The 72,089-nt window shown below is 41.6% G+C and overlaps 3 protein-coding genes across 3 annotated transcripts; 2 read left to right on the forward strand and 1 right to left on the reverse strand.

Annotated features, from left to right (window-relative positions):
• Positions 1 to 536: 536 nt before the first annotated feature.
• GKN2 (gastrokine 2) lies at positions 537 to 9,732 on the forward strand (the record flags this gene model as incomplete). Its single annotated transcript, XM_081068841.1, has 7 exons — positions 537 to 570; positions 685 to 791; positions 5,000 to 5,053; positions 5,486 to 5,623; positions 7,479 to 7,589; positions 8,233 to 8,389; positions 9,517 to 9,732. The coding sequence occupies 7 exons, from the start codon at positions 537 to 539 to the stop codon at positions 9,597 to 9,599; spliced, it is 684 nt and encodes a 227-aa protein (XP_080924967.1). The 3' UTR covers positions 9,600 to 9,732.
• A 5,497-nt stretch (positions 9,733 to 15,229) lies between these two features.
• On the reverse strand, positions 15,230 to 21,690 carry LOC308505789 (gastrokine-3-like; the record flags this gene model as incomplete). The annotated part of the gene is made up of 6 exons (XM_081068463.1): positions 15,230 to 15,324; positions 16,627 to 16,768; positions 17,768 to 17,875; positions 19,459 to 19,593; positions 19,769 to 19,822; positions 21,658 to 21,690. 6 exons carry the CDS (start codon positions 21,688 to 21,690, stop codon positions 15,230 to 15,232), a joined length of 567 nt encoding a protein of 188 aa, XP_080924589.1.
• Positions 21,691 to 61,773: 40,083 nt separating this feature from the next.
• On the forward strand, positions 61,774 to 71,290 carry BMP10 (bone morphogenetic protein 10). Its single transcript, XM_081068467.1, has 2 exons — positions 61,774 to 62,129; positions 65,770 to 71,290. The coding sequence occupies exons 1-2, from the start codon at positions 61,796 to 61,798 to the stop codon at positions 66,708 to 66,710; spliced, it is 1,275 nt and encodes a 424-aa protein (XP_080924593.1). The 5' UTR covers positions 61,774 to 61,795; the 3' UTR covers positions 66,711 to 71,290.
• The last annotated feature ends 799 nt before the right edge of the window (positions 71,291 to 72,089 follow it).

The following is a 72,089-nucleotide window of genomic DNA, read 5'->3' on the forward strand; positions in this document are numbered from 1 at the left end:
GTTGAATGATCTGAGTTTCTTTTGTGGCAACTGAATATATGAATCTCTTTCTACCTCCATGATCACATCTCCTTTTCTTCATTTAGACTATTTCCTCACTAATACCACTTATGAAGGTTAGTTTGGAAGAAGACTATAGAAGAATTAAAAGCTAAACTAAGAGTCTTCAACTTTGTCCAAGAATTGAGGGAGAATTTAACAGTTTTTGAGCATAAGAGCAAAATAAGCAAAGTGGTGCTTTCAGGCCATGAATTAATAGTGATGGTGAGGATGGAACAATGGGCAGCCGGGAAGCAGGAAAACAATGTTGGTCTTTTAGCAAAGACAGATTTCCTCTTCTTGGCATAAAGCTAAACTTCATTTCCCTCACGTCTAGATATGGCCATATGACTGATCTTTACCAATGGATAATGAACACATGTGGTTATTTTCAGTCTGAAGAAGTTAAAAACAGATGTGTCTTCTCATGCTGTTGATTTAAACTCCCATCTGTCAGGCTGATAATGTCAAAATAACCATGAAGCTACATATTGAAGATGGGAAAGCTACATAAGGAAGAAGCTGGAATCTGTAAGTCATCACTTGGAGGAGAGCCACTCATCATGAGGTCATCTGTGTTGGACTTTACGTGAGTGAGAAGCAGCTGGTGTCAATTTTTCTGACTAATTGAAGTCATTGTAACAGGGACAGTGTGGGATAATGAGTACAAGGAATGCAGTACGCACTGGTGGATTGAAAAGGGAGAAGCATTACGGAGGAAAAATGGCAGAAGAATCAAGGACGACTTCAAGGTGAGCCTGTAGCCCTGGAGGAATTGTCAACAGAAATAACAATGTCCAAAACAAGAGCTGCTTTGGGGAAAAGAATGCAACAACTTGTATTTTAGACATGTTGAGTCTGATATATTATGGTATATCCAGATGTAATGTAAATGCTTGCAAAATAAAAAAAGAAGAGTTGCAGAAGTAAATTGTGTGTGTGTGTGTGTGAGAGAGAGAGAGAGAGAGAGAGAGAGAGAGAGAGAGACAGAGAGAGAGAGAGAGAGAGAGAGAGAGAGAGAGAGAGAGAGAGAGAGAGAGAGAGGAGAAGGTTTCGGTCTCGTAATAAAAAAGGTAACATGTAAAATGGCTTTAAACTTTTTTAACCCAAGTGAATTTGCTATTTAGTTTGGACACTAGAATAGCAAGCAAAAGTCTTATCTTTGCCTCTAACTACATATATGATCTTGCCTTTGTGTTATAACCTGTCTTAGTTTTCTCATGAGGGGTTTGAACAGGTTTTGAAACAGCTCTTCCAATCAGAACCACCCACAGAGCTTTAAAAGTCCTCCTGTCTGTGCCCCTTCTCAGACATACTGCATCAGTGTCCAAGGTGTGGACACAGCCAACATGAGGCCCTTCCATGTCAATGATTTCACCCCCTCAGTGGGGAGCTGGGTGGCTTAGCCATGAATTTCACTTAGAACAACTTTTACAAACAGTGTCTCATTCTCCCTATTTAAAAGTTTTCACCATTGGAAGAGGGTGGGTTGTGTGTAGGCATGATTTTTTCCAAGTCAATCTTTTGGTGAAGAAACATTCTGGAAGCAGAAGCCTCCTTACAATGCCCCCATCTCAGTAAGGCAAGAAGTTACATTAACCCAGTAACTAATCAGAGAGGTCATATAGTACTAGTAGTTAAGAGTCTGGACTGTGGAGTCAGATTGGGCTCAAATGCCCTCCTGCTCTTAGAAGCTAAGTAATGCTGAGCAGTTCCTTAACTTCTCCATACCTTAGTTTTCCTATCTGTAAAATGGGACATGTACGGAAGGTATTCTATAGGGTTGTTACGAGACTCAAATATATCAACATATGCAAAGAGCTTAGAAAGTGCTAGAACATATCAAGTTTCCCATTAATGCTAACTATTATCATTATCAAAACTATAGACTCAGAACTCCTGGCAACAGGTGGGAGACAAAGTAGAGAGGAGGGTGGAAACCTTTGTCTACCCTCATGTCTATAGGTGTGGGAACTGGCTTGCTTTCTGGGGACTTTGGAGCCAGATATGGGTAAAATTTGCAGATGTACTGCAAAACTGAAATTCTCCTTGCTGCTGCTATCTCAGGAAGATTTTTAAAAACAGCACATTTTGTGTCCACCCCAGCTGAACAACCAGAGTAACAGAATTCCAGTGAAGTAAGCAACCCCCAAATCGCCCAAATGTCTGCTTTTTAAAAGCCATATTAAAAACAACAACAACAACAACAACAACAAAACCTAGTTAGGAAGGTATTGTAGTTGTAGATCAAGGACATAATTTATGCTTTTTTTTTTTCCTTACTGTGGTGATTCTCAATATTTGATAATTTTGTAATTTTTTTTGTTTGTTTTTGTATTTCTCCACCTTCGGAGTTCATGATTCCATTCTAATACCAGTTAGCCTTTTTAAATTATGGCATTATAAAAAATCATACAAATTAAACTTTATTCTCTTTATTTTTTTAACCTGAGAATTTCTCAGTGCATGTCAAGATAACTAGAGATACAAAAATCATAGTTTTCACAGTGATTTGGACAAGACCAAATGTAAAAATTTGCTTATGCCTGGTAATTGGGCAGAGAAATCTCTGAGCCTTGTTCCTCATAAATCTCTGGAAATTGGCATAAAACCTAAAGGAGAGGAGAAATAAAGTCTCAAGGCTGTTTTCCAACGAGGCCCTCCAGCCACAGTTCTTGCCTCTAGTCCCATGTCCATTCCTTGGGTGGAAGAATTCTACAAGCAGGGCCGGGATGAAAAGATACTGAGTGAGGGAGGGCCCAGCTCAGGACTTAAGGGAGAACTTTACCATCAGGGCAGAAATTAGGAGTATGTCCTCATATGTCTATAAGATGTTTGTGTAAAACAAGCATCTTGAGATGTTTTTAAAGGGTGGAAATCGAACTCTCAAGTGCAAAATAGGGCAGATAAGCAGGGAATATTTAAACAGTGACCAAGGGGTGAATTTTCCTTAGTGACTAATGAACTTCATTGATATCAGGATATATGGTTGGGTCTCAGTGCTGATAAAGGAGTTTGCTGGGGTGTGTCAGTGATACGACACCACCTTTTCCAAAGTGACTGGTTTGAAAAGAGATTTCCACACCTAAACCCCATATAAAGCCCATATAAAGGGCAGAAGCTGCAGCAGGTAGTCTCACTTGCTCCAGCACCTTCTTCCCTTCAGACAAAATGAGAATCCTTGTGAGTATTTGTTTATGCTTCTTTATATTCTTGTGCTTGCATAGAATGTTCACATCCAATATTTTCTGTATTTCAGGGTTCTTAGACAAACACTGGGCATACTTCTAAGCTTCTGTAATGGAATTAATGATGTCCTTGGTAGGAATAGTGTTGAATATTAAGTTGCATATTAATTTGTCCATTTTCATTTCTTTGTGGTGTTTCCTAGAAAACACAAAGAAAAAATTTTGGAACTATCTAGAGAATTTTAATTTGGAGGATTTTAGATAATTGCTATTATGAGTGTTGGAGGGAATGTAGGCATTTTCTGCATGTAATATCTAAAGGAAGTGGTAATTTAAAAATAGTATCACTACTACTACTACTACTACTAATAATAATAATGGCAGTAGTTATTTCCCAAGTGCATACTAAGCCCTATGATAAACACTTTACATGAATAATTTCATCTATTCATTTCAATAACTCTCTAATGAGTAGCCTTTACCTTATTCTATGCTCAGATGCAGAGTGGAACTGCTTATCCAGTCTCTCTTCCTTATTCTCATTTAGCTGCTGAGGGAGAAAGCAGTCTTGCACACTCATAAGATGTTCAAGACTGTCTGCTTAAAGAGTTCCCTCTCCCAGTAGTCTCTTGATTTTCTAAGAGGAGACCTACTCCTGAAACACAAACCTATAACCATAGTGTATTGATCACAGTGTTGGGTAGGTGGTTATTAGGCTGCAGGGGACACTTCCTGAGCTTTCTCTCATCGTACCACTAAGGTGGTCAGTCCTTCACCCACCTTTAAAAATCTCTGTATTAGACCCATAAAATAGAATACATCAGTGTGTCAAAGGTTACTAGAGCTGGCCTGGAGTTAGAGATGATGTGTCCCTATGCAAGTAGGCAGGTTGGCTTTCTGCATACAGGTTTTGTTAGACACTCCACACCGTCACCAGGCGAGCAGTGTTATGGGTGATCGGGAAAAGGAACTCCAAATGTCCCACTGACAGTTCTTTAAGCCGTCTGCCTTCCTGCAGACCCTCTCCATTAGCACTTTTCAATGACAGCGTAGTACACTGTGATACTCAGAAGAGACAGCACAAAACCAGGATCAGCATGTTGGATCAGACTTTTACACAACCAAAGCAAAATGTCAGGGCTGACTCAGGGTCAGTCTCACAGCTGCTGGCTAAACACTTGTCTGATGGTATCAGTAAGGCATGGGTTGTAGGAGAACATGGAGGTTTTCCTGGGTGTCAGCGTCGAAAGTTAATCATGCCCTCATGTATCTTATTTTCATAGTTTCCCTTAGAAATCCATTGTTGTCTATTGCCCAAGAATCAATTTTCAACCTTTTTTACCATCTTAGTCTCAAGGAATAATTATTTATTAATATATATTTTTTACCAGAGGACACACATTGACCTCTTGCAATCTAAAGTATGAATCACACCAGGGTATTCCCATAGTAAAATCAGTTTTTTCTCACTGTTCACCTGCCCCAAGTTCTTTCTGGCATAAGAACACATGCTATGTATAAGGTTTTGATAGTGGGAAGAGCTGAGAATTGGGTGACAAAGGTAGAACATGTGTCTGCCAAATAGCATGAGTAAGTGAATGTGTGTGTTTCAAATTTTGGAAATGGACTATTGACCATCCATGACCACTCACCAGTAGCTCTAGGTGTGCATTTTTCTGAGGTATTTATGCTTGTCCTGTCCAGTGTCCCCTCATATCTCTACCGTCAATGATTACTCTATGGTGAATGGAAGTGAATGGTCTGTTTTTCAGGTGGGATTGCTGGTGGTTCTGGCCATCTTTGGAACACAATCTCATGGATATCAGGTGAGTTGATTCATTATGGACTTTATAGTTTGGCAATGTGGGGAGAGGAGAAGGAAGATAGAAGATAATTTGAAGGACAGTAGAGAGTCCATATGACCTATTTGAGATAGAATTCTGGAAATAATCAACCATGGAAACAATGAGATTGATTATTTATTTCCAACTGCAATACCTTAAAAATGTAACCTATTGCTTGAAAATGTGGTCAGTCTCATTTCTCCTGTGATATCATTGCTTTTTCCCTATAATATATAGAAAACCATGAGGAAGAATTTTGCATTCTTATTTTAGCATGTGCTTAGATCCCAGTGGAGAGGTTTCAGGCTTCAATTTCTTGTTCATAGCAAGTGGAAGGCTTTGTTTTGCTGGGAGGGATCCTTTCAAATGCATGTGATTTATGAAAAAATCATTATGTCTTTGTTGTCAATCTAGGTTTATAACATCATCAGTCCAAACAACAATGGTGGCAACGTTCAGGAGACAATTGCAATTGACAATGAAAAAAATACCGCCACTGTTAACTTTCATTCAGGATCGTGTTCCTCTACCACGGTTTTTGACTATAAACATGTAAGCAGCAAGGGGATTTCTATATTCTTCAAGACTGGGTTTCTGAAGAGCAGAGGGGTAGTCATTTAGTACACATTTGTATTCCAAAATCTATCCTTGCAATTCCGTTAGAATTTCCTTACTTCTACTTTTCCCTTTAAATAATCAAGCTATTGACTAAAAAATAAACAAAATCATTTCTAAGAAAAAAAACATAGAAACATACATGTTTACTTGATTTTTTAAACATACACGTTTACTTGACCTCTTCAAATGGAAATTGGAGCATGATAATATTGTTTCACTACAGGCTCAAAGCAATGTCTGGCACACAGACTCTCAAAAATATTTGTCAAATGAATAAATAAATGAATTAGAGCTTCTAATAAAAAAACAATTATGCAGAAAGAAAACCAATCATGAAACAATCGCAAAATAGCAGAAATCCAGATTATACACATTTAACTATATATGTAGGATATGTAGTAAATCATACTTCTTCTGTATGAAGGGAAGTATGTTCATTAAAAACACCTAGCTATTTCCAAGTTTTAGTTACTGTTATTAACAAGTTTCAGAAACCTGCTCAGAAAACTTATTCTGTCCTTTATCTACTTATTTATTTGTCTGTTTTCCATCTGTTCCATGGACAGAATTAGGGACCTGCTTTTACCTAGAGACAGAGCTGTGTACTGTGGATATAAGTGTGTTGTCGTCTATCTCACTGGTTGTCTGAACATGCTTTTCTTCTTTTTTTTTTCTTGTAGAAACCTTCCCACACACTTCCTACCCATGGCATGTGTCCCCTTCCAGGACACATCTGAAATTATAGAATTTTTGAAAGATATGGTTTAAAAGTTAGTTGTCGTAAAATTGTTTTTAAGCAGATGCCAGGGAAATCCCAAAAGTGTCCTTACAAAAATAAAGTGCTGAGGATTTGGTTTCAGCCTCTTCCACTCTCGTCAGTCTTGGCCTCCGTCTATTTCTGAATTTTAGGAACTGGCAATTTATGAGAAATGAAAAATAGGACGTATAAGGTTTATGTTATATATAGTCTAATAGGCTATATAGTTATTTGGAATTCTGTAGAGGAAATTCCACTCTAGATGAAAATTAAATGGCCTTAGGTTCCTTCTGGCTCCAATGTCTTCACCTTCCATTGCTCTTCCAATCCCACCTTCCTTCAACCCATCCCTATTGAGTCAGCCTGGGTTTGAGGTGGAGAAAAGATGAAGGGAAGATAGTAAAGGAGGGAGGAATAGATGAAGCATGTATGTGTGGGGGGTGAGGGTGGACGTTGGTACGTTAAGGAGAGTTTCCAAAGCATCGCTGTCCAATAGAACTTTCGGCAGTTGTTGAAATGTTCTGTATCTGCATTTTCCAATACAGGAGCAGCTAGCTACTTGTGGCTATTGAGCACTTAAAATGTGTGACAGAGGAAGTACATTTTAAATTAGATTTAGTTTGAATTAAAATTTGAATAGCTGCAAGTGGCTAATCACTAACATATTGGAAAGCACAGTTCTAAAGAATATTGTAATTACTCCAAATTGAGGAAGAGGCTGGACAAAATCAATAGAAAGACAGAGAACTACTGCTTCTCAATCTTTCAAACCACAAACTGCAGACCCTGGTTCCATAACGTGAATAGTGGGGCACAAATCATGGGTTTTCACAATTTCAGAGATAGTGATGAGAAGTGAAAAGTAAAAATACTATATAGAAGAAATCAAATGGATAGAACTGATTACAGATCAGAAAAGTCACACGTACTCACTGTGTGTGTTGAAGGCTTCTCAAGGCTCATATGTCATCCTCACTAAGTTCAAAACCCAGTCAATTGGGAGAGGTAGTAACTGTGCTCTTGCTGCCTCAGGGTTACATCGCAACTAGGATACTTTCCCGAAGAGCCTGCTACATCCTGAAGATGAACCATCAAGCCATCCCTGCTCTGGACCAACTCGAACGGTACATCTACGAAAGGAAGGTAATTCTGGAGTATCCTTAAACATTCCCTGTTCTTGAGCCAAGAGATACTGGTGCCTATGGAGAAATGAAGAGAGTAAGGGATCATAATATAATACCTTATTGCTTTCCAATTATTAAAGTGTTTGCACATTTATTGTTTTTGATGCTGGAGTACATCCATTAGCTTGATTGCCACCATAAAGCCCCAAATGCAATAACTTATGATAAATTCCACTGTCTCTGTAGAAAGAGCTAAACAGCCTCTGTTCTCAGAGCAGATCTCTAAGAAATAGTGATTGGCAGGAAAATGAGTGGAGTTATAATATTCAATAACACAAGGTACAAAGAAATAATATGGTACAGTGAGAGTAAACTGCATGAGGCTAAAAGTCTGGGGTTTAATTCTCCCTCTGTAATTTCCCCTCTGTGCCACCTTTGGCATAGTATTCACCCTCTCTTGGGTTTCATTGTCACCAGAAACAAAATAATGGTAATAATGAGGCTTCTCTGAAGATCAAGTGGTCAGAAAAAGGTGATGTCTTGAGATCCCTGACTGCCTTCTATTTAATAATCTGAAAGAGAAGAAATCACATTTTAGAACAAAATATCCCAGATCATGTCAACGTATTTTACCTAATCCCACTCTTGTTATATTGATCTAGGCTTTGAACACCATGTTCTCCAACAAATATACCTGGGTCAAGTACAACCCACTGCAGTCTTTGCTTACAGATGTGAAATGGTTCCTGTTTGGGTCACCCATTGAGCAGCTCTGCAAGCATATCCCCTTATATAAGGGTGAAGTGGTTGAAAACACACGTGAGTACCAATAAATCATTCCTTCACCAAATATTTTCTGAAAGCTCCAGGGTGCCTGCCTGACAGTGATAGGTGTTGTGTGAAACACAAATAAATGTGAAACATGACTCAGTTTGGTTTACTTTGGGAATTAAGTACCGACAATGAGTAGAAATTGTACTAAATGTTTGGGAGGAGAAGTACAGAAATGAATAAAACTCTGCCCCCAAGGAACACATAGTCTAGTGGAGAAATTGACCAGTTAACACAGAAGATGGAATAAAACAGGATTCCTGGGTGTCAAGGAAAAAAGATTGGAATCGTTAATATACAACACGGTGACTAGTTAATGATATGATACTGTATACTTGTGGGTTGCTGAGGGTTCATCTTAAGCATTCTGTCCACACATGCAAAAAAAGTTACCTATGCTAATTAACTATGTGAGGTCATGGTTGTGTTATCTTGATTTTGGTAACTATATATATATATATACACACATATGTAATTATCACGTTGTACCCTTTAAATATACACAAATACATTTGTCAATTATTCCTCCAAAATGTTAAAAAAAAGAAAAAGAAAGAAATAGTCTCAGAATCTAGGATAGAGTTGGTCAAAGAAAAGAGCAGGCAAAGTGCACTTGACAGAGAGAGAGAGACAAAGCCCTGATTCATCCAGGTAATATACGCTGCTGCGGTCATTTCCTGGTATTTTTACCCAAAGTTTCTAAATATGGCAGAGAGGTCAGAGTGATAGACAGGTTGGGCCACTGATGTTGAACACAGCAACAACAGCAAAAATTCCCCAGAGTAATGGAAGGTAGATAAAGAAGGAAAAAATGGCATTTAATACATTTCTACTGCCCAGAAACAATTTTTAGCTAAGACATTTTCTTTTTGTAAGGTCATTAGTGCTTGTAAGTAAGACACATAGGCATGGCATCAACTCCGAATGTCATGGCATCAATGGGATTGAGTCAGATGGTACTTCCAGGAATCGTCGGTCTATTTAAGCTGTCATTATTCTTTGCAATACAAGTATAGCTAAAATCCTAGTCAAGACATTTACAAAAACGCATTTGTCTGCTGCATTCTAATAATATATTTCTTAATGCTTTCTCCAAAAATGTTCCCCCTTTTCAGATACAGTCGGCGCTGGAGCCTGTGCAAAAGCTGGACTCCTGGGCATCTTTGGGATTTCCGTCTGTGCAGACATTCACGTTTAGGCCTCCGCCCACTGGTGTCATTTTTTCAAAGATATATCCTTTTGTTTCTACTCAGCAGCCAAATTCAATTCTTTCCCAATGGCCCAACTGATTCTGAGATTCAGTAGTAAAACATAAATAATGTATTTACAGATATGTGGGTGTTTTTTGTTTTTGGGTTTTTTTTTTTTGGTAAATAACAAAAAGATGCCAAATGATGTTTATGTCAACATACAGAAGGAAAGTAATTGCTAGGATTTCAAGTAAAGCACATAAAGTGTGTCAATTCCCAGATAATATAGCTGGGTCACATAAGGCTGGCCAGTTGGGTGCAAGCCTCCATCTTCCCATCTGCTCATTAGCCCAGCTGCCCATCTGTCCATTCAACATACCTGGGCTGCCTGGGTGGAATAGGGACTCTGGTGGCACTGACCTCCATCTAGAGTGTGTGTGTGTGTGTGTGGGGGGGGGGGGGTTGTGATACCCTTATCAAACAACTTCTGCTCGGATGAAGGAAACTCTCCTTTCTGACAAAGCACCCAGCATGGAGGGCCATTCACATTCCTTTGAGCTCATCAAAGCAGTAGACTCAATCTTAATAGACACTATCATGATATATTTTGTCCCAGAGTGAGGAAAGAAGGAGGGAAGAACACTAACTATCTCCTAGAAAAAGAGGTGTCTTCCTGAACATCTTAACAGGAGTGAGAACCTATCCAGGAATGGCAAGTCAATATACAAAAGGAAATCAATTTTTCTAATATTTCAAATCAACTGCTCAGAGTAGTCGTATTTGCAGATCATATGGGTGGTTCTCACGTGGCTAGTCAGCTGGGTGCAAGTTCAGAGCAAAGAGGAACACTAACAAGAATTTCTCTCTCTGTCACTGACTGCTCCTCTTCCCAACGATGCACATCTGCTTCACAATAACTATTTCTAAATATAGTTAAAGCACTTACCATGGCTCAGCCCTGGGATAGATATGCTGGAGGAAGAGCCCAAGCAGAACAACCACAGTCAAGACAGTTGTTTTCTTGTTGGGGAAGTGAGACACTTACATGAACACATTTGTAATAACAGTAAAAAGGTACATAATAAAGTGCTGAATGAATGGTGGACTAGCTGGTACCTTGGTGTTTGCAAGTGATGGAATCCAAATCTAATTAACTGAGGCTGGAGGAGGTGGAATCTCTTATCTCATCCCTATCATAGAAGAATAGGGATATTCTGGTCTTGGGTGGCTAGAATTCGGTGCTTGAAGGTGGCCGACTCTCTTTTTCCTGTCTCAACTCACCTTCTCTCTCTGTGTCAGCCTCAGTATCTTACACTGGCTTTCCCCAGGATGACAGAACCACCACCATCTTCTCAGTGTCGTCAGTGGAGAGGCAGTTCTACTTGCAAATTAGTTTTAACTTAAAAATCTCTAGGAAGGACCCTATGAATCACTTGGGGCACATTCTGACTCCTGTAGCCAGGACTGGGAGAGGTGAAGGGTTGGGATAGGGAAAAGGGTGTTATAATTGGCAACTTCCTTTGGAATCTATTGCTCAGAGATGTGTTATCCTCATGAATTTTTATAATGTCATTCCCATTTTAAAAACAGAACTTTGAGTTCCGCTTCTCCCCGACTCTGCTTTCTTTAAGTCAGTTAACGCTGCTCAGGGCTGGTGTCATACTGAATACCTGTTAAGAGCAGCTTGTGGAGTGGGCCAGGGACATGCAGTAGTCTTAGGAACACCCGAGTTAGCAGTTGCTGTAGGTGGCCCCCTGCAGCACTGAAAGTCTCATGCTCCAGCTGCACATAGGACCTGGGGCCAGGCCAGAGGGCTGAGTACTGTGGGGGAATGTGGAGCCATGGACAGCAACAACTCTGCTCAAGGAGGACGGCTGAGGGCATTGCCTGTGTGAGGAGGAGAGCTGGGGGCATTCCCTGGTAGGGAGGAGGGCTGGGGGGCTACCTATGTGGGGAGGAGAGCTGGGGGCATTCCCTGGTGGGGAGGAGGGCTGGGGAGCTGCCTGTGTGGGAAGGAGAGCTGGGGGGCTGCCTGGGTGAGGAGGAGGGCTGCCTGGGTAAAAAGCATTGCCAAAACTGACACAGGACAATGAAAATCTTTCCAGAAATCACTGCTAAGATACATGTTAAACTGTGGTAACAGTGTCTCCACCCCAAGCAGGCATCAGGATGAAGGGAAGCAGCACATTTCAGGCAGGATAAAGGGCCCGACTCCTGATCCCTTGGGAAAGTGAGAGCATGGAGTGGGCAGGGAACCAGACAATAAACTATGGGCAGCTACTGTCCTCAGCTGGTTGGTGAGCCAGCCCACCCATCGCCACAGACATTCAGTTCTTCCCTCGGGCTGCAGGGAAGCAGGAGCGATGGGGAGACTTCAGAATATCACCGTCTAGGGTGGAAGGGATTAGGGAAGGGAGCAAGATTTTCCCCCTAAGGGAAAGTCTGTTGATGGAATGCCATTCTCTGAACATGGAGCCCAGGGAACTTGAACTCTGTCTTGGATCTATCTCCTCTCTCTGAAAAGGGCCTCTTGGACAAGGGTGAAATTTTTGCAAGCATCTCAGTGATTTCTTGGAGGGGGATTTCTGCATGAGTCCTAGCTGGGATGTAGACATAACAGAGGACTTCTGGTGATCCCTCTGAGTGCCTGTTTGCAGAAGGATAAGGGCAAAGCTTCAGGAGACCTGGGACACGGTCCTAACCCAACAACAATTCCTGGATGGGAGGAGCAATGCCAAGCACATGGTGACATCTCGGGCTCAGAGTTGACCCTGGTTCATTTCCCAGTGGGCTCATGCTTGAAGCCTGAGGGTGTGGAGTGGGGACTGTGAGTAGAAGCAACGGAAGGCATAGAAGAGAAAAGCCTTTTGCCTTTTTTTTTTTTTAACTGCAGTTTCTCTAAGAAACCAGGGCATATGTTGCAGCAATGTGAATGACTGACACCAAAACGTGGGGGCAGACAAACTCTTGCTATTCCTGCTATGTCCAGAGGGCCTTGCTCTTCTGACCTCCTGAGGCTCCCCAATCAGTGGCAGTGATGGCAATGTGTGACCAGGGCCCACCCTCAACAGAGGGGCAGCAGCTAGTGGAGGCCGCTCAGCTATGGGTTTCCAGTTCTCGGCTCTCATTTCTAAGAGGCAGCATTGGAGATACCAGCAGAGGTCAATGGCAGCAGCTGCCCCAAGAGAGGAGAAAAAGAAAGGAAAATAGAAGATTTCCCTCCTTGGAATCAATAGACTAATTCTTAGTCACTTCTCAGGTACTCCCAAGGAGATTTAAAAATTAGTGCAATGGACCCAGGTAGAAGCTTGAGTTCTTCAAGCATGGGTGGAAGACAGTCTGTTGTTCATGTTAGTGTGATCATATTTTTAAAAAGCTGGTAGCCCTGATAAACATGGAATATGTTTGGTGTAGGATCAGGGACACTGGTTTGAGATTCAAATACAGTCAACTTTTTTGGGTGTGTGTGTGTGCTGGAGTAGATAAGCTCTGTGGATAAACATTGACAATGGTCATCAGTAAGGTAGTGCTATAGACTGAATGTTTGTGTCCCCCCCAAAATTCACCCCCAATGTGATGGCATAAGTGCCCTCTTAGAAAGGCCCCAGTGAGTGCCCTTGTCCTTTCCACCATATGAGGACACGGTGAGAAGATGTCCATCTATGAAGCAGGAGGGGAGCTCTCACCAGACATGGAATCTGCTGGGGCCTTGATGCTGGACTTCTAGCATCCAGAACTGTGAGAACTAAATATTTGTTGTTTAGAAGCCACTCAGTCTATAGAATTTTTGAATTTTGTCTTCCCAATCCCAACTCCTAAAAGACCTAAATCTTGGTGCTTGTATGGAAGATTGTTTATAAGGTAAAGATTGAACTGGTAATCTGAAGGACCAAAATCTTCCTTGACAGGCCCTGGAAGGTCAAGAGGACAGCCCTTGCTATGTCTCAGGACAGCTATTTCAGCCCAGTCAATGACAGTCAGGAGTAATGAAGCACAGGCAGGCAGCAGGCCTTGCACCCAGAGTCTCTGAGATGAGCCCAGTCTAGCTGGCAGATGGAGACAAATGTGGTGGGTGTGTATGGGGTTTTAAAGTCTGTGGGAAGTAACAGGGATGTTATGATAGTCAGGTGAAGCCTGGAGGTGATGGGAAATTCAGGAGCTCAGACTTGTGGGGTGGGCGTGGGGGGAAACTGGTGTAAGAGCAGTCGGTAGGTAACAGCTCTCACACCATCACAGAGCTCCAGGCAACTGTAATGGGGACTCAGGCACACGGGGCAAAGATGGAGGCTGAGTGTCAGGGACAAGGTATATACAGGTTGGGTGGGTGGACAGCCATAGTAACTTAACTCTCGGGACTCACGGGACCAGGCCCTGGGGCCAGATCCTGCTTCGTGGTCCTCTCAGGGCCTCTCATGGACCAAGCCTTGACTTGTCATATCTGATGTTTCCACTCTAAAGGTGTTTATGCACCTATCTCTGTTTTCCTTATCTTTGACAAGCCCTCTGGGACCAATTCATAGGTTCTGAGCCTCTGGCCTGCCCACCACACCCTATTTAAGCCCCATTCCAGGTTTATCTTGGGCCTTTCCCATGCACTTTCCCTTCTATTCATCACTGAGGCAGCCACACCAGGTCATGACTCTACAGAGCTGTTGCTCAGCTCTGTCTCCTGCAAATTGGCACGGAGTAACCTGACTTCTCCCACTCCAGGCACGTGCACTATTCAGCACTCAGCCTGTCACACCCCGGCCCAGTCCCACCCTCTTTAAAGTGCTCCAAATGTTAACACCACCTTCTGTGGATACCTGTGTCTGTATCTCCGATACGTGCTCCTCTGTTTATCCTTGGTTCTAAGGTAAGGGGAACCAGGGATGGTCTGTGTGGTGTAGGCCCCTGTCTCTGTCCCTCCCAGCTAGATGAATGGACACTTCAAGAACCAGTGCTAAGAGGCCAGGCCCCTTATTCATTTGTAACAGACAGAAATGCCTGGGAGTTACCACAAAGGGGTTGAGACCAGTTCCAAAGGGGAGGTCTGGGAGGTCTAATTTCACTTGGATCCGCTCGGGGATTTTCATGGTGCGGGCTGGGCCACCACATTGAATAGGCTTCCGTAGAATCTCGGAACCAATTTGCAGGAGACAGAGATGTGGCCTCAGGCTGACTGCTTGTCTGTGCTGTGGCTAGTGTCTTTTATTTATGTATTTATTTATTTACCTACTTATTTATTTATTTATTTATTTATTGCCAAACTTCTCAGGGATACCCCAATGAGAGGTCCTTAGAAATGAGATGTTCCAGGAGAGACACCTCCTCCTTCACCCCATGCAGATGTGCGATTCTGTGGACTGCACGTGGATGGGAATGCCAGGAACTCCAAACAGGACAGTGCAGACAGGGAGGGCTAGACCACCACCTGCTAGACCAGTGAGACAAGAAACTTTATTATTATTCTAACCCAGAAGGAGACATTGTACCCAGTTTTAAAGATCACGGAGTGGGATCTTGCGTGGAAAGGTAGAAAGTAGAAATGAGGAGCTTTCTATCAATACAGGGGTTGGGTGTTGGGCCCCTGAGTGCTGGTTTCAGGCCAGTAGCCCTGTCTAGATGGGTCCGTCCTGCACGGGGCCAGCCTGGAGGTTCAGAGCCCAGGAATCTCACCACAGATGGAGAGCCCCATAAAGGACAGAAGCTGGATTTCAAAACAGGAGTCAGGGTCAACTGCCAGTGCAGTACCTTTAAGAAGAAAGAGAAGCATTTCACACAAAAAGATTCCTTACTCACTTTAAGACCCCAAAATACAGAAGATATATTATGATTGGTACCTAAATCGGATGTGGTGCTCAGGAGAGCTCTACAGGCAAGAGACTGGGGACTAAAATGGGAGCTCTCCCCTATACTGAAATAATTGGCCTCACATCCCCTCTTTCTACTCTGTCCATTTCTTTTTGTTTGTTTTATAAATTTTGGGGGGAATATTGGGGAACAGTGTGTTTCTCCAGGGCCCATCAGCTCCAATTCACTGTCCCTTCAATCTAGTTGTGGAGGGCGCAGTTGAGCTCCAAGTCCAGTCGCCATTTTCAATCTTTAGTTGCAGGGGGTGCAGCCCACCATCCCGTGGAGGGAATTGAATCGGCAACCTTGTTGTTGAGAGCTCACGCTCTAACCAACTGAGCCATCCAGCTGCCCCTCCGGAAGCTCAGCGGCAGCTCATTGTCTTCAATCTACTAGTTGTGAGGGCACAGCTCACTGGCCCATTTGGGAATCGAATGGCAACCCGGTTGCTCAGAGCTCACGCTCTAACCAGTCGAGCCATCTGGCCACTCCTCTTTCCATTTCTTTTACAGATTGTTAATCATCCTCCTTAATTCCCAGACCCTCAAGTTCTCCCTGTTTTCCTGCTGGATCCTCCTGTTATGAAGAAGCCTTGTCCCTTAGGTTAATTTATATTAATACTAAGATGTAAGTGACTGGCAACAGCCTAATCGGAAGAGGTTACTGACTATATCTGGAATAGCAGGCAGATTTTGGAGTCTTATCAGGGAGCTGTCCAAACAGGTCACCACTGAGCCCCACCTTGTCCCCAGCAGGGGTGCCAGCCACTGACATGTTCCTTCCCCAGTGTGGTGTGCAACTATTAGGGTCCTGCTTTCCAACTTCTGGGCAGCGTGAGAAACAGGAGGACTGAGAACCCCAGAGCAATGGGCCTCTAATGGTGGGACACCAGGCGTTGGGCTGCTTGGGCAGAGGGTGACGAAGCTTGGGGTCAGGTGAGGGGATCCAGCAACTTTCAAAGGAGATGACTGTCCTTAACATTCTGGTAAAACTAAGTTAACTCTGCTTTCTATTCTCAATGAGCCCTGGTGTCAGGAATTCTCTGCCACCTGGGGAAATATATCCCAGGCCACATTGTTGTGATACCCAGTAACAAAGAAATGGAATAGACCTGAAAACTGTCCTTAGAATTTGCCAGTGACGTAAAAATCATATTTTTCTCGCAACCTTGGCCTTGGATTTCTAGTTAAGTTATTCACACACCTTCTTTTTGCTGCTGGGCAAAGTAGGTGGGGACCTCTCGGCACATGTCCTTGATGGGCATTCCATACTGGGCTAAGTTCTTGACTCGGCTGGGTAAAACAGTGTAGGTCAGGCCACGAGTAGACGGATAACGCTCTAAAGCCTGGAAGAGGTGGCATTTCAAAACGGTGAGACAGCTTATAAAGGTGGTACAGCAAGGAGGAAAAGGAGAAATTATTCCAGTGCACGTGGGCTATTTAATTTACAAAAATAGCTGTGAACCCAAACTTGCCCTTGTGGTTCGTCTCTAGATGTAATATCCTATCTGGCCACAAGGTGACGACATTACTCCAGAAAAATGTGTGTAAGCGGCCGTCTTTGAGACAGTCTATTTCTTGAACCTCTCTTAATGTCTTAACTCTTCCAGCCTCCAGTGCTTTTCTCATATCTAATGATAATATAGAATAGTTTTAGAATTATTTGTTGCATTTATATTTTTTCGTTGTTATAACTCAGATGACTGTAATACTTTCTACTTCTCTTGAAAAAAATTAATAGTTTTTTTGTTTTTTTTTTAATTAGACCTGAAGTGCATTTTTTCCCAGAACCAGTGACCTTCCTGCCACAGACATAAATGTCCAAATATCCTGGGCAGGTTACTTAAGCAAATGACAGCAAATTTCAACGACTTGCCAAGGACTTCCTGCTGATTTTTCATTTATTTGACTACCCTTGTCATTTAAGAGGCTGAGGGGAATTGCATTTCAGCAGTCTTGGGCTTATTTTTAACTAAAGATAATATGTCTGTATGTGTTTGGTATGTGAGCGGGGAGGAGAGAAGCCATGGAAATGCAGATACTCTACTAGTTCACTCAATATTTATATTCAACAATTTATAGTCACTAACATGTAGCTCACACTCCTTTGGAATATACAAAAATTATGTCATTACATAGAATTTTTGTTGATCCAATTATTATTTGACTTAAATGGGCCATGGACTGGCCTTGGGGTCCTTTGCATGACAGTGCGACTTCACAGGCATTAGGGACAAGCATGAACTGAGTTCTCCCTGTGTGAAGAGCATCATTCTAGGAGACTAGGATGCAGAGTTGGAAAACACCAGACTAGGAGGGAACCACGGGGAGCTGGTCTCACTTACCTGGTGGTCCAGGACCTTGATAATGTCATCCAAAGTTGGGAAGGCAGCTTGGTCCATTTTGGCCAAGATACAAGCCATCTTGCTAAACAGTTTAGCCACCAAGAGGGCCTTAAAGAAACACAGTGGAACCATGTCATTCAGTCAGTCACAATGTTAGGGGGCCACATAGCTGTTCTTTAGGCTGTGATGTAGAGCACCCCGGGGGAGGGCAGCCTTGGGCACCAGAACGAAGGGCTAGGAGCAGGACTGGCGGTGCACACAGAGCCATGCTACTCCCCAGGGCCTTGTGGCACTGCCCACTGCAGGCATGGGAAAAATCCCCCAGGACGCTCTGTGCACCACCAATGGCCTAGTGGGACTAGAGGCAGGCCCGGTAACAAAGCTGACTTGAAGGTCCTGCTCTGGCACTTAGCAGCTTGCCCATCTGTAAAGAAGAAATAATAGACCCTCCCCCACAGTGCTGTCATGGGGATGAGCTGATGAGACGAGATACGCACTTCTTGTAAAAGCATCTTGCAAGTTACAGAGAGCTCTTGAAATATACAGGGTAATTAGGAGCCTTGGGTCATGCCCTCTAGACCCTGATTCCAGGCCTGGGTCTGCCACTGACCACCCCTCTGCATGGATCTGGGCCTATCATATGGCCCCTCCAGCTTTGGATCAGAGTAGCGGTTCTCCAGAAACGTCTGTCTTAACCCAAGGACACCACCTGCATCTCCCTCCTCTAGCCAGAGCAGTTCTGACTTCTATTCTGTGTAGTGGAATTTATGAAATATTTTGTTTGAAAAAAAGTTTCTGTGGTTTAAAACAGAGATGGAAACTACTAGACTACATGACCTCTAGGATGATTCAGGCGATGTCTCCTTGAGGAAGTCAGGAGTGGGTTAGGTGAAGAGTGAGGGAGAAGGTATTCAGGGAAGTGGGGACGGTAGGTACAAACGGCAGCAGAGACAAAGCCTGTGTTTGAGGTGTCTGTCCTGAGATGGTCAGTGTGGAGGTGGGCAGAGGGGCTTCCAACCCACAGGGGCTGGATGGCAGAGGGTCTGGGCCAGAGTGAGTAGTTTGGGCTTTTACTTCATTTAATCCTCTCAGAGTCATTTCACATAGGAAAGGTAGCTATTGGTGCTATTTTTCAGATGAGGAACCTGAGGCACAGAAAGGTTGAGTGATATCTCACTCTGTAGCTTTTCTATCGGAGAGTCAGGCAAAGGACATGGGTTGCGACTCCCCAGTTCTGCGTCTTTCTGCTAGGTCTTACTATCTAAGGATATGGAAAAGTGGAGGCAAGATTTCTAAAAGTAAAAATAATTCATTCATTTTTGGAAATATACTGGTTAAAATCTGAGCTCAAGACCAAATCACTCCTATAGCATATAACAGTTATAAGAAATAGGGGTTCCTTAAATGGCTCTCTTATTTCAGAGACCTTCCGGTGCCAGGTGAAGTCCACCTCACAGAAACGCAAACTAACGTGGGATCCCTACAGACCACAGAACTTCCTCCTACAGTCACTGGCTCACAACTACAGGAAAGCTGATCCCTTACCTAGAGAAAGGTATTCCCATCGAGAGCCTAAACCTAGAGAAGGCAAATGTAGACAGTGTCCTCTTCTCTCTGGGAAAACAGAAGGTTAAACTGTGGAGCAGACAAGGCTTTCCTTGGCATTGTAATGAGCGTGTGCCACATCTTACATTCTTGTAGTCCAAGGCTCCATCCCATTCACTCAAAACATTGTTGTCTCGGATGCTGACCGTACCTCGGAAGGCATTGACATGGATGCTCTGGGTCCCAACAGATCCATCTAGAGAATGGCTGTCACTGATGTTCTGGAGAAAACCACCCAACAGGGAGAAGAGTTAGAAGTCCAGAGCTCCTGCTTTGCCCATCTCTTGCAGGTTTCAAGGGGCACTGACAAGAGGAAAGTCACCCTGGATTATCACCTAGGAAATACTTCTGCTAAAGGAAGACTAGGCAGGTTGGATGTCCTCCACCCTCACTCACCATCAGGGCCAGAGATGGAGTTAGGAAGAAAACCGCAAGAATAGAGGACACAATCTGAAATGGAAACAAATATCAGTGTAACCCGGCGCCCTTAGTCTCAGATGAGCCCAGAGCCTGGAACTCATGGACCCCTGGGGTTGGAGCCTTCTCAAGATGATCTCCGGGGTGTGACAATTAAGTTCCTGAACTTGTTGCAACGATGTTGCTAACCTATTTTGATATCAGAGGGATTATTCATTATGAATTTGTACCAACTGGACAAACAGTTAACCAAGTTCACTATTTGGAAGTGCTGAAAAGGCTGCGTGAAAGTTAGACGATCTGAACTTTTTGCCAACAATTCGTGCCTCTTGCATCACAACAAGGCACCAGCTCACACGGCACTGTCTGTGAGGGAGTTTTTAGCCAGTCAACAAATAACTGTATTGGAACACCCTCCCTACTCACCTGATCTGGCCCCCAGTGATATCTTTCTTTACCCAAAGATAAAGGAAATATTAAAAGGAAAACATTTTGACGACATTCAGGACATCAAAGGTAATACAATGACAGCTCTGCTGGCCATTCCAGAAAAGAGTTCCAAAATTGCTTTGAAGGGTGAACTAGGTACTGGCATCAGTGCATAGCTTCCCAAGGGGAGTACTTCGAAGGTGACCTTAGTGATATTCAGCAGTGAGGTATGTAGCACTTTTTCTAGGATGAGTTCATGAACTTAATTGTCTGACCTCGTATAACTTTCGCAGTCTCTTGTATCCCTGGGACCCCAATATGTATCAGGAGACTATTCAGTGTGGTTGGTATGGGATGTGCTGCCTACATAGGAGACAAAGCTTTAGCGTTTACTTAAGAACTTCTTTTGCTTTGCTCCACTCCTACTGTTAATCACTAGGTTAGATATTAGGCAACCTGATCAACCCCTTGATCTGCACAGAGGGCAGGATCATCCTGGGCCAAATTGTAAAACAAGTGATAATTCAAGTTCTCAGTCTCCCTTTTCTGCACCTTCTTCTCTCTTCCCTACTACTGGGGACCCCTCTCTGTATCCTCTGGAACCTGATATCCTCGCGGTTTATTTTTCTCTAGATTCTCCCACCTTGCCTGAGAATAAAGGACCATGTGCCACCTATTTACACCTTATTTGGAAATAGTTTACTTAAATGTTACTCGTTCTTGAGATATTTTCAGTGAGTCATTTTCTCTTGGTGTAGCCTGCCTTACCTGTTGAGGGAATTTCAGGCGTCGGAGAGTAAGTGGAAGAGAATTAGTGGGGCAGGAATAGGTTAGGATGAGAATGTGTGACAGTGAATCTTTCCCTATACCCCATAGCTTATTATCCAGCTCACTCAGCTCAAGTGCACTTACAACATAAGCAGAAATCGACTGGCAACCTCCCTCTCCTCCATTCCCACAATATCCTATGCAGTATTCCACATTCAATGACACCATAAAAGTGGGATTCACCTTTAAAAGAAAACAGTTGCTCTATGCACAATAATCAAAATGCAGACTAATCAAAGAGATACCTGAGATTGCAGCTAACAATAATATTTTATTAAACTATTTTGAGAGTTGGTGCCATATATTAAATATATCTGAAACTTTACTTCTATGGCAACTTGTAAATAAGATGAATTTAGGAAAAGAAAACCCTAAAATATGAATATCTCCTCAACCCTTAAAGATTCTTGACCTTTTAAGAAACCCATCATTCAGATGTTACAAAACAGAAAGTCTTGCCAACAGAGAGGTTATGCATCAAATTAATATTTGGAAATTCTAGTTGGGCTTAATTTGAAGTGTCCATAGGGGGAAGAAAAAAGAACTGCTCCCTGGTAAGTTTGGCTCTGAAAACGTAATCATCTACATTTGAAATCAGAAAATATACTTACAAGGTGTTTCATATTCTCTCTCTCAGACCCCATGCAACTACTGCATAATAGAATTTTCCATGTCTCATTTATTTTCTAAGTCTGGTTTATATAGTCCTGGACCTTTCAACTGTTGCCATAATAAAGTACTCTGGGGTAGTTAACCATAATCCAGATACCATTCAAGGGGGAAAAAAGGCAAGTTTATGCAATCACAGTTATCACTTTTCTTTAACTACTTCTAAATATTTTCCCTTTTCTGTGATACCTCTACTGGTTCCAAGGCAAACATGGAAAATGAACAAGTCTTTGTGGGCCAGCATGCCCATGACCTTAATGACTGAGGTATGAATTGCAAAAAGTAGATCTCGCAAAATGGTTCTGACACAAAATCAATGAGTTCACTGTTTCTACTTCTCAACTCCAGAGAAGTTGTTTATCAACAGAGGAGGGTTGAGAAAAATCTTATGAAGCCAAAAGAGATGGATTGGAATTACAAGATTAGATTGAAAAGCAATCTGGTTAGCTCTTCATCCAAACTCCAAATCATATGGTTTGCTCTTCAATGCCCTCTGCCCACTCACCAAGCTGGCCTCGTTTTACCTCTTCAAACATCCACCTCTGGTTGATTTCCTGATATTCTGATATTTTGCTTTCACTATGTGGTTTGTCTCTCTCCTGGCAGCTTTCATTTCAGGGTATTTTTTCCCCATAAAAGACCATTTAACCAGCCTTGGAACTCCTGAGACAATAAGAACACCTTCCTATGATAAAGCACTTCAATAGATATCTCTCTAAAGAAGACTAATCATCAGAGAACTGCAAATTAAAACCACAATGAAATATCACCTCACGCCTATTAGGATGACTATTATAAAAAAGACAAGAGACATCAAATGTTAGGGAGGATGTGGAGAAAAGGAAACCCTCACGCACTGTTGGTAGAGAACCCTATGATTTCACTGATATGTGGTATATAAACCAAAAAGAACAAGACAAACAAATGAGAAACAAAAACTCATAGACACAGACAATAATTTAGTGGTTACCAGAGGGTAAAGGGGTGGGGGGTGGGTGATGAGGGTAAAGGGGATCAAATATATGGTGATGGAAGGAGAACTGACTCTGGGTGGTGAACACACAATGGGATTTATAGACGATGTAATACAGAATTGTACACCTGAAATCTATGTAAATTTACTAACAATTGTCACCCCAATAAATTTAATATAAAAAAAAAAGAAATGTAAATTGGTGTAACCACTATGAAAAATTGTATGGGGGTTCCACGAAAAATTAAAAATTGAACTACCGTGTGATCCAGAAATCTTGTTCTTGGGGATATAGCCAAAGGAACTGCAAACAGTACTTTGAAGAGATATCTGCACACCTATATTTATTGCAGCATTATTCACACTAGTCGAGACACGGATGCAAGTGTCATTTGACGGATGAATCAATAAGAAGATGTAATTGCACACACGAGAGTGAGAGAGAGAGAGAGAGAGAGAGACAGAGAGAGAGAGAGAGAGAGAGAGAGAATATTATTGAGCCATAAAAAAGAAAGAAATCCTGACATTTGCAACAACATGCATGAATTTGGAGGGCATTATATTAAGTGAAATAAACCAAACAGAGAAAGATAAGTACTGTTTGGTATCACTTATATGTGAATCGAAAAAAAAAAAGCCAATTTTATAGAAACAGAGAATAGAATCATGGCTGCCAGGTGATGTAGGTCAAAGGGTATACATTTTCAGTGGTAGAAATAAGTTTGGAGGATCCAGTGAACAGCACGGTGACTATCGTTACTAATGCGGTATGGTATATTTTGAAGTTGCTGATAGTAGATAGTAAGTATTTTCACCACACACATAAAAGAGTTAACTATGTTAGCTATGTGAAGTGATGGATGTGTTAATTATCTTGATGTTGGTAATCATTCTACAATGTGTTTGTATATCAAATCATCACAATGTACACTTTGAATATAGTTATATTGAATATATATAGTTATATTGAGTATATATAGTTATATTTGTCAATTACTCCTCAATAAAGTTAAAATAAAAGAATAACTTTCAGGGACTAATGAAATGTCAAGCTTTGTCTCTAAGTGGGTAGTAGAAATGGGAAAGAAGTAAAAGCTAAACATTCTGTTTTGAAGCCCAGTGAGTTTGTGAGAAGCTTTGCAGAGCAATTGAATTTGCAACCAGAAGGGATCTTAAAATCCAGGGTGAAATCTGTAATGAAAATGTAGAAATCACCAGGAGAGAAAACAAAGGATTGTGAGTTGTAGTATATCAAAAGGAAATATAATTGTGTATATTAATAAGATACCTTATCACCTTCATTGTTATAACTTTGCTTGCTTCTTGTTACCAACCTTGAGTTAGGAGAAGCAGCGATTGTTAACTCATTTTAGAGATAGGACATGCAGTCCATAGACTAACTCTCACTAACCACGGCCAAATCCTAGCTCTGCAGTAACCATGTTTATCAGTACAGAGTTAAAATCTGAATCCGGGTCTATGAACTTCAAAGGCTCCAACTATATGCATTTTCCCCAACAATGCACTGCCTTTAGGGGCTCATTAACTTCAAGCTGTAGATTAACAGAGCAAGTCTTCCTGAGAAACAAGTGTTCTCCTTTCATGTCCCAGTCTATAGCTGTTTGCTTTTCAGATAACTATGCTGAGCTGCTAATTTTCTTGGAGTCTCTCCCCAGGCAAACAGGCCAGAAATGAATCATTTGAGTCCCAAGTAGCCAATCACCACTCCTCCTATCCCTAAGTCCAGGTTTAAGGAGTTTGGGGACCAAAACTAAAGACAGCTGTGTCATAGAAGCAGAATCAGAGATGATCCCAAATGTGTTTTTAATCATGGACCTATCGGGAAAAGAAGGGGCACTTAGATAGGAATACAAACAAAATGGAGGTTGGAGTCAGAAAGAGACAGCAAATAAACATCAGGACCTAAGAAATCAGAAAGCCATGAAGTGGACAAACTTGGTTCCTTCTGAGTTCCCCACTCATTAGCATCTGGGATGTGGATGTCTGGAGCATTGTCATCCAACCTCCCACCCCCAATTCTCCTGTAAGATTAGGCTCTGGGGTCATGCTCAATTTGTTGGGGTCTCTGATGAGTAATGACAAAATGTTGAGATTGCCTTACTCATGTAAATGAGCCTATTATTAAAAGAAATGATTATCATAATAGTGTTTGAATTCTTGTTAAAATACTGATATGCACGTTAAATAAACTATTTAGCCACATCTTTAAATCTGTATTTAGTTCTGCAAAGGCCAATAGCCCCGTGCACAAAGGAATAATCAATGTATTTGAACCATAGAATCTTCCTAAGGAATGGGCTTTGGCCAAAACAAAGTTTGGAAAACCCCTCCCTTTTGCCCTAATTTCTCTTTCCTATTTTTCAATCCATTCCATGAACTCTTGCAGTCCTGCTACCTCACTTCTCACAAGTCTTCCGAGGACTTCCATGATTGGACCTGACTAATCTTTGCAGACTTGTCTTTCCCTTTTTTCCTACCTATGCCAAGATGCTAACCAAATCTGGCTCTTCACTCTTCCCCATTTGTAGCCCTTGCTTTCCTAACTCCAATCCTGCAGAGTCCTTACCCCATTCATTCCTCATATCTATTTTTCAGGCCAATTTGAACAGAGCCCCACTCCCCAGCCTTCCTTCACTCCCAGCCAACTGTGATCTCTTCTTCTTTCAAAATATCATGGTTCCTTGCTTGTAACTTTCTTTCCTATTTACATTCTTCACTGTATTATATTTACTTGTATAGTTGTCTGCTGAGGCCATTAAATTGCACATTTATGTCCCTAGACTGTAAACTTCGTGAGGTTAGAGACTGTATCATTCTCTTCTGTGGCTCTAATAACTCATACTATTAGACTATTATACTATTAGCTCATACTAATAGCTCATGCACAGTAAATAATTGTTGAATTTCATGGCAAATCATAGAATCAAGTATTTAATAATAATGTGAGTGAGGGAAGATGATTGAAATCTGAACCAAATAGCATGTATAGCAAAGAAAAATGGCCCTCTTTATAAACTCCAATTATACTGCAATTATAAGGTTAGCAGAGAGACGTTAATATTTTTGTCCTTGGATTTGAGATTAGAGGGGTGAAGAAAAAGGAAAATGAAAGCCAGGAGTCTGCAAAAGTGTTTGCCTTTTATCTTATATCCTGGAACCTCTGGCAAAAGCAAGACTCCTTTGCCCGGATCCCTTGTCCTGCTTGCTGTTTGCTAAACACATTTTGATTTTCTCTATAATGTACCTGCCACAGGCTGTAAACCAGAAACTTCCTCATCCTTATTTTATTTTCTAGTTCTGTCCTGGTATGCAGACTTCTGTATTTATCCCTGTAATGGTACTGATGATATTTAACTAATCTTGCCAACTTTGCAGAACTCAGTGGACATCACAAGTGAGGTATTTTTTTTCCTTTAACTCATAAAGCTTTGCTCATGCTCTCCTTACTTGTATTTCTTCCCAATCTCTAAGAAAATGAAAAATATGAAACATGTAATTTTGGTCACAAACCGACTCTCCTTCTGATATTCTTACTTTGCTTCGTTTTTTTCTTTTTCTTTTTCTTTTTTTAAATTAATTGTTCTTTCCAGAGTCTGACACGCAGGACTGGTGTCTGGACTTCCTCCAGGTACCACTTGTTTCATATTCCTATGTTCAATCAGGTTTATACTCGTTTGTTTCCTATGGCTATTTTCAAGGCCTGCACCCACTCCGCTCTTTCTCTGCCCCTCGGGTTTTCTCCTCTCAGCCCCCTTTGTTTCCTCTGTTTCTCTGTACATCCTGAAACCCTGATCTGGCCCGCTCACCCCACTCTGCTCTTGTTAACTCTTCCCTTTCTAAGTCAGTTCCCCTGGATGTTCTCTCCATCCTTTCTTCTGTCCTCCCTGAATCCCAGACCCAAATGTTTATTCCAACGCAGGTACCCCGCGCCTACATTTCCCAAGCATTTACAGCCTTCTAGCAAACCTTATCTTGCTGCATCTTGTATCTAGCCTGAGCTACTTATCTCTATGTCTACCCAACTCGCAGTTGCTTGATTGCTCCCACATCTTCAGGAAGTTCATTCCAGGTAATTGGCAACCAGGATCCAGTGTGCCCTATCTTGATAGGTAGCTGACATCGTCTTTCACAAAGTTAACTTTTATAATAGAGCTTTTCTTAAAGCAAGGGTTTTTAATCTAAGCCCACGATATGTGAATGGTTCTAAACTAAGCCTCCTGAAATGTCATGTAAAACTTTATTTGTGGGCACATGATAAGATTGTTTCCCCCCTCTCCCCGCCACCGCAGGGAAAAGAGCCATACCCTTCATCAAATTTTCAAAGGAGCCTTATCTCGAAGAGTTTAAGGACCACTGCCTCAAGATCCTCTTTTTCCCATAGAAAATTTTTATTTATCTTTTCTCCTTTAATTTATTTTCTGATGTCCTACTTTAGTTAACTTGGGAAAGCTTCGGAAGAAGAGAGTAGTAAGGAAGGTTGATTTTAGGCTGTAAAACTATTTTAGAGCTGGAGATAGTAGTGTTTGACCCATCTTATAGATGTGGAAACTGAGACCCAGAGAAGTAAAAAGAATGTCTAGCCTATGGTCATACAGCAAGTTAGTGACAGAATTGGGACCTGTGTGCACTGGCTGCTGGCCCCAGGCCCTTTCCATTAGGCTCATATCCTCCTTCCAGGCTCTGCATTACCCCTTTGAGGAATTCACCTCTTTAACGCAGGGCCTCTAGCAGTCCAATAATAGCTCATCTTCCTGCAGATTCGTAGGTCAAAGTCACTCATTCCCGAAAGATATAATTGCAAGCCTCTTCAACCTGGGGCCTTGAGCTAAGCTCGGTAGGAAAACAAAGCAAAGAATGCAGAAGGACCTCTCTTGCTGGAGCAGCCAGTGGGAGCCAGCACCTCTGATTCTCCTCTGGGCCTCACTGTGGTGGTCCCTCTTAGTTTTCCTGATTCAAGCATCCCAGGGACAAGGCCCCACCAGCTCCAGACCACCCAGCTTATGTCCCAAGACGTAGCTCTAACACATGAGAGGATGGAAAATGAACTGCTAAAATCTCTTTCCTCTTCTTTCCATTACTGGACTTCTATCCTTCCACTGATAATCTCTTAGGAGAGGAAAGGAAGACAACTTCTCTGAAGATGTGGCATTTTTCTTCTTTGGCTTCTAAATGCTTAGATCTTCCCACTCAAGAGAATGGAGAGAGAGAGAGAGAGAGAGAGAGAGAGCACGAAGTATGGACCTCACGATACACATACTATAACTGTAACCTTGCATTTAAACTGTTGTCATGTGCATTTACTTGAAAAAGAACTGTTAGAGGAATATAAGATCAACTTTATTCAAAGAAATCTCGATCCCTTTAGTCTCTAGAATGTTCTCTGGTTATTGTATACCTTTTGCATTTTTATCTTAAATGTTTCAGAAGACAATATGGAATATTGGAAAAAGCACCAAACCCAAAGTCTGGAACTTAGGGTTTTAGTCTCAGCTTTGTCGTCTGTCTTCCCTACTCACTGACCGCCCTCTTGTCCTCCAAACAATGAGGGTTTGGGAGTTTGGCTGACGTCTTGGATGCCTGCAGAAAACCAAGTCAATAAGCAGTGGGAACCAATTCTATTGATACCTACTTACTTTTCATCAATCAAGGAATGGTGAGAGAACCCTTTTGGAAACATATTTATTTTATTTTGGGGTGGAGCATGTATGAGGAGTTAATTTGCTGCCACTGTCTGTAAAAGTGTATGTCCTTTTGTATGTCATGAACTCATTTATTCACTCACTCCTTGAACAATTTTTTCTAGGGGACAGGTCCTGGGTGCTGCAAGGTCTCAAAGATGAATAAGAAGAGTCTTTCCCCCCATAGAGCTTTCTGTCAACTGTGGGAAGTGAGATGTTTACCTTAGTATGAACTTATAATATATTCTGACTGTAAGCAGTTTTGAAGCGGACATAAGAAAGTGTTATTAAGAAGGGCAGATATAAGAGTTGGGTGGGAGCCAGAAGCCAAGATTCTGAGGGTTCGTGAGACAACATTGCCGAATCTCTCCAGGGTTAGACCTTCCCAGGCAAAATGAATGAGCACTTGCTTATGGCACCCCACCCTAGATCTCCCCGACTTCTCAGTGGGTGCAGGCTCACTTGGGGTGGACCTGGCTTTCCCTCTCCTACAGGATAGCCTAATTGATAACCCACCTGCTTGGCTTAGGGTGGATTTAGGGTTGGGGGAGTCGGTGGAAGAGAAGGTTAGCTTTTTTGTTCATCAATTCCCAGGTCCACACCCTGAGCCTAGGCTTTGGGCCAGGCTTCATTCATCTTGCCTCTGGCATTGATGCATGTTTCCCTGCACCAAGAATGGCCCCTACCTGTTCTGGTGCTGCCATATTCCTGTTCATTCCTGTCTTAGACAGATAGGAAATTGTAATGTCTGATTCCACTAAACTTGCACCGGCATTTGACTGGATTCTATTGATTACCACCAGGCCTTAATTTGTCTCCTCTCCCTTCTGGCTGGAATCTGTAGGTCCTACACAGCCTGTCCTGTATCTTTTATGACATAATCTGCTTCTGTTTACTGAGTTTTCTTTTCTTGCTTTTCAAAATGATTCAATTCATTTAATTTTAACAAATATATTTGAATACTTATAATGCACCAGGTACTACGATTATATGGAAGAGACATAAGTGAGCAAGTGAGACATGGTCCCTAACCTCTTAGAGCCAAGAGCCTAGTAGGAAACATGGCATTGGACACATTCATTCATTTATCTAATTGCTCATTTTTCCAACAATATATTGAGTTTCTACTGGATGTCAGGCAGCATTCCAGGTATTGGGTGAGCTAGACTGAGCTGGTGTTTGATGACAAGAAACTCCCAGTTATGGAGGAGGTAGAAACTTAGTACATAACATGTTTGTTATCTATCCCTCCCCCATGTCTTCACTTCCTTCCTTACCCAGCTTAAATTCAATGGCCAATCATTACAATGACTACCATAAACATACCCTCAACTCCCTTGCCCCACTCTTGCTTTAATTAACTCTTTTTTTTTTAAAGATTTTTTTATTGGGGGAAGGGGAACAGGACTTTATTGGGGAACAGTGTGTACTTCCAGACCTTTTTTCCACGTCAAGTTGTTGTCCTTTCAGTCTTAGTTGTGGAGGGCGCAGCTCAGCTCCAGGTCCAGTTGCCGTTTCTAGTTGCAGGGGGCACAGCCCACCATCCCTTGCGGGAGTCAAACTGGCAACCTTGTGGTTGAGAGGACACGCTCCAACCAACTGAGCCATTTGGGAGCTCAGTGGCAGCTCGTCGAGGAATTGAACTGGCAACCTTGTGATTGAGAGCCCACTGGCCCATGTGGGAATCGAACCGGCAGCCTTCGGAGTTAGGAGCATGGAGCTCTAACCGCCTGAGCCACCGGGCCGGCCCTAATTAACTCTTGATTAAACCACATTGCTGCCTACTCAGTGGCTGGAGAAAAACAGACAACCATGCTGAATGGTCTAACCTTAAAATCATGTTCACTTACCTCTTGTGTGTTCTTAGAGCTGACAAGCAATTGTACCAAATCTCTCAAGTCCAATCGTACTCTCACTGTCTTAGACAACTATTGCATGCCTTTTTCTCTCTCCATAAATATCCGGTATCTCGCCTCCATCCTCACTCTCAGATGATGATCTTGTGTAGTTTGTAGTTCCATTACTGACCTTACAAGATCTTTCCAGTATCGCAGGGGTCAGAAGTCTCAAAACTACATTTCCCAGACCCTGTTATCAGCTACTTTCTGGTTAGTTTCTGCCAATAGGAGGAACTGACCCAAGATGAGAAGGCAGGAGGAGGGAGAAATCATTCTGATTCTGGCTCCTGCAATGACAGCTGTCTAAAGACAACTGCAGGCTCCAGCCTGCAAGCTCCAATCACATCAGCATTTCTGGTCCCTGTGACTGAGAAGGAAGCTCCTTCTCTGTATCAGCAGTGACTTCACCAGGAAATCAGTGGTCCCCTTACAGGTAACATCCCCTCTCTCGTTGACTTCTTCAGCCCATCTAACCCTTTTGCAACCAATTCCTCTTATTACACTCTCTCTGCTTGAGGATGTTCCCTGTTTTCCAAATTGGACACTGACTATAGACCTTGCTCCTTATTTTATTGAGAATATGGAAGTTCTCTGAAAAGAACTTCCATTCGCTCCCACCACCATGTCTGCCCATCTGCCTGCATCTGTGTGTATAGACTACGTGCACTCGTATTTCTAAGGATTTGTTCTCTCTGTTCCCAGGTAAAGGTTCACCTCTGCTTTGGTTCTAGATCCCATTCCTTCCCTCCCACTCATGAACTCCTCTATCTCTCATCAATTTCTCTTTCCTGTGTCATTCATTTTCGCTTCTGTTACGAATTATTTCCATAAGCAAAAAAATACATGCTGTCACATCAACCACATTAAAACAAAATAAAACAACAATAACAACAGAAATAAAACCAAAAAATGGGGCGGACGGGTAGCTCAGTTGGTTAGAACGCGAGCTCTGGGCAACGGGCTGCTGGTTCAATTCCCACATGGGCCAGTGAGCTGTGCCCTCTGCAACTAGAATGAAGTCAATGAGCTGCAGCTGAGCTCCCGGGTGGCGAAATGGCTTAGTTGGTTAGAGTGCAGGCTCTCAACCACAAGGTTGCTGGTTCGACTCCCGCAAGGGATGGTGGGCTGCACCTCCTGCAACTAACAACAACAATTGGACCTAGAGCTGAGCTGAGCTCTCCACAACTAAGACTGAAAGGACAACAACTTGACTTGGAAAAGTCCTGGAAGTACACACTTGTGGGGTACACACTTGTGGGGACAGAGCCAGGAGTGCAGTTTCCAGGCTCTCGGTCTCACATGGAAAGGTGCTGGCTCAGGTAGTAAATGGCCATCAACTATGATTGGATGGCCATCAACTGTGGCTAGTTGGCCGTCAGCTGTAACCAGTGAGCCATTGGCCACTAATATAACTGCTATGGCTACTCTAGCAGCAAATGGGGGCTAGCAAGAAGATGGTGGCTGAGCTAGCAAGTGCAGATTGCAGTTAGCACGGCGGGTTGCAGCTAGCAAGTGGGGTTGGTTGACAGAGAAGTGGACGGCAGGTTGCGGATCGTGTGCTCCTGCTTCCTGTCTCCAGCCTGCCACCAGCAAGAATATAGTGGTGTGACTCCCCTATCTATGGCTCCGTGGGTGTTCCTTTTTGGCCTCACCATCTCCTGTGTTCTTATGTGGGAAGCTGGACCAGAGACCCCACATGATGCCCTGCGTGACACACTGTTCCCCAATAAAGTCCTGAAAAAAAAAGAAATAAAACAAAAAAGAAATTCCTCTCTTGACAGCACTTCCCACTCTAAGTACTAGTCCTTTTCTCTCCTTCCATCTAGAGTGAAATTCCTTGAACGAGAAGTCCATGCTGTATCCTCCCTGCCTCCCTGGAGCCCACTCCCATCATCAGGTTGAACCCCAGTACTCCACTGAAACTGCCCTTAACAAGCCTAATGGCCTCCACAGCACTGAATGATGCAAAGTGCTATTCTCAACCCTCCTCTTATTTGACAAACCAGCAGCATTTGACACAGCTGAGCACTCTTTCCCCTCAGTGAGACTCCAGGACACCACACTTACTTGGCTTTGTTCCCACCATTCTGGCCATTCCTTCTTTCTTTTATTTTCTTAGACCTTGACCCTTGGAACTTTCCTCTTTTCTGTCTACATCTAGCTCATTCAGTGATTTCATCCACTGTGTTATGGCTTTAAATATACTCTATATTCTGACAACTCTCAAGTTTATATGTCTAGCCCAAGGCGCTCTCTTAACCTCCAGACTCATAGGTCTACTTCTCTACTTGATATTTAACTGTCTAAACACCTGCTGCCCACAACTTTGCCTGTCCTTCTCAGTGAATGGAAGCAACATCTTTCTACCTACTAAAGTTAATGGCATCATCTTGACTTCTTTCTTTCCTATCCACACCTAATCTATCGGGAAATCTTTTCCGCTCTACCTTCAAAGTGTATACAAGATTAAAATAATGTCTCGTCAACTCTGCTACTACTGAAGGATGAATATGTCTCTGTGAGTCCCTAGATGATGTAGGGGACTTTGGAGTGAGTGAGTGAGTGAGTGCCGGGATTGTGTCTCTGAGACTGAAGAATGGAAACACGGACGCAGGAGAGGCAAAGAGTTTTAAAAAGAGGATAGTTTATTGAAAGCAAAGGGTCAGAGCTCCCCAGTGGGAGGGGGTCCTGAATGGGGGTGGCCCCATGATGAGGCAAAAGCTCTTACTTTTATACCTTCCCTTGCCTGTTTGGAGAAGGGGAGCTGTTTGAAGAAGGGAACTGGCGCCTTCTAACGAAATTCGTCTACCAGGTTTGTTCTGCTTGCCCATCCTGAGGGAATTAGCAAAATAACTCACTCTTATCTATCAGATCTGTTCCATTTGTCAAGCCAAAAGGAATTTTATGATTAACCTCAAGGCGTTGTTACATTTTGTCCTGGAGAAGGAGTGATTTCAAAACCTGGGGTTTTAGGATATGGCTGTCTTTGTTTATTCCACCAGGGACCTCCCTGTCTACCTAGCGACATGCTAACTAACCTGTCTCACTATTACTATTACTACTACTACTGCTACTACCCTTGTTTAATCCATTCCCTCCCCGCATCTGTCACTGGAATATTTTGAAAGCCTCCTAATGCCAGAGCGCTCCTGTTAAATCCTAAGGCAGATCTTGTTATTTTGCGATCAAAACCCGGTCATGACTTCCTTTCTCACTCAGTGTAAAAGCCATATGAGTGACAGGGACCTACCAGCACCTACAGAGTCAACCTTCCATTACTTCTGCGCCTTCGCCTCTTTCTGTTGCTGCTCTGACCCCTTAGCTGTGGCCACTCTGGCTTCTTTGCCTCAGGGCTTTTGCATGTTCTGTTCCATCTGCCTGGAACTTTACCCCCAGAAGTCCTTGTGTTGCTCCCTCATCTTTTAGGATCAGGATGTAACTTTAGTTAAGCCTTCTCTAGGCACCCTATCTAAAAATGCACATTGCATTTCCACCCCTGTCACTCTCTGTCCCCTCCTTCTTTATCTTCCTCTATAGACTGGTCACAACCTAATATACTACGTAGTTTACCTATATAAACAAACCCTCTTTGACCACTAGGATGTAAGCCCTGTGAAGTTAAGGACTGTTGTCTGCTTTGATTAGGGCTGTGTCCTCAGCCCATGACACAATGCATAACACCCAGGTGGGACTCAATAATGAATGAAGCAGTAAATCATTCATATAGATGCCCTCAGCGAAAGAAGAGTTTCATGAGAGAAAATGGTAATGAGGATCCAATTTAGATGCAGGAGGAATAGGAGGGGAGGATGCCTCTCTGAGATGTGACTAAGACCTTCCAGAAGCATGACCCAGTTAGGAGTGTGGGTTGGGTGGGGAAGGATCTGGATTGACTGTTTTGGTTTGCCCAGGACTAAGAGGTTTCCTCAGTGTTAAAACAAAAGTGCCAGGCAAACTGGTACTGGTTGGTCACTCTAGAGGAGGGGGAAGAGGGTGTCCCCAGCAGAGGCTGGGACAAATGTAAATGCTGTGCTGGAAAGGCCACAAGGCCAGGCTGGGCCGGGGGTTATTTCCTATTGTCTGTGCATGGGAGACCACCAGAGGGTCTTTTAAAGGACCTTTCTAGCTCTAGGTGGAGAATGAGCTGGACGCCAGGTCAGTAAGAGTGAAATGTGGAGACTTGTTATCTCCAGGTAATAAGGGTTATGAAAAGGGGTCTGGGTTTTATGAGCATCAACTTAGATTCACTCCAGGCCCTTGGAGTGGGGGTGGGAGACAGGCTTGAGTTATTGCTACCTTGTCTCTTGTTGGACACAGTGGGCAGATTGGGGCCTACCTAATTTCAGTTAATATAGGCACTTACTGTGAATTGCTAAGTGGGTGAGATCGGAGTGCTTTCTTGATAAAGAGAGAGCTTGTCAAGGGGGATTTCTGAGCCATTTCTACATCAAATCAATAGAGGTGTTAATCCTCAATCTAGATAACAGAATAATTCAATTGCAGACTTTGGCTTTAAACCCAACTGCCGATTAACCAACTGTCAAGGACCTCAGCCGCCAGCAGACAGGCCTTGGTGATGAATACCAGATTCGCATGGCAGGGACCGTGGACATTCCAGGCCTGATTTCCCGCCATGGACACAGGGGCAGTGCCCCATAGCTCTGGGAGGCCCCAGGGTGCTGTACGCCCTGCCGTCATCATACCCCAGGGGGCAGGAAGAAACCTATTCTGTTCCAGATTGTACGGTAGGGTTTCTGGCCCAGGCTCTTTAAGACAGAAACTAGGATCTAGGAAAAGAGATTGGCAGACAGGCAAGCATCATCCAAACAGTTTTGTCCTTTTAAAAATAAATTTTTAAACAGATGAGAACATTACTAAGCATTTTGAAAATAAAGTTTACCCTAACACTCTCACAGAGCTACGATTATTCTTGTGTAATCCCTCCTGATATTTTCCATGGGAATTTATCTATTAACATAACTTCCATAAATAAAAGCACATCCTGAATTTTTTATAATTATATAATTTCAATTAATCATGCAAAGAGGTTAACAAAGTGAGGGGGGAGAAGATATACAAATCCAGGATAAACAAGGAGTTTCTTTTCTAATTATATGCTTAATATTGCAAAGAACATCTTTGTGTGAAAACATTTTTATTCTTTTGTATTATTTCTATAAGATAACCTCACAGTAGATCAAAATCAAAACATTTGAAATACATTGTGAGTCAAGATCCATACTGCCAAATTGCTTTCCAACGTATCGTGTTAATTTGCATTTCCACTCATAATCCATGAGCACACAAATTTTACGGCAATAAATATTAACCTTTTTTTAGTTTTATGGTTTAATAAGCATGACATTATGTCTTCGTTTTAATTTAATTTTATTGATTGTTAATGAGATGTTTGACTATTTTTCCATAAGACGTTTTTCCTTTTACCTTTTTTTCCTAGGTATTTGCTATCTGTAATTCCCGTGTGATCTTCAGCTTCCTCTTCTGTAAAATGAAAATATCTGCAGTATTACCTTATAGGATTGTTGTAAGCATTAATTAATCAAAGCTCAGAGCAGTATTGGATAGTGGTTACAATCTTAGCTTGGCCTTCTATAAAATGGAAAGGTCAGCAATATTACTTTATAGGATTGCTGTAAACATTAGTTAATCAGAGCAGCGTTTGATAGTAGTTACAGTCTTAGCTTGGATGTCATCAGACTGGCTTTGGATGCTGGCTCTGACATTTGAAAGCTGATGGGAGATGGCAAGTTCACATTGCCAAGAGCAGCGGGGATTGGAGATATTGTAGCCATCTATGGAAAATACGTCTGTCATATTAATCATATCTTTTCTTTAATTAAGTCTGTAATTACACAAATAATGCACTCTATTAAGACACAAAAGGTAAGGCTAAAGTCTCATTTTGATCAGCCCCTCAATCCCGATTTCCTCTCCAAAGGCGACACCACATTCTGTTTGGTGGACATTTAATGGAAGCTTTTGATTGTGCAGACATACGTGCACAAGCACACATGCCTACCCACATCCATAGAAAATCCATTCTGTTTCTGCTTTCACATATATAGGATCATACTGTATTGTATTTCAATGTGTTTATTTTCATTCAATATGTCCAGAGATTGTACTATGGCATGCATGGAGATCTTCCATCTTTTAGCATGTGTGCATACAATAGATATGACAGAGTTTATTAAATAATTCCCCATTCACTAGCAGAGGATGAGTGTCCTTTTCCAGACTCTCTCTGACAGGTATAGAAAATGTTTTCAATTTTTGCCAATTAGATTGATTAAAATGACATAATTGTTCTATTTTGAATTACTGTAGTGAATATTAATATCTTCTCATTGGGACTAATGGACCATTTGATTTTCTTCTGTGAACTGATTATTTTTATACTTTGCTTAAAATTAATTTATGGGAGTTTCTGTATATGCTATTCTTTCATTGCAAAATTCTTTTCTTTTTTTGCAAAATTCTTCTCTAAGACTTTCTGTTTTACTTTGTTTATGGTCCTTTGTTGCGCAGAATTTTCTTATTTTGATGTAATCAATTTTACCATATGTGTAACACTTAGTTTTGCATTTCTTTTGAAAAAAATTTTAAAAAATCCTTTCTTATTCCCCAAATATTTTCTTCTAACACTATATAGTTTCATTTTCTAAGTTTATATCAACAATTCATTTAGGATTTAATTTTATGAATATGTAATTTAGGATTTAATGGACAGTTGTTCCAATCTCATTTATTGAATTCTTTTCCCACTGACTTGAAGTTCCTATATGTACAGATATGCTTCTAGATTACTCATTGTGTTACACTGATCCATTTGCTTACTCTTGTGACAATACCACAATTTTTATAACTATAGTTTTCTAATATATTTCCTTCCCCTTCTTTACTCTTTTTTTCATTTATAAATATTTATTGCATATTGATTTGTGACAGGCATATTACTAGGTTATAATAACAGCTCTCATCCCCCGCCACCCCCTCAATCTCATTTTTCAACGTTTTCAGGTCTGTTCATTCAGCCTTCCACATGCATTTAGAATGATTGTATCAAAAGCTTTTGATTGGCAATGTTTTGACTGTATTAACTAATTTGGAGAGAATTAACAAATAATTTTCTATTTGTAAATTTGTCATTTTTTCCCTTTCCTCCTGCTTACCTTACCATCCTTTAACTGTAGGCTGACATTCACAAAATAGCCACAAGGTGGGTGTAAGAGCAAAGAAGGTGAGACAGACACAGCGAGAAACATGAATATGCCAGATAGAAAAAGGTTGTAATTATCTGCATGTTAATACCTTATACTTATTTTGTATAGCCTACAAACATTTCATTTGCATTATTTCCCTGGGAATCAGCAACAAAATGTGACCTTCCCCGTTATAGAGATGAAAAAATGAAGCCCAACGAGATGAAATGACTTCTCTAGGATATGCAGCCAGTATGGGAGGGTGCAGAGCCCATGTCCTCACCCCGTGTCAAGTCAAATGCTCTTTCCACTACATCCCACTGCTGATTTCAGATTTCCCTCCTCCACACCATTCGAAAGGAATACAAAATAAATAGAAACTGAAATTCAAAGCAGCAGTAAGAAAATGTGTGCAGGAACATCATCCCTAAATTCAAAGTCTTGGCGTCACCTTCTATGGCTCTATCACCTCCGTTTACTAATTTAGGTGGTCCCTGAGCCTGTGCATTTTTCCTTTTGGGCATATCTCACATCTGTCTTTTCTCTTCTCCTAATAGCATCACCTTCATCTCACTTCTGGCTGGCGTCCATAACCGTAGGTTTCCCCTCAAATTCCCCTTCACCAAGCTAGTAATTTTTGTTAGTCAGAGATGAGGAAACTGGGAACAAACAAGGTTACTGTTTCAAGGATGGGGTGACTGGGGTTGAATGGGAAGTCGGTGGGGCTTCCAAAGCAGGTAGAACCTTCTAGGAACATTTGGGTGGATTGGTGCGGAGGCATGGGGACCTGAGACACGGTCCAGGTGATCATGTCTATTTGATTACTTGTTGGATATTAGGGAGGGAAGAAGCAATAGGAGGCGGGTGAGGGGCTATCCAAAGTTAGGGCATGGACCTTATGAGTTTTTAGGAGATCAGATCATAAGTTGTGGCGCAACAGGGCCACAGCACTCAACCATGGCCCTGGTTTTGGAATAAATTATGCTCTGGGCCATGCTAATTCCAGCAATCTTGACCCAGAGACTTCGTAGCTCAGGGGCTGTGCTGCTTTGATTCTGTTTCCTCATTCTGGTTATTGAGCTTTTGTCACATTCCTCATGACTGGGGCTTTATTTTAGATCCAGGCCCAATAATGGTCTTGTACCGGAGCTCCGGCCCCCAGTTCTTCCAGCTCTAGGACGCTGCCTCATGGATCTTGCAGAGTATGCAGGCCTGGTCCTAACTCAACCTCGCAGGTCTTCCTGACCCTGGACATCTGCTTCCCTGGATCTCCGTTTGTGTTTGCTCCAGCCTCCCTGCCATCTGATTCTGCTCTGCCAACGACCCCTTACTGGACCTTCTTGCTGCTGCATACCTGTCCTGGCCTTGGTCTCTGCGTGCTTCATTCATATCCTCCGTGGACCTGCCCGTAGTGCCTCTCTTGGTTCCTCTTGTGTTGCCCACAAGGATCCCCTTGAAGTGTTTCCAAGGACCAGGGCATATTGTCTGTTGACCCCAGAGGACGGGCAGAGCAGGCACACATTGGGACAAGCATCAGGAAGCACTGGGCAACCCCTCCATTGCCTATTACCAAGAGGCTGCTGAAAAATGGGCCCCCTCATGGGGGCCTGTTTTCCAAGAAGACTCACTGAGTCACTGTGGAAATGTGACTCTCCGCACCTGCTGTTTCTATTTCCTATAGCCTTAAGAAGAGAAATTAGAAGCTCCAGTTTTGCTTTATAAGGTAAATTGGGGCAATTCTTTGGTGGCGTGCAGGTGGCCAGGAGAAAAGGTTTCTGTGCAAGCACAGATCAGACGTACATATACACACACACACACACACACACACACACACACACACACACACACACACAAGCAGTGCCCTGGCTTCATTGTGAGGTCTGGGAAAGAGGACATGTTCCTTCACCCACCACACACACATACAAGCCTATAGCTTCTCTTCATCCTCTGTGAAATCTCTTCCTCTAAATTCATAGAACCTGGATGTGTTACGCAAGAATATGGGTTAGGAGGTGTTTATTCTCACCGTCTAGAAAGAAGGTCAACATACACTGTTCTTCTAAAAGGAAAACATCAAAGAGCCCATCAGGGGCAGGGGCAGGAAAAACAGGGAAATCTTAGCCAATTTGGTGAACAGAATCAAAAACTGTGTTAGATTTTAAAAAGATGTAACCACATAGTGCACACGTCTTAAGCTAGCATGGTGAGTCCACAGCCTTAAAAAATATAACCCCTTATTTAAGAGACAATCATAGAAGCAAAATTGTCCTCACTTGAGTCCTCTCTTATGTCTAATCCAGCCCTACATCTTAAGTGGATACAAGCAGAACCTTAAGCAAGTAGAAGAAAATAAAGAGAATTGAAAAAGCCTTTTTCTCTCTCTCTTTTGGGCTCCAGTTTACCCTGTGGCCTGGCAACAGTAGGTGCTTAATAATTTGTTGAGTAAATCGGGGCTGGTCTGGCCGCTGGAGAAAGACAAGGACGTTTGGAGCTATTAGGGTAGGTTGTAGAGGACCACGGTTCTCCTCGTTCAAGTCGCCTCCCTGCTGCCCATTCATACCACTAGGGGTGGCCTGTGGATATTTTTGGTGGCTGTGGCCATCTCCACCTGTGTTCCTGTGCAAGGGTCAGGGGTCACGTCAGCCACGCTGCACAACAGCTGAATGCCCATTTCCAAGTTCCTGATATCCAAGTTCCTTCACTTCATATCGTGTATCCAACATATCCAACTAACATCCAATAATCTCCTTATGAAGAAGGCCCACTTATCTGCTTGCCTAACGCCCCCATTGCAACTCCTTCCTGTTGGGGAGGGGCCGCAGAGTTTGGCACTCAAAAATGTATCTTCTGGGATATTGATTATCTTAAGCTGATTATTTTTAAGAAACAAAGACTCGGGAAAAACACCTTTGATCTTCTACCTACCTACCTAAAACAACTTAGATAGAGGACCTGTTCCAAGAAGGGAGCTATCATGGCAGATAATGATGGTTTAATGTGAACTATCTGTGATAGACAGGGAGGAGCCTCACAAGGTCTGTTTGACCAAAGTCCTCTCTGCGTCCCATTGTTAAAGAAGGCCCAGCAAACATTTATTTACCAGACATTTGCTTTCCCATCTGTATGGAAATTGTCTTCCTCCCTTTGAAGTCCAAACCACTATCCCCTTCTCTCCTTAGCTCAAGATGGCGTGTAGTCTTCAACTCCCTGACTTGTCATCAGGTCCCATATTCTTACGGAACCCCCATATAACATAATACACTTGGTTATTTTCTCCTATTAATCTGTCTCATGTCAATTTGATTATTAGACCAGCCTGAAGAACTTAGAAGGGCAGAAGGAAAATTATTTTTTCCTCTCCTACATTAGTGTGATAATGTTCCTGTTCTCTGCCCCCCAGGATTCTCAAATTACCTGATAGCCAACTTTTGTCCCTAGTTAGTGCCCTGGTTTTGGAAAGTGCTGTTCAAGGCCCTTCATCATTACCTATTTACTGCCCGTGATCTATAGACTAATTACCAAGTGGAGCAGTACATAATCTAGCAGACACACGTTCACAATAGACCACCAGCCATTTCCTTGTTACCATATAACTGTTCCATTTATCACAGCAGAATCTATTTATGTCATCTCCTTGGGCTCATCAGCTATATCTCCCCCTTTTCTGTGTAAGGAGGTATAGGAGACTATTTGCTCCAAATATTTGTTCCAAATATTGTCTGCCCCTCCCTTGGAGGAAGGGAAACATTTTATCTCCTGCCTCATTGATGTCAGACTTGCCCATGTGAATTGTTTTGGCCAATAAGTGTGAACAAAAGTGGGATGTGTCACTTTTGGGTAGAAGTTTAAGGAGCCAGTATTTGTTCCATTATATTCCCTTTCCTTCTGCCCAAAGCAACAACAGTGTTCTAAACAGAGGCTACTCTGTCTCCTTGAGATCCAGAGTGAAGATGCCAAGGAGTAAATCTGCAGCCAACATGTAATGGACATGTGCTATGAGCAAGAAATCCAGTTTTGTTATTGTCAGCTCTCGGGGTTATTTCTGTAGCATGACATGCAGATGGAAGCACTATACCCTCACTCCTTGTGTTTCCAGAAAAGGGAGGGCATGTCTCCATCCTTCAGGAAGGAAACAATATGGTAGAAATACTTCCAGCTATTACTTATCCCTCTTCTGCTCTTCCTAGAAGAGATGTGCCTTGTCTGATTACTGGTGTGGGAGAGGGAGGTGGCACATGGCACTCCCTCCTTCCAGTCTCCCATCAGGATCTGTCTGTCTGCAGAAAGCTGTCATCTTCTGCAAGTGGCTGTGGGGAAAGCTTCCAGGGGCAGGCCTTGTGTGGGTGTGAGGGAGGTGGTGCCAGTGAGTTGGTTGGTAAAATATTAAGAAGTCCCTGTGAGCAAACACCTAAACCAATCCAGCTTTTATTAGTGATAAAGATGAAATTCTGATCTCCATATTTTTCCTTCTGAGTCTGACTAACTCTCATGACTGAGAGTTATTTATTCGCCCCTCAAGACTCCAAAACACAGTGTCTATGTGGTCCAGTTCCATTCCCCTAGCTTATCATATAATATCAATACATCCACCAAGGTGTTCCTAGGGGATCTGTGACTCCTCCAGAAAGACTAGCTGGCACAGCCTGGCAAACCAAAAATGATATAAGGAGAGTGTTACGACTCTGACCACAGGAGAGAAGAACTTGCCCAGGTAGCAGGTGAGAGGGCTGCTCTTTGTGATGCATTAAAACTCAGATGTCATAATTTGTCCAAGTTTTCATGCCATTCTTCAGCAAACTGCTGCAGTGATCCCAAACAGAGACTCAATATAGGATTGAAGAGGGCCTGAACTGCACTTCTGATCCATACTTCTTTGCTCAGGTCCATTCACTTAACCAAAACTACTTGAGTAACCTGTCTCACGTGGCTCTAACACTTCCCTCCATCTGAGGAACTAACCCAAGAAGACTGATGATGGGAATAGACCAGGCCATGTCACCCTCAACCTCAGGCTACCAAAGATTTCGGTTTAGCTTGCTCCATCAGGAGAGGATAATGGCTTTCCACAGAACCTTAAAAATGTATTTCATGTCGAAAAATAAGAATTATACAGGTTATGTAATATGTTGAAGATCACACAGCTATTGGTTTTGTACCTCCTTTTAAACCAAATAATAATCCGAACAGTGACAATTCACAATGTTTCCTGTGGGCCCAACCCTACACTAACATCTTGCATTTAATTTCCATTTAATTCTCACCTCAGCCATGTGAAATGAGTCTTATTATTTATTAATTTATGGATGAGGAAACTGAGACTCACGAAGTTTTTATAACTTGCTTGACATGTATTCCATAATTGCATTCTATGCAGTTGTATTATAAACGTTAGCATTACAGAATTATAATACTGTATAATAAAACTCAGAAATTGACAGATGGCTACTCTGTATCTTGTGTGTGGGAATTTAGACCCTACACATCCAAAATAGATTTGATAATGTTAGACTATGAGAGCTGGAAGGCATTACCAAGTGCCTGCCTGTTGTTGGGCCACCACCACCTTTTCCTCCTCTTTCAGTATGCTACACACACACACACACACACACACCACAGATATTTAATGTCAGCTACCACAGAGAAAAAGATTCTCAGAAGACTAGCTACAGCTTCACCCTGTAGCCATGCTCATTGTTATATCCAGACCAAGAGGTCTGTTCCAATTTACTCATTGCTTTGAGACAAAAACTAGTTAGCTTTGGTTGGGATATCTAATTTTAAAACTCAAACTGTATACTGATCAACTGAATGTCCTTACCTCTCATGCCTTTGTTAAGAAGGTGAGCTCTGCAATGCTCACCACTTAGGGGCTATTATTGTTCAAAGTAACACCACAAGACAGATCAAATAAATTAACATCCCATTTTGATGGTCTCATTTTTGGTAGGAACAATGTGTTCACATGCCAATGTAAGTAAGAAAGAATAGGCAAAGCAGAACGCCTCCTACATTTTGTCAACAGATGAGCACCAATTCCATGATATTTATTTATCATTTATTTTTATTTTGACGCAGTTACAAAGTTATATAAAAGTTGCAACTAAAGGGAAAATAACTTTATTTTTCTGACCCCTTTGAGTGTAAATTGCCATCTCGATGTCCATTATCTGTGAATTCTTAGCTGCATTTCCTACAAACCAGAAAATTCTTCTATCTAACCACAATACAACAAACAAAATCAGGAAATGAACATTGTTATCCTCTAATCCTTAAACCCCAATCACATTTTGCTAACTGTCCCACTAAGGTCCTTTATAGAAAAAGGACACAGTTCAGGATCATGAGCCCCATTTACCTGTCTTGCCTCTTTACTTCCCTGCGATTTGGAACATTCATTCCTCAGTCTTTCCTTCCCTTTAATGACCTTGACACGTTTGAAGGTTATGGGCCAGTTATTTTGTAGAATGTCCCTCAATTATACGTTTGTGTGATGATTCCTTACGGTTATACATTGTTGGCAAGAGTATCACCAAGGTGAGGCTGTGTCCTCCTTCTCTTTGCATCCTGTCTGGGGTGTGTGTTCTCTTACTGATAATGCTGGCGTGGAGCATTTGATTGACTTGGCTTCTGCCAAGCTTTTCACTGTAGTTACTCTTTCCCCCTTTATACTAGATAAGGATTTTGTTGGGAGATACTTAGGAACTGTGTAAATATTCCATTTCTTTCTATTTATTTATTTATCATATGACTCTTGTTTTCCTATTTTATTCGGTGGGTTGCCATCCATGACTATCATTATTTATTTGATGCTCACATTGTCCCCAATTTGGCCAGGGGAAGGGCTTCCCATTGGCTTCTGTTTCCTTGTGATTGCACCATTATTCTTTGAGCACTTCCTTATTGTGTTACTGAGCAACACAGATGTGCCAGGCTCGTCTTGTAATTTCCCAGCTCCAGTCCTGGAATCAGCCATCTCTTTCAGAAGCTCTGGTTGCTTTTACTGAAGAATGGTCTTCAGAAGCCAGGATCTGGTCTTGAGACGTGCTGCTCATTACTATTGCAGCATCTCTGCTCCCAGGCCCTCTGAGTGGTCAGAGTTAGGGAGTGTACACATTTCTTCTCTGACAGAGATATTATCCTTAATATATTTATCCTTAATAGATTTATTTATCTAATCAATAAACCTGCAAGGGACCGATCCCCCATAGCCACCAGCACCCCTTCCCTCATGTGGACACCCTTCTTCTCCTGCTAGATTCTGGTTGCCCACTCTGACTATTGCCCCCGCCCCACCATGTGGACACCTTACTTACCTTACTCAAACTCTGGGCTACCATGCTTCCCACCTTCATCCCCTCCTCCCTGGCATGGATGTCTACTTTCTTGTGCCCACCTAATGGGTTTAGGAAGAAATTGTTATTAAATTGTTTAGGAGAAGAAGGAAAAAAATTAGAAAGAGCACAATTTATTTATTTATTTATTTATTTATTTATGTATGTATTTATTTATTTATTTATTTTGCAAGATAGGAGAGGAAAGTTGCTCCAACGTAGCACTGTACTACTTGAATGTTTTAATGGTGAGTATTTGAACTGGCTTAGATTTCAAGGGTATAAATCTGGAAATAAGATCCTGAAAGTGGTACAACAAAAGGTGTTCCCAAGTAAATAATCTTTGTTTAAAGACAGCCTCAACGAGCTGTGAAGACCTAACCCAGAAATGACAAAAGCAATTTGTGAGTAAAGACCCTTTGGACATTTCTTTGTGGTTTGTCCTTCAGAGTGAGGGGCCAGGTGAGGAGTGTACTGCTCAGGGAGTCAGCTCTGGGTTCTAAACTTGGCTGCACAACTCATTGGAGGAGGACCAAGAGATAGATTCTTAACCCACTGAGTTGTCAGTCTTCCTGTTGGTAAAACCTAATAGCTCCCCAGGTCTTATACTCAGACAGCACAGGACTCCCCACAGCTCTCTGTATATTTGTAATACTGTCTCCCCACCTCCCTCGAGGGCAAGCACCAGCCTTTACTCATCATCTCCTCTGTGCCCAGCCTTTTTGGGAGAGTGTGTGCATGACCGAATAGCCCCAGGTTAGCCCGGGGCCCTCTTTAGAAGCACCCACTATTAGCACAGCTGAGCGCTCACTCCCAGATTGCATTGCCGAGAAGTCATGCTTATTAGGACAGCTGGTGCCCTGCGGGGACCTCCATCCACTCCACCCCGGCCCTTGAAAAAAGCTCCGATTCCCCGATAAGGAGAGGAAGTGACTGCCGCAGGAATTTGATCTGTGATAACCCGTTCCGCCACTCTCGGTGGCCGGTGGTGTGCTTCTGTAATGTGCGGGCTGCTTGTCGCACGAGGCAGCAGCCGCCACTGCCTCTAGAGGAATGTGTGTCCAAAACTTGGTGCTGAAAGGCTAGAAGGAAAAGCAGAGCCCAGGACGTGTCAGGCTGGATGAGAACTGATAGAAAGGGCGTGATCCTCATGTGGGCAGCAAGTGAGGACGGGTTCCCCGGGGAAGAATGTAGAGAGGATTAGGAGGGCTTGCTTCCCTCTGCCTAATGTTCAAAGGAAATATAAAACCTAATTCTTTAACATTTCATACCTGTTTTCCTTTCATCTTTCCACCTGCCCACCCCCGCCCCAAAAAAAACCTGAGTTTTAAACGAGCATAAAGTTAGCAGCGTCTCTTGTGCTCATTCATGAACTTTAGGGAGAGCAACCTCCCTTTGGAAATGAGGAAATAGTCTATCCCCTAGTCTGTGAGACAGCTGTCAAAAGATCCCAGATTTTTCAGTTTAGAGTGGGGATGGAATGGGGTGGGGAGCAAATTTGCAGAAGTAAAGAGCCAGGTGGTTGACACATTCCTGGAGGAGGAAGGGAAAGCCTACATTGTTCAAAACACCTGGACAGGTATCCCATCCATTCATTAGGATCATTTGTTAGTGGATTAAGTGAGCAAACTGTCTGCCCAGCTTTGCCACCTACTGTTTCTGTCCAGAGAAAAGAAGATGCCCCCTGAGTCTCATATTCTCCATCTGTAGAGTAAATACCCTGCTATTGGGCAGCACCAATATGAAAGTGCTGTATAAAAGGCCTAGGGCTGCAAATAAGCAAAAAGTATTACTATTGGTGACTTCTCTTAAAACCTATATGTTCCTGGAGGATTAAACCTACTGTCATTCACTTCTTAGTGTTAATTGTATTAGTAGATAATATTCTCCTAATCCCTAACTGTAGTTAGCAGTGGAAAAAAGTGAATTTTGTTTCACTTTCACAACCATCATTTAACTGTTTCCACTGGACCAAAACCAGGGACCAAAGTTGCATCTATTACTATGGGTGACTGTGGACCTGACGGTAATGCTGCTGAGTATGTGGGGTGAAGTGTGATGTTCCCACGCTTCCTTTGACTTTTCATGGTGCTCTCATCCCTGGACAAAGAGAGAGCTTTCTCATTTCTAGCTCCTTTAATTCCCGATTTGGGGGTCTCTTCATTTTTTTGAAAAGGGGCAGAGATATGACGAAACCCTTACCCTTAACACCCATTTCCATCCTATGGTTTGCACAGCCTTGTTTTTCATCAAGAATCACTGATTTGAGGTGAAATGGTTTCCGTATGACAGATCTAGTTCCCAAACTCCACCAGGCTAACTCAAGTCATACATACTTGCTATTCATGGTTTTGAAATGATTATGTCAACTTGATCTCAGGTATCAGAAATAAAATTTTATAACCAAGGGAAATAAGATGATATTTTTAAAAACGTAGTTGCCTGTTTCCTAAAGTTCAGATATTTCATATATATGAATTCATTCCTCTTTTTAAATCATCTATGTAGAGGCACCCAATAAAGTGCTCAGTTACGCAGAGAAGTATAATCGTGACTTAAATAAACTTACAATTTATAAGCCTGCACCTCCAGTCTTTGAACACCATGTTCCTTTCATTGTTTATACTATTAAGGAGATCAGTCTCCGTAAGTTGGATGGCAACCAACATAAGCCTACCTAGAAAACAGCATACATGGTGTTGAACCATATGAAGTTACCAATATTCTTCCATTTTTGATGTACAAAAATGGCAATTTCAAATGGCTCAATCTAATAGAAAGACAAACTTGCACTAAATAATGACATTGAATGCTCAAAATTGACCTGCATTAGGATTAAAATATTTTATAGGCATTATCTCATTTAGTCTCACAAAAATGCCGTGATTTTCTCATTTAATAGATGAGAAAACAGTATTAGAAAGATTCAGTAATCAGCTCAAGTTCTATATGGTCAATAAGCAGTCTTATTGTGTGATACACAAAGAGGTCTGTTTGACACAAAAAAGGTGATGCTCTTAAATATTTTATTAAGGAAACATTAAAGGAGTTGGAGATAAAATAATGGCCATGACAAGGTTCTTATCCAAGCATATAGTGTATGCTTAATAAAATTAGAGGCTAGAGAAGGGAATGATTAAAGCTAATAAAAAAGCTAAATTGTGGAATAATTTTCATATCTTTCTCTTATATTCCAAAGGGTACAGAACGATCTCCCTTCAAGCTATAACAAGAACCCCTTTGAGTTTCATATCCATCTGGTCTTGTGTCCAGAAATTCTGAAAAATGGAGGCTTCAGTCAATTTCCCCTTAGTCAGTAATCTGATCACTACCAAGAAGGTTGGACAAAAGTCTCATTTTCACATTAAGCTCTTCTCTTTCTAGAATTCTATTGCTGCTATGATTCAGGCAATCTTTGGGAAGAAGCAAGCTGCGGGGTAGGATACCTCTGAGTTTACTAACAACAATCAACAACAGATAAAACACCAATGTGTGAACCACTTGACTCCACCTTGTGGTGAATATGCTTTCCCAAATTCCGTCATTGTAATCCACCACTCTATACATTTTGTTTGCAGATTGTAGGCTGGCAACTGCTTCTGCAGCTATTTGAGAATCCTTGATATCTATAGGTGTTTTGGGGCAGTGGAATGATACAAGTCCTTCTCATAAGTCATTGGTAGCAAAGGGCAATGCTAAATTCTTCCAAAGCATTCTGGGAAGAGCATCACGATGGTGATCATAAATGCTATCAGGCACTGCCTGCCACATGAGAGAACCATTCAGTGAGAGAAGAGATATAGAGGAGTGTGACGGGGAAGAGCATGTGCAGGATAACTAAAATTAGTTTCCAATCTGAGATCCTTATTTCTGCCTTCTCTGGAATGGCTGTCATTATCCACATTTTTCCCCATACATGGTCCATTCTGAAATAATCACCATTCAGAGGTCTAAATGTCAACTGCTCTGAGAAAGCTACTGAAATTCTGATGATGAATGAATGTATAACATTTCAAACAGATACCCCGTGGGCTCTCATCTCCCTGCCAGAAAAGCAGTCAGGGAGAGAACCATGGTCATATATTGACAAAAGGCCTTGTTTCTGGCCTTGTAAAGTGATGTCTCAAATACACTATAGACTATAGTTGCAGGCTGGTACCTCATCCTAAGAACAGATCTCCATCTTGACCTGTAATTCTTCAGCCTTCCCAGTGCTGCCTGTAGGCAGCCCCATCCCCCTGGGAGGTCACAAGTTGGACTATCAACAAGCAAATGAAAAAACCCTCTCCCAGAATCTTAGCACAGAGCCCTTCAAAGACCAGTTGTCATATAGGCCCAAGGAAAAGGCAAGGACTTGCCCCAAAGTTCTCTTTCAGAGAAGAGGTCACCTTTTATTTGAGCCTTACAAAGTCTCATCCTAGAATGACTGTCTCAATCACTTTCTTTCGACCAATGAAGTACTGCTTAGGGAAAACATCAACCTAATAACCTTAGTTGAATATCAACTGAGATCAAAATAAAAAAGAAGGAAAGAAACTTGACCAATATTTTGGAATTATTCCTGGAAGTACATTTCCCAATAGCAACCACTGAATTTTACAAGGAAAAAAAAACAACAAGCCTTTTAAAGATCAGCTTAAAAGCAATAGAATGCATGATTACCTTGGACAGATCATAAATATAGACCTCAGGACACTTGAAAAACTAACAGCTAATGTTATCCAAATGCATGTTTTTCCTTGGGATCAGTTTTCCAGTGAAAGGCTGATGTTACAGGTGTCTTAGAAGTGAAGATGATAAGGTATAGAAGCTGAGCTAAATGACTCAAAAATGGCTCAAGTGATGACACCGAAGTTGAAGATTCATGTGAGACTTTACCTGAAAGGGAAAATAAATAGTTTCAAAGCCTGGAGCTGAATAGATGTCTCCATTCATGATAACGCTTTTTAGAACAAACACTCATTACGTCAAGCACCATGATCCCTGCTTTGTAGATGGTAAAAGGAAGGCTTTGAGGGGTTAAGAAAGCGACCTAATCAGAGCAAGGAGCAAAGTCCTCTGACCACAGGTCACACTCTACACAGCAGGAAACCCTCGTCTAGACTGTGTCTGATTCTGGGCAATACATTTTGAGTTATATTTTCAAGCGATGAGAGTGAAAATAAAACGTTCAAAGTTTTTTCTTTTAATTTCCTTAGAATGAAAAGAATGGGAATTTATCTACAGGTTCATTTCACAGCTTAAGTGGGAACAAGCACTGAAGTAGCACTTTGCTGCAGGGAGATGAACACTGAAGACGCCGTACAGGAGAACGCCAAAGGGTTGACTGCTTGTTGAAAGCCCTGTAGATGAATTTCCTGCAGAAGTTTTCCGTCGGCAGAGCATGGAAATGAGTGTGGACCGTGTGCATAGAGCAAGAGAGTTGGTGGGATTGGCTGAGGGTGATGGAAAAGACTTCACTGAAAGTCGTGGGAAGGAACAGATGGAAAAAGTTTGAGAAACGTTGGTAATACTGGTTTAAAAAAAAAAAGGGGTAGAGATTGTGGTAAAGAATTTCACCAAGTTATTTGGGACATTCATTCATTTAGTAAAACACTTGAGTGAGTGACACTGGAACCTGGTATCTTCAACAGTAGCAATTCAGCAACAAATGAGGAACTTCTTTGTATGGAAAAATTAACTTCTCTTTGCCTCTGTACCAAGAAAAGAATAACAAAGTAGAAAAGGAAATGAAGTGGAAGCCAATCATTATTTTCTCCCTGGAAAACCCCCTATTTCTCCAAGGCCTCTCCCTCTGGTGTTTGGCAGCGTCTTTCACAGCTGTCTTCCTCTTCTCACTGTTAAACGCACTATTTCCAAGCATGACCTTGTCATGCTGTATCGTGGGTGCTTCTGGTGCTGCAGAGCATTTATTCATTTCCCTTACCAGGATGCTCTCAGCTCATACACGCTCTCAGATCAGCCCACAATGTTTGTCATCCCCGTGGTTCTGGAGACCCAGTTGACTCTGCTACTGAAGTTTACAATAGTACTTTAATATTGCTGAAATTCAAAGTACAGTTGACTTTTATAACTATGGAAATGGCTCTAGTCCTACGTGTATTGACTGATTAAGATTCTTTAGGGATTGCTTAAAATTATGTTATATTTCACTGAATTTGATGGAGGGAAAATAACATGTCTTAGTGACATTTATACATGCTAGGATTTATATATGTGTTGAGTTGTATTGCTCACTAAGCCAAAATTTGGGAACCTACAATGTGTCACACCTATATGATATATTGCTGCTATTAAAACTCTACACCTAATTTCTCTTTTGAACATCAGTTAAATATATCAGACTACTTCCTTGACATGTTGACCTTGCTGGTCCATTCAAGCGTACTAAGCTAAAAATTTCCCCCACAAACCACCTCTAAGACCACCAATTTTCCATTTTTTTATCTTTTAAAGAAAAACTAAGTTAGAAGACACTTTTTATATGTCCCTGAGCAGTCTTCTCATTTTCTCTTCAGCTGCTTGGGCTCTGGAGTCAGACTTCCTGGATTAAAGTTTTGGTTCTACTATGGCACTTAGTACATGTTCTGCAACGGGCATATTATTTCACTTCTTTGAGATTCCGTTTCCAGGAGTGCAAAACAGTGCCTACTTCATGGAATTATGAGAATTAAAAGGGATCACTCATATAAATAAAGTACTGCATTATTATTATAATTATTATAATTATTATTATTATTATTATTATTATTATTAATTATTACCCTGTTCCATCCTTGCACTTACTTTATTCATCAGATGATTTTGCCTATAACTTCCAGAGGAAATTGAGGCTATTAGGTATGAAGTTCCTCAACTTCTCCAACCACCTTAAATATGGCTGTATCTCCACCCATCTTTTCCTCTCTCCCTCCGTTATAGACAAGGCATTCCTCTTTCTATGCCTTATCCTTCTCCACCCAGCTGTGGTTTCTCTGCCATCCCCTGACTCCCTCAAATCGACTCCTCTTGGAAATGTGTAGTAATGTTGAAGTGAATGACTGGACTTTGGAATTGAACAGAGCTGGTGTCAACAGTGGATCTTCCTCTTTCTGTATCTCTGCCCAGCATCCTTATCTGTAGAATGGAGATGATGACAGCATCTAGGTCATAGGGTTTGGGGGACAATTACATGAGATAATAACATGAGACAATTACATGAGATAATCATGGGGCTCAGTGCCTGGCACAGAGTAAGACGCGAATAAATAGTAGCTTTTATGTTATTGCTTTGTCTGTTAGTATTTCCAGAGCCGTGCGTTTCTTTGCCAGCCTAGTGCCACTGTGCATTACACAGTGTAGGTGCTTAATAAACATTTGTTCTAGTGGTGGTGGTGAATGATGAATTACTAGCCATGATAAGTTGCCTCTGGCTGGGGCTCAAGATTCCTGACTCCTCAAAGAGCTGCCTGATATCACTACCACAAGTTCCAGAAAGCAACATTTACTAGCAGGGGGGTGCTCCAGGCAGAATCATTTTGTTTCTATGAGGATTTTGCCCCAAACATAATGAGTTGGACTGGACCCACCAGAGGAATATTTTTCCTCTGGACATAAGCAGTTCCAAAACTTAGAACACAAGGGCAGTAGCAGTCTTTTTGTCTCTTTTCCTGAGGACCACATTTCAACCCATTTGACAAGAAAAACAACCCAACCCTATAGACACAAAGTAAAAAAAGAATTGGTCCAGAGACCCTCATCTGGAAGGCCTAGGGACGGGGGTGGTGGGTTAGGAAGGATATACCCTCCTAATTGAAGGATACCCAGACCCTTCTTGTCTCATCAACCACTTAGAGGACCAGGGTTCTCATGAGATAAGCCCTGGCCAGTATTCCCAAAATACTTAATCCATAGAGAAATAGACAAAATCCCGAGGAAGGAAAGTAGGTGACTGTGAAGTGGTACAGAGAATAGATGGCAAGAGACAATAGATGTAAGTGCTTTTAGGTATTAAAATTCACCAGCAGTTCTGAGGAAGACTGGAACATTTAGGAAGGTCAATATCCTTAATTTAAATGTAAATTCTTTCTGCTTAATTCTCTGTATAGTACTATATAAAACCCAAAGCAGATAAATATGTGATAACATCTATCACAAGTATGCTCCTTTGCTTCTTGATTCATTGAGCATGTACTATGTGCCAAGTTTCATCCTAGGTTCCAGGGATAAATGAATGGTATACAGCCTCTGCTCTCAAGTTGTCCACGGTATTGAAGAACACAGGCATGCTAACCTTATCTCACAGAAGCTGATACAACTCACAAATATGTCAACCATGCAACAGAGAATGGCCATTCCCGTGCCTGGAATAACAGCTTGGGGATGCATATTGTGGAATTCTTTTAATCACAGATTTGGTCATTTGGCTTTATTACAGAGTTCACTTGGGTATATCATCTTAGCTAAGCTAATGATTGCTGAGTGGTGAGAGTGGCAGAATCAGGTGACTGCAGAAAGCTCCTTAAAACAAGCCTTACATTTTTTCTATTATTCAGCTATCCAAACTCTATTTGGTTGTCTGGTTGGCTATTTAAAGAATTCGAATGTTATCCTCCACTAGAATTCCTTTTGGGTTCTGTTATCAATCCCAATTGCACAAAATTCCTGGAGATAATTAACCAATGAGTCCTAAACACAAAGCCTTGACAGATAATTCACTAATAATAATTTTGGAGGGTATGTGACGGACCATATAAATGGCTTTGGTCTCCTGGAGTTCCACACAAGGTAAATTGCATCAGAACAAGATTAACTGAAGGCGCTGATCTAAAATTCACTGTGTCATTCACATTGCTTTGTAAGGATTGCATAAGCAGAATTGCTGTCTTATGACATAATATGATGAGATAGAAACTTGACTCTAACCAGACCTTTTTCCATTGAAGGGAAGAAAAAGAAAGATTTTGTTGGAGCAACTGAGCCTTTAAGACAGAAGTGGCCATCACTTTCTATTTAGGAGCCAGAAGATTGATTCTGTAAATAGATCTGCCATTCCCATATTATCTAAAACCAAAGATTTTCCATGGCTTCAGGTTTCCTTTTCTCTTTGTTCTATGCATGGCATTTAATCAAGATGGGTTACATGTAGACGCTGATTTCACAAAGAAATCTATGATGTTCAGCAACAGTTCTGTCACAACACACTTTGGCTATCGCGCTGATATGGAAGACCTTCTCCAAGAAGCCCTTCTGACATGCAACCTTCTGAACTTGTCAAGTGAAAGTAGTCAGAAAACTGGCTGCCCGCTGATAAGACAGGTTTCAACTCTTTCTCTCTCTTTCCTTCTCTCTTCCCGCAGATGGTCGGAGGCCAGCAGGGCTAACCTCTGGTGTTCCTTCCAACTTTGAGAATCAACGATTCTAAGTGATGGGATTTGCCTCAGTGGATTGTGAAACTGGGGAGCAAGGGGTTACTTTTGTAAAATTCTATATGGTTATATATTCTCAAACTGTGACACTGACATTTACAGACTGATTTGGCTGAAATGAATATTTTTTTTAAAAAATAAAACAATGTTTCTTTTACTTCCAGGTATTCATCATCTTATAGTAGTCACTTTCCAAGTTTCACAATATCATGGAGGTGGTGTGTCTTGACCTTGCTGCTCTAGAGAAGGTCCTGGTGGTGATAACTCAGTGGGGGAATGTGTGCTTTTTCAAAGTGTATGGACACTGAATTCTACAGACAAGGTGACCATATTTTCTTAAAAAAAGAAAGGGACACTCATGTTTCGCCTGTCCTTCTGCGGAAATAGGATAGAACATTTGAAATTGGAACCATCCTAGGAAATATAAAAATATTTGATGATTCATTCAGCTTTCAGGAAAAACACACTAACAGCTAGTAGAAAGAAGCCCATAGTTCTACTCCTGATTTACGAGTATGCATATAATCACACAGTCAAGGTTTTATGTCATGCCCTATCCACCTTCTATATCCACCAACTATATGGACTATTTGCCTAATGAAGGCTGTTTAGGCAAATCAGAGGGCACAGCGGCAAGAGGGTGAGTTTGAATCCAGTTACCCCAGCATGTGACCTCAATGTGATTCATTTAACCTTTGAACCTCAGTTTCATCTGTAAAATGAGGAAACAGAATGCTACCTTAGAGTGGGGCTACGTGCAAAATGGCTGACACTGTGAGGAACTCAGTGTAGGACCCTGGCATTCCTTCTCTTTCCACATAAACAAGCTTGGAAAGCCCAGGAGACATGTTCTTCACGGCTCCTCATGAAACTAGAGTCAAAACAACTTAAAATCGACTAATTCCCTTCACTGAAATAATTGTACTTATTCACGTCTCAGTTTTTCCTCTGAGCTGCTTTCCAGATCTGAGTGTCTTGTGAGGCGTGAATGGCAGCTTATCTTGCTGAGAGTGTGGAATAAACCCTTAGCAGCCTCTGGTGTTAAAGGGCTTGACTTATCTCAGTGTGTGGTGGCAGAGCGCCCTGGCTGGGTTTACGTCTTTGTCTTTACACTCTGTACGGTTGCTTAGCACAGCTGTCAAACACCTCTAGTGATTCTAAGAGCAGGTTGATGGACAGTCCATTCCACTGCTAGGATATCCTAGGTCAGTGGGCACTTTAATTTTTAGCATTTACTACTTCAGAAGCACATGCCAAAAAATAATAATAATTTGTTAGATTTGAAGAACTGTGAAAATGTTACTTAAGATACTGATAATGTAATCTTTCCGTGAAGCTTACCACACTCTATGAACAAATGTGTTTCTACAAGGAGGCTAAATGTAACAAACTCCATTTAAATGTAATTTAGGAACTCACTAATCCAAGGAACTCTTGGTGAAGCTTCTTCTAAAGCTAATAATAATAATAATAATACTTTACTACTAAGGAACTTGATAGATAATATCTCTTTATATACTTTTCCTAAATGTGGGCTGTCTTTCCCCCTTTTTCTGAGCAAAGAGGGATAGGATAATCATTTATCTCATTGTTCTCTTCTCAGGTTAGAGATGGCATATGAGGTATTAGTTCTTAGGATGAAAGGAACCCTTCTAGTAGCTATCTCTGTTGGGGAAATGGAGATGTGCTGGGGAGGGTTACATTAGAGGTTTTAAAGGTACATGTCTTTTCTGCTTTTTAAACTGAGTAGTGGGTACACGGTTTTGTCTGTTTTATTATTGTCTTCAAACATTTTTATGTACTTTGTATAAGCATTTTGCATATATAGTACATTGAGTAATAAACTTTTAGAAGGATGATTAGTTAATTATTTGCAAATTTTAGATGAATAGTGTACAATCATATATAAACCAATCTACATATATAGTTGGTCTCAAGGAAATACATGAATCCTTTAATAATTGATATTTATTTTAAGTGGCATTTATGCTTTTATGATATTACTATAAGAAATCTAAGGATAAACAAAGAAATCTAAGGATGAAAATCTTTGTATGTTATCATTTATTCCTTCAATAATATGACTATTTATTAACTACTCTGTGCCAAGTAAAGCTTTAGGCACTTATATTAGTGAACAAATCTAGAATCCTTGCCTTATGGAATACCTATCCTAGTTAAGGAGTGAGGGGAATGATGGAGAGAGACAGACAGAAAACAAGGATCATACTATATTAATAAGTTGTATCTTATGTTGGGAGGTGATAAGTAAATACTACAGCAGGGTAGGTAGGTTCAGGGTTGCTTGATGGACTGTCAGTTTGAATAGGGTGGTCAGGGCAGGTTTCATTGAGGAGGTTAATTCTGAGCAAAGCCATGAAGAGGATGAGAGAGTGACCATGTGGATTATAGGGAGAATGTTGTTTCAGGTGGAGGGAACAGTTGAAGCAAAGGCCTAAGGTGGGTGTTTAAGGAATAGTAAGGAGACCATAGGGCTGGAGTGCAGTTAAGAAGTGTCAATGACATCAGAGAGGTAATGGAGGGCCATGAAAGCTTCTGCAAGACTTTTTCTCTGCATGGAAAAGAGTAATGATCTGATGTTGTATCAGGATTTGGCTGCCATGTTGAGAATAGACCGTCAGGAGGTGGGGGCAGAGGCAGGAGGCCCAGTTAGTAGCCTGTTACCTCAATCTAGGCAAGAGGTGATATGACACAGACTAATAGTTTCCATGTATTTATGAGACTGGTGGTATTCTATGAAGAATAAACATTATTTGACCATTTCACCTTTTCTTCTTCTCTGACCCACATTTCAAATAAGAAAATATATTAAGTGCTATCAATCAGAATACGTTATCGATTGTATTTCAGATTTAAAAATCTAAGTCTTTACATGTCAATAGAAATATAAGTTTTTCTTGGCTACTTTAAAAATTATCTTACAAGGTTATGGGACATCCCCCCAATGGAATTAGACAATTACTATAATCAACCATTGTGAGGACTATGTGGCAACATAAAAAACCCTTAACATGGACTGTTCAGTGGAAAAAAAAAGAGACAAAGTTGTGTATTTGTATAGTATGACTAAATAGAAAAAAGATCCATGACCTCCTAATTGGTCCAGCCCCCCACTTACTCTTGAACCTCCTTTCCTGTAACTCTCCCTCTTGCTCAGTTTTCTATAACCGTCCTGACCTGGCTGATGCTTAAAGCCTCCTAATCATGCTGTCATTTTCAGAGTCTTCACACAGGCTGTTCACTCTGTCTGCGATGCTTTTCCTGCATAGGCCTCCGTGGGCCTTCCTCTCCTCCACCAGGGAGCCTTCTCTGGACTTGAGAGTGAAATAGCAACCTCTCCACTTGGCACTTCCTATCTTTTTTTCTTGTTTTGTTCTCTCCACTGTACTCATTTTCACCCAACAAATACTTCATTTTATTTGTGTATTTGTTTATGGTCTCTCTTCCTCCAACTGGAAAGTAAACTCAAAAAGGTCAGGGGTTTGGTCTATTTTCTTCAGGCTTTTTAATTAATTAATTTATTTTTAACAGTACCTGACACATAGTCAGCACACACAAGAAATCTTGTTGAATGAAAGACTCTTACAAAGACCTGAATTTTTTTATTGCTAACCTAATTATTGATGATAAGTCACATTACAGGCTCTAGTGGACATTGAAGGGACCATGTGGAAGGTTGCTTACGTAGGGAGCTCAGGGACTATTTATACCATGTCATTGGAGGAGCAGAGATGAGGAGATGGTCTCTGTGTGTTGGTGTGTGAGAACCACTTGGCAGACTGATAAGTAAGCAGCAACCTAAAGGCTGAAGGGTCACGAGAGGCAAGGGAACACTTCTCTGACTAAAAATGTGGACTCTGGAATATGGGGTTGATGAGAAATGCAACTGTCAAGGCAACGTCTAATCCTGGAGGAAGGTGCTAGGGCAGATGGTATCTGAGAAGAGCAGAGAAGGAGGAGGTCCCTGATCCATCCTATGGACAGAGGCACCCCAAATGTTTTCCTAGGTTTGGGTACAGTGGGCAAGATCTGGCCTGGAGAATGAGAGGGCAGCCAGAGAGCAGATTCTAGTACCGTGTTTCCCCGAAACTATGGCCTAGCCGGACAATCAGCTCTAATGCATCTTTTCTTTTAGAGCAAAATTTAATATAACACCCGGTCTTATTTTACTACAATATAAGACTGGATCAATATAATTAATATAATATAATATAATATAATATAATATAATATAATATAATATAATATAATACTGGGTCTTACATTAATTTTTGCTCCAAAAGACGCATTAAAGCTGATTGTCCAGCTAGGTCTTATTTTCAGGGAAACACCGTACCAGGTTAGGAAATAATCAGTGCAGGCTATCTGTCCTCACATTGAATTTGCAAATTCCATCAGCGTGTAGTTTGCAGAGCTCCAGCTTAGGTATTTTAGGCAGAACTTATAGTCACCTGTTATGCATAATACAACAGCACTACGTAGTGCCAAAATATCAAAATATGGGTTGGTAACTAGCTGCTGCCTGAGCGCATCCCCAAGCATCTCATTTCTCCTCAAGATCCAGAGCTCAAGAGGTGAAGTTTGGTTCTCTGGGATGCTGCTCTGGCACTGCAGCTAGGATCTGTTTTGATTGGCTGGGATCTGTTATATAGCTTGCTAAATATTTGTATTATCACACTTTGTTTGAGAAAGTATACCCCAAAGTTCTGAAAATTTCTGAGTAGGTAGCAAGAGTAGTGCAATGCTCCTGAAGTGGGGTCTAAAGTTGGGTCTAAAGTGGAAGGGGTAAGAACCCAGAGTCATGTTCAGAGACTTCCTAACTTCACTGACCTCTTGTCAGTCAGGAGAACTTTATCGATTACATTTATCCAGGATCTGTGCACTACTTACGGGAACACATGTGGAGGTTCTCTTAACATCAAGACATTCATTTCATATCTTGAGCTCAGCAAAATAGTGATCGTCAGTCTAAACAGACTGTAACACATTCCAAATGAGTGGCATCCAAAATAATGAGATCAGTGCACAGTAATAGACTAGGTAGTGTCCAGAAAAATCAAGATAGAGGAAGGAATGTAGAGATGTTCGGACCTTTTAGAGTCATCAGGGAAAGCTTCTAAAGAAAATCAAAGGGACAAAGAGATGCTACAGCTAAAATGTAAGGTATCCCAGGCCTAAAAGAGGGAAGAGGATTATGTCCCCTTCCTCCATGCACAAAGTCCAATCTCCTTCCTCGTCCGCACCAGCAGAGGGGTGGGGCTTACACATCTTGCATTTCAAGAAGCCATAAGCAGTGAGATGTGGTTGTAGACATTTTCCTATTCTATCTTTAAATCAGTCAAAAATATAAACATTTTTTGATGAGAAACTAACCCAAATATTTAACCCCATAGTTACTCTGACACAAGTACAGGGCAGCCAGTGACATCTCAGTTGCATGTCTTACCCCTAAGAATGCAAAGAACTGGAACTCTGCAAAGTGGGATGCCCATCTCTCCTGACCTTTGAAACCCGTGCGCCTGGGTCATAAGTACTGCCACTTACTCTGCTGTCCTGTGGCAGTTACACGCACATGCCTGCCATGTACAGATTTGGAGTGTGCGTTGACATCTGTGTGTGTGTGAAGATAAACGGGGGCTTGTTTTGATGCAGGACGTGATACAGGAGCCCTGCTGGCATGCTGTCAGAAACCTCATGTTAAAGCGTACCACCCGCAGGATGCGGTCTGGCCCCTGGACTCACTCACTTGTGGATCTGTTTAGGGTATAATCTATTTTCAGTCTATAGTTCTCTTTTTAATGTAGGAGCAGCAATTCAACCAAAATAGAGCACTGAATCAAAACCAACAACTACTAAACAAATGGACAATTTTGAGGACAGATTTTTTTCCCCTCAAAGTCCTTATCTTTCTATGGTAATTCAAAATGTTGCTGTAAAATTTTGCACTTTGGGAGAAAAGAGGATCAAAAGACTACTATAAACCTTAGGGAGCCTAGAGAAAAAAGTGGAGATACTGTAGCTAATGTATTGGGGTAAATGCAGAAAATTTAACTCAGAAACTAAGCGAGTATTGTCGTGTACAAGTGTAAAGCCTTCTGCACACAGTGTCGGGGGCCTTGAGTGATCACACAGGGACTGCTCTGAGCACATCAGGGAGACTCCAGTCCCACTGCCTTAGTGGCAAGAGCATCCCCCCCCCCCAATTGTCCACAGGACCATCATGACTCCATCACGCTGCTACCACCACTAATTGGGGTTGGAAAGTGAGATGAACTTGATTGTCTTTCCTAAACCAGACACAGTTAATTCTACCATTGTTTTTCAGACCAAGGCCTCTGGCATTTTTCATTTGCTTCATAACGTTATCCTCCAAGCTTTTACTGGAGCCATTTAATGATCAATTCGATTTAGCTATGAAGATAGATTTGGCAGAGATTTTGATCATCTTAATAATTCATTGCCTGGGTGAAGAACTTGCAAATTGTTGCTTGCCTCCTAACTGTGGACTCCCTGGGAAAAGGCTGGGCTGGGGCTTAGTTAGCCTTTCAACGTCACTGCTCATGTCCCAGTTTAGGGGAATACTAGTTAAGAAGTCTATTGTTTTCTTGTTCATGAAAGTCAGACTGCTTAGGTTCAAATCCTGGCTCTATCGCTTTGTAGCTTTGTGACCTCTGACAAGCTACTGAACGTTAGTGATCCGTATAGGCAGTGGGGATAATAGTAAGGTTATTACATAGAACACATTAGGGGGTATATATCAAGCACTTAGCACAATGCCTGTTTGTAGGAAAGCACCCAATAAATTTCAGTTGCTTTTGTAATGAAGCACTCTCCGTATTTTTCAAAAACTATTTCAGCCTAATCAAATCTCTGCAAAAAAGGCTATTGACCACGAAGTTTACACTTTCCTATTGCTACAAAATGTAAGATTGTAAAAAAATATATAAATTCATTTATATCTATTAACTTAACTTGGAGATGTTGGATATTTGATCTTTCTTCAGAAATTGTACGGGAGGAAGGAACCCCATCACTCGAATTAATACATATCGCCATTGATGTGTATTGTGTTGATTCTTAATATCTGTTATAGGCATGTGTGAAACCGAGCAGCGTAAAAGCAGAATTTAGGCATTCTTGCCAAAAGGAAGTGAATTGAAAGGAAGAAAAGCAGAGCCTTTGCAAGGAGAAAATTGTCCTATCTCTCAGTCAGTGTCAGAATGTGGAAATGTTTACAAAATGCTCATTAAAAGAAAAAGGGATTGGGAGATAGCAACAAAATCTAGTGCACAAGTTTACACTAGAGAGATAAGAAAGGCTAGGCCCCTATAGGGGATTTTGTTATCCAATTACTGCAACCTGACTTTAGGGGGAAAGGAAGAATGGTAGGGGGAGGGAGAGAGAGGGGAAGGGTTTCCAAACTTGTCTCCAGTGACATGAGACATTTACGCTCTGCAAGATAAAACTGCCACTTAGAGCCTAGGAGAGCTAAACCTTCCTGGGTTGGCCTGGGGGCTTGAGCAGAGTCATGGGTTCTCTGGCCCTGCAGCTGTGTGCTCTCCTCTGCCTGGTGGCTCACTCTGTTTCTGGCAGCCCCATCATGAGCCTGGAGCAGTCACCTCTGGAAGAAGATATGCCCCTCTTCGATGATGTCTTCTCAGAGCAAGACGGTGTTGACTTTGACACACTGCTGCAGAGCATGAAGGATGAGTTTCTCAAGACATTGAACCTGTCTGACATCCCTATGCAGGATTCAGCCAAGGTGGACCCACCAGAGTACATGCTGGAACTCTACAACAAATTTGCAACGGACCGGACCTCTATGCCATCTGCCAACATTATTAGGAGTTTCAAGAATGAAGGTAAGTTTACATTTTACTGGTGAAATTTGGCTGGGATTTTGTTTTTCAAGAAGGGATAAGTAAATTTACAATGTATGGGAGTAATGTAGACCATAAAGGTAAATACATTTATATGAGGGTGTGTGTAGACAGATACACAAAACAATGCACATTAGGGTGGGTCTATATCATTTTCATGCTTATTTTCCAAATTGTATTAAGAGGTATTAAAGAATATCTTTTAACCCAAAGCCATGATGAAGTATGTACCATTTTGACATTGTAACTGAGTCTTTAAATTTTTAAAATTTGGACAGCAAGTAATACAAAAAACTTAATGTTGGTCTACTACTATACCTTTATATTTTTCAGTTTCCATGCGGCTTTTGATTGACAAAAATTTGTCAACTTTTACTTAAAATGAAAATAGACAAAAAAAAAATGGAAAGTTGTGATTTGTGTTCTGCTCAAACTTTGGATGAGTTTCCATTTTGTGATCTTATTTAAGAACTGTTCAAACAGGAAGGAAACTTGAAGGAAACTTTTAGAGATTCTTTCTAAAGTTTTGCAGCATTTGATATGACAAATATATCCTTGAAACACTTTTTATAGTTTCCAGGAAGTGAGCATGGCCCAGTTAATTATCCAGCTTATTTCTGTGTCTTATGAAGAGTAATGCACAAGCTTTAAATATCAGCGGGAAAAGTGTGTTTGTTTTCCTCTCAGATCTTTATTCAACAGCTAAAAACAACAACAAAAACCCATCTAATATCTATGGTAAAAGCTGTGGGTTCAGAAAAACTATTTCCCAATTATGCTTTTATAATCATTAACCAGGTACAAAAAAGGGTTTAGATTGATATTGGCCAGATATTCTTAAACGAGAAAGGTAGTGTCAAAGAAATAGCTCAGGGTTTGGAATTTTGAGAGCAGGTTGTCTTAGCAGTTGCAGGTAATTTCTCTGAACCTCAATTTCCTCATCTGTAAACTGGGGATAATATACTGTATAACACAATTGAGCAATTTAAAAAAGGTTATAAGTAAGAAACATTCCATTTGCTATGACAAGTGGAACAAAGATTAGTTATTACTAATGAATTGCCTACATTCTAGGCATTAGAGAAAATGGTGAGTAGGTATCGCTCAGTCCTAGAGATACCATTCGCCTTAAAAATTTAGTTGACAATCAAAATTTCTAATATTTAGTAACATATTGGCTATGTGCTTTAGTAACATAATGGAAATGGGAAGCTGGAATTACAGCGTCCTTTGGAGGTGGGTCTAAATAGAAAATGAACGGCCCCCTCCGGATGGGAACCCTTCCTTCCTAACACTGCCTGGCTCAGGGTGAGTGGGAAAACCCTCTCATTCCCTGGAAAAGAGGAGTTTTTCAGTTCCTACTTCTCCCTGGGAGGATTTGGATGCCCCAGGTCAGAAAGTGGGGTTTACAGAGTTACTAGAGATCAGCAAGGGCAATAGCATCTGTCTGGGGACAATCCAGGCCCCCCTCACCCCGACGGGTGAAAATGTTCAGCCCCCCCAGGACACAAATCTTGCACTGTTGGCTACTATTGTCTCTCTTAGGTTTGCTCAGTGCAGCCTCCTAGGAGTCAGACCAACAAAACAAAACAAACCCCCAAGCCCTCCGAACCTAGCTAATCAGGGGAAAACACTTGCCACTTCCAAGGTAGACAAAGCATGACTTCTATTCCTACCACTGCTCTGCTGTCATCTGGGGGAAATCAATTTTATGCATTGGGGTTCAATTTCTTCTGGTGTAAAATGAACAGAGTAGCAATACCTGCATTGTAGGGACATTGTGAGAGCCAAACAAAACAACGTTGCAGAGCACCTGGCACATGAAATTTGTTCAGAAATGCATCTCCTCTGTCTATTAGCTACTACATTTGAACATGCACAGTGAACTTATTTTTAACAGCTTTATCGAAGTATAATTGACATACAATAAATTGCATATATTTATAGTGTGCAATTTAGGTTTTGACATATGTCAACAGCCACTGAAACCATACTAGAATCAGGATGGTGAATATATTCATCACCACCAAAAGTTGCCTTATGCTTCTTTGTGATCCCTTGCTCTCACTACAGTGAGCTTTTATTCTGCACTTTTCTCATGAGTCAAGCAACCAGTCTACCCCGCTATTTTTGTTCTTCAAATGTTCCTTGTCCATGGGGAGTCAAGTCCCCTCCATTCTTCTAATGGGGTGGGGACAACTCCTAAGCTACTTGATGTAATAAAGACATATGTTGTACCCATCGATCAATTTGGTCTGATGCCCAGAATCATCAACTAATCAATATATTTAAAGCTCTGTCTCTGTTTAGGGCATCATGGCAGATTGAAGGCATACAAGGAACTTTAAGCTGTGGTACCTCCCAGCATGATGACACTCTAGTTGGGAACATCCCTTCATGAAAAGACAACTGAAATACAAGGATGTAAATGGCAAAGGTCAAAGGAGAGATAGAGAGTAAGCACTCAAGTGACTGAGAGGGAAATGAACTTCCAGGGAGGTGAGGAAGGGAAGGTTCCCCAGGGAGGGGTCACACCTAGGTAGGTGGAGGTGAGGGAATAGGGCTTTCCAAGGATCAGAAGAACCTAGCCAAAGGTGCAATATACAGTAAAGCAAAGGAGTGTTTTGGCAAGTGATAAAGATATCAGTCTCCTTTAAACAGGAGGATTTGCAATGTATTTAATCTTTCAACAAATACCAACTGAGCAATTGCAATGTTCCATGCACGGAAGATGATGAATGGGAGGAATAACTGGATCAAGAGGTTAAGACCTGGTTATAGTTGGTTCTGGGAGCCACGCTAGAAAGTTTAAACTCATTCCATTGACCAAGGTAATGCACACCCAAAATCAACTGCTGTGACCCCCTTGGCTTATGGCTGTCTTCTTGACCTTGTCAGGCTTTAGTATCTAGATCAGGGGTCAGCAAAATTTTCCTATAAAGGACCAGATAGTACATATTCTAGCTTTTATGGGCCATATGTTCTCTGTTATGACTATTTAACTCTGCCATCATAGTGCAACAGTCATCACAGACAATACAGAAACAACTGGGTGAGGCTGTGTTCCAATAATGCTTTATTTCCAAAAACTGTTGGCCTGTGGGCTATGGTTTACCATCCCCTGGTCTAGATGGAGGTCTTCAGGAAGACCAGTGCCGAGACAACTATGTGGGGATCTCCACCAGTTACAAATGGAAATATGACAAGCCATGAAGGCCTCATCCTTGAAAAACTTCAAGAAAAGAACAACCACCACACATTTCATTTGCTAGCTCTTCCCTGGTTAGAAAAATTGAGGGCTTGCCCACACAGTCTCCAAGGCCCTGCCCAGTTCTATAATTCTGTGGCTGATAGGCTATGCAAGCAAGGCTGGGTGAGTTTTCTGCTGTTCATTAGGCTGCCATTTCCCATTTTAGTCGTGGCAGTTTAACGCAGTTTAGCATTCTACCATTGACCTCTCAGTATTTCAAAGAATGCTAACATTGTGTTTGTTTTCACCAATATCTCCTCATTCTCTTTGTCTCAAGCCCCCTTCATGGACCGGCCCTCTGATGACATAAATAAGCATCTGCTTTTCTCTGCGACATACTGCAAATCTGATTTTTGTCTTTTGTTTTTCCAGATCTGTTTTCCCAACCAGCCAGTTTCCACGGGCTCCGAAAATACCCTCTCCTCTTCAATGTATCCATCCCTCACCATGAAGAGGTCATCATGGCTGAACTCAGGTTGTACACACTGGTGCAAAGAGATCGCATGATGTATGAAGGAGTAGACCGAAAAATTACCATTTTTGAAGTCCTAGAGGACAACAGGGACATTGAAGGTGAAAGAAACATGCTGGTCTTGGTGTCAGAGGAGATCTATGGAACCAACAGCGAGTGGGAGACGTTTGATGTCACCAATGCCATCAGACGTTGGCAAAAGTCAGGTTCATCCACCCACCAGCTGGAAGTCCACATTGAGAGCAGACACGACAGAACCGAGGACACTGCCAGGGGACAACTGGAAATAGACACCAGTGCCCGGAATAAGCATGACCCTTTGCTTGTTGTGTTTTCTGATGACCAAAGCAGTGAGAAGGAACGGAAGGAGGAACTGAGTGAAATGATCACCCATGAGCAACTTCTGGAACTGGACAACCTGGGCCTGGATGGTTATTCCAATGGACCTGGGGAAGAGGCTTTGCTGCAGATGAGGTCAAACATCATCTATGACTCCACCGCCCGCATCAGAAGGAATGCCAAAGGAAATTACTGCAAGAAGACCCCACTCTACATCGATTTCAAGGAGATTGGCTGGGACTCTTGGATCATCGCCCCACCGGGATATGAAGCCTATGAATGCCGTGGTGTTTGCAATTACCCCCTGGCAGAGCATCTCACACCCACAAAACATGCAATTATCCAGGCCTTGGTCCATCTCAAGAATTCCCAGAAGGCTTCCAAAGCTTGCTGTGTCCCCACCAAGCTAGAGCCCATCTCTATCCTCTATTTAGACAAAGGTGTTGTCACCTACAAGTTTAAATACGAAGGCATGGCTGTCTCTGAGTGTGGCTGTAGATAGAAAAGGCGTCACGTAGCTTATTTAATAACTGTAAATGTGTATATTTTGTGTTCTTATTTAATAAGATTATTTAATAAGGGTGTACAGATCATAGTGTTGCTACCTTAGGGAAAGGGATAGGTCAGTTTGGAGAAGGAAATGCATATTTTGCTACACAGTCCCATCCCTTCCAATCTGGTTTTCTTTGGACTTGTCATTTCCTGGCTGTGCCCTCTCTAACAGCAAGTGGCAAGCCCATACTACTTGTCATCTACATCAATTTGAAAACAACCACCCCTGTGCAGAAATATGGTGTAGAAAGAGAAGGTATTGGTGTATGTATATGTGTACATAGATAAACTTATACAACTCTTTTGGTTCCATAGAAATGGATTAGACTGACACACGTATGTATGACTCAATCAAATGTGTATTAAACGCCACTGGTATGTTCTCAGTCACCTCCTCTCTGAGTAGGATTCATGTCAAGACCATTTGCACCAGGGATTGAACCATCCTAGGAGGTAGTACATTTCCTAAATAATATTAGGAATGTAGGCGTGACTTTTGTCAGTTGAGTTTCTGCCGTTGCTCAGAGAAGCAGGGCCTGGTAAAGGATGCTGCAGGTTTGAGGAGATGGGTCATTGATACAAACCAAATGGCTTTGAGAGGCAGTGGTCTTAAGGGACAATAGCAAAGAATGAACCCATGGGGCAACAGTGTGCTCGACAGGGCAGTGCCTGGTCAAGAAAAAAAAACTTCAGGGTGACATCTGTTCCTGAGAAAATAGGAAAGCAAGGCCATGCACGGTGACCTTTATTGCTGCAGAGGGTTGAGGAGGTGGAAGGCGGCTCATAGGGGAGGAGCGGAAAATGACCTAAATACTATCCTAGGATGTGTTTTGTAAAATTATAAGCAATTCTAATTGGAGAATGAAATCTTTTGGACAAAATAAAATAATCAAGACAAAGAGGAGGAAAATCAGAAGAGATCTGTCTGTTGGATCTTCGCTTCTTAATATTTTTCATAAATTCTTAATATTTCTCCATTGCCTCTGGACCTCTCCTCTTGCTTTTCCCACCTTACTTCTTCCCTCTTTCCTCTTTATCCCATTTCTATGTCCCTTCTCTTCACTGACCTTCATTGCTCCTCCTGTGAGCTGGAAGGGGATACCTGAAAGCATTTCTTTCTGAATGAATGGAGTTAGTGCTCTCATTTCTAGATTTTTAAAGCCCTGATATTTAATTTGATTTTCTTTTAATAATATCCTTTACATAAAGTTTTGTTCATGAAGAATACTTAAGGAAAAGGAAATGAGAATCCAAATGGATCCATCTAAATAAACTAATAAATAGGCACACAAGCAAATGACTTGAAAGCTAAGTCTGCAGTTTGAAATCAGGTTTGCCCCATGTAGCCTTTCCATTCTGTACTCTGCCTGTTTTGGAACTGGCCAGAACTAAGGGCCTGGGAAGTATTCCTGATAGGAACGGTCTGGTAGGTCCCCAGTAGTTGGCCAGTAGGAAGGACACTGAGATTCTGATGTGATCTTGGCTGTCCCCACCACCCCACCTCCCTGTGACCCACTCATGCAAGATCACGGGCTTTCTGCAGGAAGAACCAGAGAAGAGCAGTTCTCCAACAGTTCTGACACCTCCAGGCAGATGACACAGATGGTTCACGCTACAATCAGGAATGTGATTTCCAGTACATTGTCCCCCACTCACCCCGTTGAATGCTTCCTTAAGAAGTCTGGCATTTTCTTTTTTTTCCTTTTTCTTTTTGCCCTGGGAAACCATCGGCATCCCTTTCACAAAACTCTTGGGGTTATAAACTCATATTGTACTAGTAAATAGAGTCAAGGAAGCTATTTTGAAGGACATTTTGCCCAATTTGGACCTCACCTCTATACATCTGGATATACAAATTCTGAGAGCAAACAGAGGGCAGATGGGGAATTCATCTGGGGAATTCATTGTCCCGAAAAAGTGATATTCTCACCATCAGTGAGTATACAGTGAGAGACAATTTGAGTTGGCCATGCAACTCAGAATCATTCATTTATGGAGTAGCCTCCACATATAATGGTGTGTGTGTGTGTGTGTGTGTGTGTGTGTGTGTGTGTGTGTGTGTGTGTGTGTGAGTGTGTTAGTGGCTTTGGATAGACACGCTTATAGCCCTCAGTGGGATTGGTGCACCCTCTACAGGCACGGTACACACTGTATACTCATATACTCTATGGTACTTCTTATCCTTTCTAAAGGACACTGTAATAGATATACATTAAAATCTTGGCTGAACAAGATAGTGTTGGTTAGAAAAAGATCAAGTAAAATTTTCTTTATGTCTGAAATATATGGTATGCTGGTAAATGCTTCACAGCCAGCAAATAAGCTCTGATGTGTGGATGTCAGTGATATAAATACTCCTACCATGGCCTATTTCAAGCTACCAATGTGACGTCAAGTGGCTTGCAAAATTCCTGAAAACTAACAGTCAGCTCTTGGGAGCCATGCTTGCGGGTGCTGGCACCCTGCTGCCCTTAGCACCCTCATGCTAGAACATAAGATGTATAGGCCCTGTTTTCCTCATGCCCTCTACCGACTTTGCCAGGTTCTTGGAGAAACCTTGTCTCGGACACTTATAATCACTTTCCTATTAAGGAGACGTAAAAATCTAGGTTGCCTGAGATTAGGCTGCATATCACAGATGCGTCTCCTTTTACCACAGTCCAGGTAGAAACATGCACGTCCACAATTTCTTCCTCCCTATGGAAAGAGGGTGCAGAAAGACACATATTGGTTATTCAAATATTGCTAGTGGCATTTTTTTTTTGCTTTCTTCTCATCATAAAATGAAAAGACATAAACTATAAACAGAGTCCTTCCAGCTCCCAACAGGCCTCTTGCAGCATGCCTGCAGCTCTCCAACATTGCTGCATTAATGCGAAGCTATGAAATTATCAGATCCTTGGAAAAATAGAGCTCACTAATATCTTCTCCATTGACAGGCCTTGACTACATCCCACACCAGTCTTTTTTACACGTTTATGGCTGAATTATCATCACCGAAGTTGATAAACCCAGATGGCTCTCAAGGAAAATTGGAGCAGAGGGATTTGGGCCACCAACCACCAAAATATTCATGTAAAAGTTTCTAGGTGTCCTGCTATTTATTGATGGATATATTTATTTTTGTAATATAGTGTAGAATACCAAATATTTTATTTTTATGTTTGTGATTCCCTCTTGACTGTAATAGTTTTCTGTGCTTTTCAAACAGTACCTTCCTCAGAGTATGACTCCTTTACAATACATGGCCTGCATTTTCACTCTCTTTCTACATCAGAATTTCCTGTTATTTTTAGGGAGCCTTGCCATAAACTTACCACCACCTTGTATATTTGCATCTTGTAAGTATGCTGTGAGCCCCTTGCCATATTTACTGATTTGTAAATATGACGAGCTTTAATTTGTAAATATGGACAGTTTTAACTAAAGTGTAGGTGTTCCAGAAAATATTTAACTAATAATTTGTCATGTGGTTTCATGAGTTGACACTGTCATTTTCCTGTTAGAGGCAAATGTTGTCAGGCTGTGAGGGACTGTGATTGCTGTTTGGCATTTAATGGGGGCTTTTCACTTTCAAACTAGGCGCTACCCCTCTGACTGTATCCATTGCCTTCACCGGCCCACCAATTCAGAGACTTGATTGGACAAATACATTTGTAATTGGACCAATGACTCTCTAAGTGTAAAAAATTGTTCACATAGTCATTCCCAAAAATGTCCATGTCCAAGTACCCAATTCTTTCCCTGTATGTAATTTTTGACCTGGGACATTAATGGTAAATACTTTTCCCAGAACTGTCAATAATTGTTTTGGTATTCTTTCGAATCCATATTCTTTAAGTAAAATATATTTTCATAGCAAGGGATTTCACATATTACTTCTTACTGGACTCACGGCAGCCTGTTCAGCCCCGCAGTGTTGTGGCAAAACCATGTATAATTCATCTGTAACACAGAAAGGACGTTGCCCTTTTTAAGGATTGTGGATCTTTTCAAAGAGTCACCATGGGTTGTACTTGACCCTTTGTCATCTGGTGAAAAAGGAACACTACTGTGACTTCTTGCCCCCAGCAAACACATTTGATTTCACACATTAGATAGAAGGATAGTAGGTAATGCTGTACCCTCACCACAGAAAAGTGTGTTTCTAGGTGTGGAAACATATCCATCAGTGTTTAACCGCATCAGGGAATGACCTGATGAGGTTTGTTGTGATCAGCATGCTTCTGTCACACACGAGCACTGGTTCTGTGAGTGTCTGGCCTGATTGCAGAGAGGACATGGACATGCTCGTGCCCACCTAACCAACGTCCACAAACATGGAAAATCATCTAATACCACAGTCACACCAAGCAGCTGAAGGACATTCATTTTTGTGTGTAAAACTTGTCCATTATCTATGTCCAAATTTACGTAGGGATTACCAGATGAAAAGGAAGGTGGGAATAAATATTTTACACTGTGTTCATAAATCAAATGTGTACATTCAGAGTTATCTTGTTAAATAAAATGGAAAAATTATTTTGATGATAATCAGTTGCAACTTAGTTTTCCTTGAGATGAAATCTTTTTGCTTTTCTCCTTTGCTTTTTTGTTTGTTTCCTTCCATTTCAGAGTATATGCAGATGGAGTCAAGCTTCCTGCTATATTAGTAGAATATGGCCTGAAGAAACAGTGCGTTGGTTTTAGCTTCTAAGTGATCTCACCAGAGTGAGATTCTGTTGTTGTGCGGGTCTCCCATTTTACACAACTTTCTGTAAATCCCATGAATGCCAGAGACACACATCAAACATGAAATTGGTTCTTTTGTCTCAATAACTGGGAAATATTTCTTCTTTGAGTTTAGAATGAGACAGTTAAAGAACAATTACTTTGGGAAAAATATTCATGCTAAATTTCACTGAAATTTGATTATTGAACCTCATAGAATCTCAGACTTAGAAGGGACTTTTAAAAGTTATGTGGCAGGCCCCACTCTCTCCAGCAGCCCACCAAAACCTTTCTCATTTCTTGCAAATAATTAGTAGATATTAGTAAAGAAAAGGGAGCGCACTACCTTCTTAAGGGCACCTGTTCCATTTTTAAAGGGCTCTGCATCAATTGTACTCAGTTTAATAAATAGTGTAGCTCCTTATGCTCAAAGTCACTGCAGGAGAGACAGAGGTAGGCAGAAAGTTGTTAGAGAGTTTTTCCTTATATGGAACTGAAGTCTCTCTTTGTGTCCCTCATAATGTCCCAGTTCATGACTCTTAAGGCTGCACATACACATCTAATCCATCTTCATGACAGCGTCTCAGTTTGCAAATAGCTCTCTTGTCCTTCTGGATCC

Source organism: Rhinolophus hipposideros (genome assembly GCF_964194185.1).
Source record: "Rhinolophus hipposideros genome assembly, chromosome: 12".
Lineage (NCBI taxonomy): Eukaryota > Metazoa > Chordata > Mammalia > Chiroptera > Rhinolophidae > Rhinolophus > Rhinolophus hipposideros.

Excerpts from the sequence above, each read along its gene's own strand:
- BMP10 (XM_081068467.1), top strand. The coding sequence starts at position 61,796 with ATGGGTTCTCTGGCCCTGCAGCTGTGTGCTCTCCTCTGCCTGGTGGCT. Across the intron at positions 62,130-65,769 it reads TAGGAGTTTCAAGAATGAAG|ATCTGTTTTCCCAACCAGCC; the intron begins GTAAGTTTACAT and ends TTGTTTTTCCAG.